The sequence below is a fragment of the Bos mutus genome, chromosome 2, assembly GCF_027580195.1.
Source record: "Bos mutus isolate GX-2022 chromosome 2, NWIPB_WYAK_1.1, whole genome shotgun sequence".
NCBI lineage: Eukaryota > Metazoa > Chordata > Mammalia > Artiodactyla > Bovidae > Bos > Bos mutus.
Window position 1 is genome coordinate 3,106 of NC_091618.1, and position 57,624 is coordinate 60,729.

General features: G+C 49.0%; 1 long non-coding RNA gene across 3 annotated transcripts; it reads right to left on the bottom strand.

Moving 5' to 3' along the window:
• Positions 1-16,680: 16,680 nt before the first annotated feature.
• LOC138990463 (uncharacterized) lies at positions 16,681-39,969 on the bottom strand. 3 transcript variants are annotated; one of them, XR_011466603.1, is made up of 5 exons: positions 39,426-39,969; positions 37,942-38,028; positions 37,285-37,411; positions 36,684-37,028; positions 16,681-17,402 (listed from the first exon to the last, which is right to left on the bottom strand). It is a non-coding gene; the product is annotated as an uncharacterized lncRNA (long non-coding RNA). The 3 variants fall into 3 exon arrangements; XR_011466599.1 differs by lacking the exon at positions 16,681-17,402 and adding an exon at positions 20,027-24,440; XR_011466600.1 differs by lacking the exon at positions 16,681-17,402 and adding an exon at positions 24,575-33,281.
• Positions 39,970-57,624: the final 17,655 nt, after the last annotated feature.

The following is a 57,624-nucleotide window of genomic DNA, read 5'->3' on the forward strand; positions in this document are numbered from 1 at the left end:
GTGAGCGCTCTGTGAGGCGTCTCCAGGCCGCGTCACTCACCCGAGGCCAGCGGTGCGGCCAGGCAACGGGACGGGAACGAAAGGCAAACCCACACCCAAAGTCCCATCCCGCCATGCACCCCATCACCCCATCCTCTCCAGCGACTTCCCAGCAGAGCCAGCCCTCGAGAGCTCAGCCGCTCAGGCACGAGCCCGTCCCAAGTGAACACCGAGACCCCGGGCACACTCCAGGCCCCGCTTCTTCCCAGGAGGCTGCATCACGCACACGGCCGAGAGGAACTCGCTCCTCGTCGGAACTCTTGGTGCGTCACACAGGGCGTGCCGCACACAGCGTGTGCCTGGGCGTCTGCACGCCCCAGAGACGGCCGTGCGCCAGAGCCCGACCTACCGCCACAGCCCCAGAGACGGCCGCGGCTTCTTGTTCTTCCCTTGGTGGCTCTGGCCCTCCCGCTGGCACAAGGGCCGTTGCCGACGTTCTTGGCCCCGAGGCGGGTGTCCGTGCTGGGGACGGTCGAGCCGCTCGTGCTCCTGTTGGGGCGGCGTCGGGTTTCTCCCTCCTCCGTGTTTGGACTGGTGAATCACGACTGCCGGCAGGCAGGGCAGGACAGGGCAGACTGGACCTTCCGCAGCTCCAAGGCCGGCTTCGGGAGCTCGGCTGTGTTCCCAGGGTCTGTCTCCACTGCTCTAAGCTCATCCCTTCGACCCAGATTCTGTGTCCCCTGGGACTCCTCCGACCCAGGAGCTCTGCCGCTGGCGTCTCCTTTGCAGGTCCCTGGGATTCTCCAGTCAAGAACACTGGAGTGGGTTGCCATTTCCTTCTCCAATGCATGAAAGTGAAAAGTGAAAGTGAAGTCGCTCAGTCGTGTCCAACCCTCAGCGATGCCATGGACTGCAGCCTACCAGGCTCCTCCATCCATGGGATTTTCTAGGCAAGAGTACTGGAGTGGGGTGCCGTTGCCTTCATCCTGAGGCACCCTAAAAATAACACCTGCAGAGACACCAAATTTCCTTATCTTCAGATGCCCTAAATACCTCAGCCTGTGAACTCTTAATCCCATGCTTCTCAAGATCCCAACTGTCCTGCATGTTGGAAACCTAAAGCCCCTTAATGAGACGCCCCCCCACCTAATTTCCTTAGCCTCAAAGATCCCACGTTCTCTCAACCTGTACAGTCTACATCAGCCAAATGATCCCCCCAATCCACTCTTTCTGAGGAACCCCAGTTCCTTCAGCCCATGTGACCCAGATCTCCTCCAGCTGAGGGACTTGTCCCTTAGACATGGAACGCATGTTATTCGCTGATTTTCGCAGAGTACCCAGGCAGAGATCCCCAAAATGCTTTTTGGAGAAATCTTCCCTCTCCTGCACTGGAACAGAGCCCCGATTTCAGCCTGACCCCAGTCCAGCAGTTAGGGGCTTCCAGGTCTCCTCCAGACTCCCTCTATCACCCACAGACACGACTCTCCCACTGCCTTTCCTCAGAGGGGACGAATTGTAGGGGGATCAAAGAAGCCAAATCTAGTTCACATTAGGCTGGTCTGTGATAGCTGGTCATCCCGTTCATCGCACCAATACACCCACCCTGACTTGCCCTGCACCTTCCTGCCCTGGATACTACACCCAAGGAAGAGAGACCTGGCTCTGGACAGAGGTCTGGGTTATCTCAGCATCATCTTCTTCCACAGGCACCTTGGCCTTGAGGTGGTGCAATGGCCGTGAGCTCCAACATATCTCCAGAGGAGAGCACTGAGGGTTATACTAGGAGAACAATGTGGAAGCCCTTAGTGAGAGGCGGAGGCGGCAAAGCTGGTCTCTAAGCCAGCTCTATAGGAAGGAAATGGAGCCACCCCTGAAGGAGCACAGACTGCTTGCATGTGCCACTGAGTAATCTCTGTGTCATACACAGGATGAGAGTACCTGGTCCTGTCTGAGACAGTGTGGTGGAGTGGGGTGCAATGGGACACTAGCATCATCAACTGCTCTGTGTCCAAGGAGAGTTAGGAAAAAGCTCAGTGTTTGCGCAAATTTCTCCGAGCCAGGCTTCAACAAAATGTGAACCGTAAACTTCCAGATGTTCAAGCTACTTTTTAGAAAAGGCAGAGGAACCAGAGATCAACTTGCCAACGTCTGCTGGATCATCAAAAAAGCAAGAGAGTTCCCCAAAAACATCTATTTCTGCTTTATTGACTGTGCCAAAGCCTTTGACTGTGTGGATCACAATACACTGTGGAAAATTCTGCAAGAGGTGGGAATACCAGACCACCTGACCTGCCTCCAGAGAAATCTTTATGCAGGTCAGGAAGCAACAGTTAGAACTGGACATGGAACAACAGACTGGTTTCCAAATTGGGAAAGGAGTATGTCAAGGCTGTATATAGTCACCCTGCTTATTTAACTTATATGCAGAGTACATCATGTGAAATGCTTGACTGGATGAAGCACAAACTGGAATCAAGATTGCCAGGAGAAATATCAATAACCTCAGATATGCAGATGACACCACCCTTATGGCAGAAAGTGAAGAAGAACAAAAGAGCCTCTTGATGAAAGTGAAAGAGGAGAGTGAAAAAGTTGGCTTAGATCTCAACATTCAGAAAAGTAAGATCATGGCATCAGGTCCCATTACTTTATGGCAGATATATGGAGTAAGAGTGGAAACAGTGGCAGACTTTATTTTGGGGGGCTCCAAAATCACCCCAGATGGTGATTGCAGCCATGAAATTAAAAGACGCTTACTCCTTGGAAGAAAAGTTATGACCAACCTAGACAGTGTATTCAAAAGCAGAGACATTACTTTGCCAACAAAGGTCCATTAGTCAAGGCTATAGTTTTTCCAGTATTCATGTATGGATGTGAGAGTTGGACTATGTGTGGACTAAACTAAAGAGCTCAGTGCCAAAGAATTGATGCTTTTGAACTGTGGTGTTGGAGAAGACTCTTGAGAGTCCCTTGGACTGCAAGGAGATCCAACCAGTCCATTCTAAAAGAGATTGGTCCTGGGTGTTCATTGGAAGGACTGATGCTGAAGCTGAAACTCCAATACTTTGGGCACATGATGTGAAGAGCTGACTCATTAGAAAAGACCCTGATGCTGGTAAAGATTGAGGGCAGGAGAAAAAGGGGCCGACAGAGGATGAGATGCTTGGATGGCATCCCCGACTCAATGGACATGGGTTTGGGTGGACTCTGGGAGTTGGTTATGGACAGGGAGGCCTGGCGTGCTGCGGTTCATGGGGTCACAAAGAGTCGGACACGATTGAGCGACTGAACTGAGAGAGCAGATATTCTTCTCCTTCCTGAGTTCCCTGAGCGCTCACGGGCTCACACTGAAGGGCTGCAATTGCTGATGACTGAAAAAGCAAGAGAGTTCCAGAAAAACATCTATTTCTGCTTTATTGACTATGCCAAAGTCTTTGACTGTGTGGATCACAATAAACTGTGAACAATTCTGAAAGAGATGGGAATACCAGACCACCTGACCTGCCTCTTGAGAAACCTGTATGCAGGTCAGGAAGCAACAGTTAGAACTGGACATGGAACAACAGACTGGCTCCAAATAGGAAAAGGAGTATGTCAAGGCTGTATACTGTCACTCTGCTTATTTAACTTATATGCAGAGTACATCATGAGAAATGCTGGGCTGGAAGGAACACAAGCTGGAATCAATATTGCCGGGAGAAATATCAATAACCTCAGATATGCAGATGACACCACCCTTATGGCAGAAAGTGAAGAGGAACTCAAAAGCCTCTTGATGAAAGTGAAAAAGGAGAGTGAAAAAGTTGGCTTAAAGCTCAACATTCAGAAAACGAAGATCATGGCATCTGGTCCCACCACTTCATGGGAAATAGATGGGGAAACAGTGGAAACAGTGTCAGACTTTATTTTTTGGGGCTCCAAAATCACTGCAGATGGTGACTGCAGCCATGAAATTAAAAGACACTTACTCCTTGGAAGGAAAGTTATGACCAACCTAGACGCATATTCAAAAGCAGAGACATTACTTTGCCAACAAAGGTCCGTCTAGTCAAGGCTATGGTTTTTCCTGTGGTCAAGTATGGATGTGAGAGTTGGACTGTGAAGAAAGCTGAGCGCCAAAGAATTGATGCTTTTGAACTGTGGTGTTGGAGAAGACTCTTGAGAGTCCGTTGGACTGCAAGGAGATCCAACCAGTCCATTCTGAAGGATATCAGCCCTAGGTGTTCTTTGGAAGGAATGATGCTAAAGCTGAAACTCCAGTACTTTGGCCACCTCATGTGAAGAGTTGACTCATTGGAAAAGACTCTGATGCTGGGAGGGATTGGGGGCAGGAGGAGAAGGGGATGACAGAGGATGAGATGGCTGGATGGCATCACTGACTCGATGGACGTGAGTCTGAGTGAACTCCAGTAGTTGGTGATGGACAGGGAGGCCTGGCGTGCAATTCATGGGGTCGCAAAGAGTCGGACACGACTGAGCGACTGAACTGAACTGAACTGAATGACATCCCTGTTTACTTATACAGCAGGAAATAGTCCATTTCTCACTCCCTAATACCATACACAAAAATAAACTCTAAATAATTTACAGACCTCAATGTGAGGATGGACACTCTAAAACCCTTGAGGAAAATATAGGCAGAAAATGCTTTGTTGTAAATCACAGCAAGTTCTTTTTGGATCCACATCTTAAGAGTAACTAAATAAAATAAAAGTAGGCCAAAGTGAGATAATTAATCTTAGCAGCGTTTTCACAGCAAAGGAAACCCTAAATTAAAGGAAAAGACAACACTCAGAATAGAAAATATATATATTTCAAAACAATTATCCCCACAAAGAATTCGTCTCCAAAACATACAGACAGCTCAAGCAGCTCAATATCAAAAAACAAAAATACCCAATAGGAAATGGGACAAAGATCTCAATGGACATTTCATGAAGAAGGCATACACATGGCCATTAAGCACTTGAAAAGGTGTTCAGCATCACTCATGGTTAGAGGAAGACCATTCAAAAGTCCAGTGAGCTATCACCTCACCCCAGTAGAATGGCCATCTCAGAGAATCCCCAGCAATACATGTTGCAGAGGATGTGGAGAGAAGGGAACTCCCCTGCACTCTTGGTGGGAATGTAAATCAGTCTATCCATTAGGCAAAGAGTATGAAGTTTCTTTTAAAATACTAAACATAGTGTTGTAGCCCCACGTTCCGGGAAACAAACTCATGCAGAAGGACAATGCAGATAGTGGAGTGCAGTTTATTACACCGGCGGGCCCAAGGCAGAGTCTCCTCTTAGCCAAGGACGCCGACCAGATTTGTGAAAACATTGTATACCCTAAGTGTATAAGGTTCCCTGAAACTAATCTCAACAAAGGAAAAAGAAAGATACAAAGTTAACCCATGCTTCATATGCCTTAAGCCTAGGTAATTAACAGTGGACAATTATCAATAGGCCTGCGGTCATACCAAAATAAGCATAATAGAATGTATGATTCTATTCAGTTACACAGATAATTAGGGTAATCTTTTAGGCATGGAGAGTCTAGATTCAAGCCCTGAGGCTCTTCCTTCTGGGAGCCTGGTTTTCCAGCTGGTGTGTTGTTTCCATAGATACTGGGCTCAAAGTCCATAGTCTGGCCCAAGATGGAGTCCTGCTTTCAAGATAGAGCCGTTTCTGTATCCTCCTTCAATACAAGTACCATAGGATCCAGCAGTCCCACACCTGGGTGTGCTGCTGCTAAGTCGCTTCAATCGTGTCCGACTCTGTGCGACCCCATAGACGGCAGCCCACCAGGCTCCCCTGTCCCTGGGATTCTCCAGGCAAGACAACTGGAGTGGGTTTCCATTTCCTCCTCCAATGCATGAAAGTGAAAAGTCAAAGTGAAGTCGCTCAGTCGTGTCCGACTCTTAGGGACCCCATGGACTGCAGCCCACCAGGCTCCTCCGTCCATGGGATTCTCCAGGCAAGAGCACTGGAGTGGGGTGCCATTGCTAGGTACAGAGAAAACCAAAATTTGAAAAGACGCCTGCAGCCCTGTGATCACAGCTGCACTAGGACCATCAACAGGACACGGCAGCAATCTAAGAGCAGGACACAGATGAATGGATACAGAAGAGGGTACCTAGACATAATCCAGTATTATCCAGCCATTAAAAGGATCAAGTAACAACATTTCCAGCCACAGGGAGGAAAGTAGAAGTGATCATTCTAAGTGAAGTAGGGGAGACAGGGAAAGACAAGAATCGTATGGCATCACTTCTAGGTGGAATCTAAAAATGGAGACGCGTGAACTTCTTTACCAAAAAGAAATGGCCTCACAAACATATGGTTCCCTAGAAGAAACTTACGGTTCCCCAGGAGGAAAAGACGAGGGCAGGGAGAAATGAGCTGGTTCAGATTGACGTACACACACTACTCTTTATAAAATCATCCACAAGGACCCACTGCACAGCACATGGAACCCTCCTCAACACTCCGTAATAACTTATATGGGAAGAGAACCTGAAAAAGAACATATATATGTCTAGCTATACATGAATCAAGCACCTGGAAAGACATCCCCCCTCACTCATTTCTGTGCTCAGTTGCTCAGTTGTGTCCGGCTTTTCGCAACCCCACGGACTGCAGCCTGCTAGTCTCTGCTGTCCATGAAATTTTCCAGGAAAGAATTCTGGTTGGGTTCCCCTTTCCTTCTCTAGGGCATCTTCCCGGCTCAGGGATAAATTCTGAATCTCTTGCATCTCCTGCACTGCAGGCAGATTCTTTGCTGCTGAGCCGCACCAGGGAAGACCCACTCATTAATAAATCAATGGTGATCAAATCTACACTGACGAATCCCCTCCCACCAGTCAGAATGGCCATCGTCAGAAAGCTCTCCAAAGAATACATGCTGCAGAGGGCGTAGGGAAAATGGAACCCTCCCGCACTCTGAGTGGGGTGCACAAGGGTGCAGCCCCGATGGAAAACCGCATGGAGGGTCCTGAGGAGACAGAGGAGCCACGGGACCCAGCGACCCCACTTCCAGCTCAGACCTGGAGAACATCACGATTTGAAATGATACGTGCACCCCTGTTTTCAGAGAAGCACTATTTACAACAGCCAAGACAGAGTCCACCAAAATGTCCAATGACAGCAACGTGAAGACTGAGTGTTCCATCTATACACTGGACTCTATACACATCTATACACTTCAGCCCTGGGCTCTGGGGTGCAGTCAGGATGGGACAATGTGGCCTCTGACCAGCAGCTGGTGGGAGGAAGGGAGATCAGCCCTGAGGTTAGGTGTTCCCTGAAGTCTGTGGGCCCCAGTGCCCTGATGGCCTTCATCCCCAGTGGGGACGTGGGCAGGGCCTGAGCCACTTTGATGAAGCCACAGCAACAATGGGCTCAGAAGTCTCCTGAGGGTGTCTCAAACTCTGACACCATGTTTTACAGAGGAACAGGAGAATGAAGCTGACCTCCTGACAGCGTCCTTCCAGCTCTGAGTTGTTTCCAAAAGACCACCATCACCTGCGTGGGGTTGGCCGTGAGCCACCTGCCCCCTCCTGCCTTTCCTCTTCCTCCCGGTGACAATTCCAGTGACGTTTCCTGGCTGGTCCCCTCGCCCAGCCCAGATGCGTCTGTCCATCCACTGCCGCTCATCTCACCCTGGGGACTAACGGGCCCCTCGAGGACTGCACTCCTGCTGCTCACCATGCCCAGGAGGCAGCCCCACCTTCCTTCTCCAGGTGCTGAGCTCAGACACCTGGTGTGACCAAGCAGGAGCCTGTGGGCCCTCCCAGGACAGACCCCGTCCTGTATCCTCTGCTGCAGCTCCTCTCTGAAGTTTGGGGTAACAGCACCTGATGCGCACTCCGGGCATTGTTTTACAGGCACTAAAAGCCCCACTGAGTGGAAGAAGTTACCTACTAGATGAGCATGAACGTCACCCCAGAGCGTCCAGTTGTCAGGGAGTGTTTAGCAGGAGGATTCCTATGCAGTTTCTCACAGGTCCTCTGTTTCTTTTCAAGCAGAGCGGCACACTGCTCCCAGGAACCAGGGTCATCGTGTGAGACAGGCCTGAGTCTCCTTCAGTAAACATTCTCTTTATGACAAAACTGCTTAGTCTCGATTCCCTTTCTTGAGATATGGATGTTCTTCTGACCTTGTGGCAATTTTTAATTCCTTGTTCCCTTGGTTACGGTTGTTATACGCTTGGTTTTCTGATCTTTATCATAGTCCTAAGAAACTTCTTGTACCACAGCTTATATATACTCACAGAAAATTCATTAAAGCACCTCTGCTCCATCAGAGCTTGTGTCCCTGTGTCTTTCTTTCTCTCTTTCTCTCATTCTCTTTCTCTCTCTCTCTCTTCGGCTGATTCCTTGGAGCGCAGAGACCCGTCTTGCTCACTCTGCTGCCAGGGCTTCTAAGACTCTCTCGAGAAGGCGCCAGATGCCTTCATGAGAGATGCAAGTCCTCTATCAAGGACTTTATTGGTTTTCTGCATAAACCAGAGAGTATCAGCTTCTTTCTCTCTTTCACTTTCTTATCATCGCCTCCGGACCACCAGGTCCCGGTCCATTAAAGGACCCCTGCTGGGGACCAGCCCCAGCTGATCCAGGGTATTCGAAGGAGAGACGGCCTAGGCGACTATTTATATGCTAATTAGAGATATAGAGAACAATAGAATGAGGATAGCTCAGTAGGAAAATTCAGTGGAGAAAAGAAGCTGAGTAGCTTGGTTTGTGCGGGAGACCAATAAAACTTCAAGACAAGAAGTTTGCACCACTTACGTAGGCCGCAGGCGCCCTCTCGAATAGCGGAAGGTGTCTCACCCTAGACTCCTTCTCGAGTGGGTCTTAGAAGCCCAGGCATGATTAGTAAGCGTGGTGGGTTCCGCGCTCCAGATGGAGACTCAGCTGGAGGTTAGAGGGAAGAATGACATGGGGAGACCAAGCGCTGGTGAACAAGGCCCGTAGCTTTATTTTCAACAGGGGCTTTTATACCCCTAAGTTACACATAGAGGATAATAGGGGATGCAAAGTCAGCAGTCTTTGATTCTTATCAAAAACCAAGGTTTCTTTCCTGCAAATATATCGTATACAAATGGTTTAGGTGATTTACATCATCTTCTGGCCAGAAGGCCTACTAACATTTTATGACTCTTGACAAGGACTTATCAACAAAGACTTATTTTCTCTAAGAGTAATTATTTAAGGTTTAGCACCATCTTCCAAAGATAAAATTGCATTCCTATAGGGCGGGTGTGTAATGGGCTTACAACAAAGAAAGAATTTATTACCTTAAGGGTCTAAAGTTACTAACACCAAGGCCACTACTTATTTTTTACTATATACCAACTATTAATTAATACACATTCAAGGATACAATTCAGGGGATGTGAAAACTTGGCAACAAGCATTGACTCATCAATGAAATCCTTTACTAGTTTATTCTGACAGTTTTTAACTCTCTGAGAGGCTCTAAGCTATTTGAATATCTTAAGCTTCCCGTGCCTCTGGAGGCTAGGAGACTGTAAACAATCGTATGCATAGCTGCAGGAGTCCGGGTAAACTTGTCAGGCGAGTTAGAGAGCCATCTGAGGGGGTTTGGATTTAAACACTCCTAATTGCCCAGGAACTTTATTAATTGGAGCTGTAAGTTAACTCTTTGACAGAGAGAGAGTGAGATGGTGGTAGGGGACAGCCCCCAGTAAAGTCAGAGGTGAGAGCACAAAGCAATAAAGTAGGCAGACTCTGGTTTTTTGGGGGGAAAATGCTCGAGAATATCCGGGGGGACTCCTGAGGCTCGATCCCGCCTTTGCGTATGCCGAGCCTCCTTCCTCATGACCTTTGTCACGAGTGGAATGCCTCACCGGCTCCCCGCAGACCCCAACATCCGGTGCCTGAGGATTTGTAAGGTTAGCTGCCTGTTCCCTCACCAACCAGAGAACCGTGCACCAGCGGATCACAAACTCTGTGACCCCCTCCCTCAGGCGGCCTGTAAGCTGCTTTGCTGAAGCCCCTCAGGGAGTCCAGGGTTTGGAGCACGAGTTAGCTGTCCTCCATGTAGCGGTGCTTTTGTAAGCATCACTTCCCGTTCCTTCACCACAACCTGGCATTGTAGATTGGCTTTATTGCACTCAGGCGTGTGGGCCCAGGTTTGGTTCAGTAACACAGGGCCTCCCAGGCTCCCGCTTCCTTGTGGCCCGGTGACTGTCAGCTCCTCCGCCAGAGCCCACAGCCAGTCCCACTCTAGTTCCCCTCTGCACCTAAGCCCGTTGTCACTGGTTACATGATGGTAGTGATGATGACATCCAGCAGAGCCAGCCTGGCAAGGCAGACACTTCTGGACTTGACACCGGGCCCCTTTCCACAGACAGGATGGAGTGACTGCTTTCACGGGCCCCGTGGTGGAAGAGCTCACCTTCTGATGAAGCCAGACCTTGATCCTCTCCAAGTGATTCCATGCTCCTCATTCTCTCCAGCCCCCCACCCACATGGCTGCCATCTGTGCCTGTCTCTATGGGGCCTTGGTAATCTGCTAAAATGAGGGTGATTTTTCACACAGATAATGGGGTGAACGGTGGCCCCAGATGGTGTGTGCCCCCAGAACATGTGAACAAGACCATATCTGGGGAAAGGGTCTTTGTAGATTCAGTTAAAGATGTCGAGGTGGGGTCACATTGGGTGTGGGTGGCCCTCAGCCTAACTAGAACGTTCCTTGTAGGGGACAAAAGAAGGGGGACAGACACAGAGGACAAGCCACATGAAGATGAAGGCAGAGACGGGCGGGAGGGGCCGCAAGCCCAGGAACCCCTGGAGCCCCTGAAGCTGGAAAAGGCAGGAAGGACCCTATCCTGGAGCCTCTGGAGGGACCTCAGCCCTGCGCCACCTTGATCTCAGGTGTCTGGTCTCCAGGACTGGGGGAGGATGAACTCCTGTTGTTTTAAACCACCCGGCTTGTGATCATTTGTTGGGCCACAGAGCAGCCACACAGACCCTGCTCTGTAGGATCCTAGAAGTGTGGGTCTCAGTAAAGGCAGATCAGGGTGCTTTACGGAACCCCTGGAGTCAGCACTGGGACCCCAGAATGTTGAGGGGTCGAGTCTGAAACCTGTCCCTAGGGCTGCACATGCCTCCCCAGGTTCTTACACCTGAACAGGTGGTGTAGCATCTCAGTCCTGACTGAGGACTCTGTTAATTTCACCAGTTACACAGGTGAAAACCCAGTTAGGATACTTGCCACACTGATGATCAATTCTGAAGATGGTCAGGGGTGGGGACTCACATGCAGCCAGCAGCCCTTCACCATCCCTTACCCCACCCCCTCCTCCACCCCACCCCCCAAGGAGCATCCTCAGTGGGAAGTTGGGGGACCCATCGGAGGCCTCTCTTAAGTAAACCTTGGCTGAGCCCCAGGCTAGCTGCTCCTGAACCTCATCCACCATTCCCAGGTAAAACACCCGAATATGAGCAAAGACCTCACAGGCTGGAGGGAAGGGCTTGGGGCCGCCCCAGCAACAGCACACTTGCCATGGTCCTGGCTGGGGCTCTTCTGGAAGCTTTCCGTCCCCTCCCTGAGTCGCCTCTCCAGTCCTGCTCCACTGCCTTTTCTCTCGCTTCCTCACCCCCGCCCCCACCTGGGGAGACGTCCAACAGCAGGCACAGGTGACAGGCCGCTTCCTTACCTGGTCTAGAGACGACCTGATCACAAACAGCAACCGCAAGGCCGTCTCGCCAGCCCAGCCCACACGCCCCGCAGAGTATGCGTCGAGTCTACATGCAGGCGCTCTGACACCCGCTTACAGAGACCTCAGCCCAGGCTCACCTGGAAGGGCTGGCTGGGGGTCAGGTCAGCCAAACCTCCCCCATCGGGGCTCACAGTTGCAGAAAGGGGCCTGGTTGTGCCTGCCAGGTGCAAGGAACAGGGGTGGGTCCTGAGGGTCAGGACGGACATGGGGCTGGAGCTCTGGCTTGTTTTCTAATCATTTTATCTGGCCCATGAGTGGGAGGTAATTTCAAGAAGACCCTCTCCTAATGAAGGGAACCACAAGTCAGGGAGAGGAAGGGTGGGGTGTGGAGACAGGGCCCAGCGCCCGGGTGCAGTGGAAGTCTCTGGAAGACTCGGTGGAGGGAGGCTGTGTAGTGAAGCCCAGGGTCACTGCCCTGTCCAGGAGCAGCTGTTTGTTAGCTCAGGTCCTGCTCTGAGGGGCTCAGAGTCAGACCTGACCAACAGGTGGACTGGGAGTGCTCTGCAATGAGGGCCCTGTACTCGGTTCCTGGGTGCTGAGCCCTGCGGGTACCTGCCCAGGTGAGCCCCGTACCCTTGGAGGAGCCTGCCCAGCAGAACCCTGTGCTCCAGGGAGGGGTGTGTGAACAAGCGCCCCCTCTGTGCAGCAGGCACAGAGTAGCTTGGCGACTCGCCCACAGGCAGCGCCGGGAGGAGATGAGAACCAGCACACAGTGGGGCCCTGAACCCGCCTGGGCCCATCCAGAGTGGGGGGGGGGCGGGTGCTGGCCGCTGTGCCGAGTGGGAGGCCCCACAGGAACCTGACACCACGGGGCCTCCCCAGGCCAGCAGACAGCCTGCCCCGGGCGGTGGGAGCTCCTGGAGGCCCTGCAGGGGCCCTGAGAGGGAAGGGCCAGCCCAGAGCGGGGTGAGCGCCCAGGCAGAGCCAGGGGGCATGGGGCCTGAGGGGGCTTTTGTGGTCTGAGGGGGAGTGGGCGAGCAGGCACTGAGTGTGACCCAGGAAAGCGGCCCTGCTGACGGGAGACTGAATCCGCCTCAGAGGGACAAGCCTTCTGGGTGATCCCAGACACAGGATGTGAGCAGGAGTCCTGGTAAAAGATGGTGAGTGAGTTCCCCTAAGAGGAGGCTCTGGAGCTGCCCCGGGAGGGGGTGAAGGGGCAGACGAGAACCTGCTGTGAGTGGGCACTAACCCTAGGAGGGGGGGCACACACCCCACTCCATGGCTGCGCATCTGTCCTTCTGGACGGGTCACTTGGCTTCTCAGAGCCTCAGCCTCGCAGCCTGCTTGTGGGCTGACGGTAGCACAGACTGATCAGTCATTTGCTCAGAACAGCGCAGAAAGGGGCCTCATGGAAATTCCACAGAACACCATCAGGACGGCACTCACAGCCCGTTTCTTGCAGGCCTGTCTGCAGGACCCGGAGAGCAGACTTGCAGCAGAGCCGGGGACGGGCTGGGTCTGGTGGTTGGTGGAGTGACCACTCCCGTCCCCAGGCCCTGCCAGCATTGGCCCTTCAGGCTCCGGGTCGGGGAGCCCGTGGGGTGTGGGTCCAGCTGTGCCCACCAGGGAGGCCTGGAGCACTTGGTGAGGAAGCACTGGTGTGGCCATCACATGTGCACAAGCTTCTGAGCAGGGTCCGGTGGAAGCTCTTGCCCTGCACAGGGGTTTCAAGCCCACAGCGCATACGAGCTTCTACGGCTCTGCTTGTTTTCTGCACGCCAAGTCCTGACAGCCAGGACACCCGCCGCCCGTGAGGAGGCACAGCTGACCTGGCTCCAGCTGCTGCTTCTGGGTCCCTCCTGACCACACGCCCGGCAGCCCGCATCACCAAGGCCGACTGTCGGGTGGCGTCTGGGCGTGGGGACGAGAGCATAGGCCAGGCCCCGGGGGCGCCGCGCCGTCCCTGCCGGTACTGTGGCTGTAGGTCCGCCCTCCCCGCCCCCCAGGCAGACCACCGTACCCCACAGACTGTCACCAAGTCGGTCCATGGACCCTGCTCGGGCCCTAGCCTGGCCGGGGCTCTGCCTCAACAGGGAAGGTTTACTTCTTCCATTCGGGTTCAAGTGGGCGATTATGAAACCAAAGCTGAGGCCAACACAGCACAGGCTTTGTTCAGAGGCCAAAGAACGGAGAAGTGGGAACCAAGTTCACAGCTCAACTTCTCACCCACCTGGAGAGAGTGGTTTGATTTTAAAAGTAAAGACAAAGGGGGAAGGAGTGAGGCTAATGCTGGGGGACAGGTGCGTCTATGGGAAGGGCAGGGCTTTCCGACTTAGTGGGGTGCCACCTCCTTTTTACGTTGTTTTGGTTCTTCATGTTCGGTCATGGCCAATGGTTGGTGTATCACTTAATATAATGATCAAGTTAGCAGCGAGCAGTGACCTGAAGTGAGATCTTAATTCCCTGCCCAGGAATGGAGCCTGGGAAGCCTGGATGCGAACCAGGAATCCTAGCCACCACACCAGCAAGGGCTAGAGGCCAGAAGTTATTTTTCCCCAGATCTTTGCCCCCAGTGAAAAATGTTTTTACCATGGAGGCAGAAACTGTAAATGCAGGTATAAAATTTATTATTAGGGACACAGCATAACAAGTGGGAGAGCACACAGAGAAATGGTTTGTTAAGCAAGGCAGGGGGAGGGTGTGGGTGTCCCCCAGTGAGGGGGATACCAGTCATTTAGGGCAGCAAAGAGGCAGTCATTTATACCAGTCATTTAGGGCAGATCTTCCGGGTCTTTGTCTTCCCTCAGGCCAATTACCTGGTTTCTTATCCCATGCCTGACCGACCCTGGGACCCTCCCCTGGGTGCACACTCACCCCTCAGGCAGGATGGATCGCGAAGTGAAGGCTTCTGGGAGGAGCAAGACCCTATGGCCTGGCATTCTCTCTTGAGTTCTGACCCTAGAAGCTTTTCTGTGCATGTGCAGTGTCTCCCGTGTCCCAGAAGTCTGGGCGCAGAGATCCCTGAATCGTCACTCACGCCGGCTTCTGCCCTCTCTTCATCCTTGGCGTGACTATTACCTTACGGTGTTTATAAGAGACGAACACTGGCTATTACTCTCTGTTGTTACTTCCACTTCAGAGGGCAAACAGGAGGCTGACCGTAAATACCTAGACTGAAGCCCACCTCTCCCTTGTCTCAGAAGTGCTAACAGTTGTAAGCATCCAGCCTGAAGCCCACTGCTTCATGTCCCATGAAATGCAAACAGGAGGCCAGTTATAAATGTCTAATCTGGAGCCCATCTATCCCCTACATCAATAATACACTGAAATCACCACACAATGAGACTCGGGGTCTGCTGGAGGTCAGTTCCCCGCCATCGTGGTCCCAGCTGGTTCCATCTGGTTTTGCTCGTGGCTTCCTCTCTTCTCTCTAGACTTTTGTTACATCCTGCTAAAGGTGTGAACAAGGTTAAAGGGTTGGGAACAAAGATACCTCTATTAAAGGAGGTTTCAGATGCTGCTGGGTACCCCCGACCCGTTCCTGAGAACACTGCTGGGCAGGGGGGCTTCAGGCCGCAGCGCAGACAGCTTGTTCTAGAGGCTCGCGTGGGGAGGAGGGGCACAGCAACGGGCTCTGCCTGCAAACCCCAGAACCACTCACAGATCAGCTCCAGAACCGCTCCTGCAGTGGCAAGAAGGGGTGTCCCCCTACTAGACCGGGAGGAAAGGGCGGGGTCTGAGGGGCCGCCTCACCTCGGGACCTGCCGCAAGGCTCCAGGCTCAGCACAGGCTGGGTGCTCACAGCTGAGGCGCGCCTCAGGGCACAGTGGGGCTGCCCCGGGCAGGGGCCCTGAGCCGGTCACTCACCACCTTCCCGCCCCTCGTCCCTCGAGGGTGTCTGGGTGTCTCTTCCCCCAGCGATGGAGGGCGGAACCCTGACAGTCACCCCAACCCCGTCCCCTCAGGGAAGCGCACTAGAGACTTGGCACCCGGCTGGGGGCTGGTCACGCGGTGGTGTCTGCCCGCACCCTCCAAAGTGCCAGTGCCGAGCAGGAGCGCCAGCGCTCAGCATGAGCCTCATGGTTGGTGCAGACAGCATAGGTGCAGGGGGCTGCCCCTAATGGGAGGGAGGCTTCAGATCAGGACAGGGAGCTGCCCACCAGCTGCATGAGCTTCCTGAGGCGGTGGTGACAAACGACCACACAGACGCTCTGAACAGAAGCCTGCCCTCCCTCAATCCTGGAGACCAGACGTCTGAGGTCAGGGTGTCCCAGCGCCATGCTCCCTCCAGAGGCTCCAGCCCAGGCTCCTTCCTGCCTCTTCCAGTTTTTGGGGTCCAGGCGTCCCCGGAGCCCACACTGTTTCAATGTGTCCAAAGTAGTTTGTGAAGTTTTATGCTGGAGATTTCTCGCTGGACGATGCTCCACGTTCGGGTAGACCTGTTTAAGTTGACCGTGATCAAACAGAGACATAACAGAACAATCAACATTATACCACACAGACGACAGATAGCATACTCGAAATATCCAACTCAAGTGCTGAAATCATTGCATTAACTTGGTTAATCACTTTGATGTTTGGGCCTGCAGCCCTCCACCCTCGGGCCTCAGCTCCCAGAGTGTACCTTTCACAGGAGAGACTGATTTCCTGCTTCCAAGGAGACAGACGGGAGATGGAACCCTTAACCTCAGCCTTGAATTGTGCCCTTTAACATGCTGCTGGGGGCGGGAGGAGGACTGGCCCATCTCCAGGACCTGCAGTGGTCTGTTGTCTCCTTTACACTCTGTTTTTTCGTTTACACTCTCACTTGCTTCGCCTGTTCACTAGGATGCGAGTCGGAGTGGTTCTTGGTGTGCTCACAATTTTCTCCCTTCAGAAGCCACATGGAGCCATCAGAGAAACTGAATTTTAGAAGATATAGCTGATCAGAAACCTAATGTTCAATTATTCAGAATTGTTTATGTTTTTCCTGGAGCAAATAGTTACTAGAACCATAAAGTAAATAATAAAAGTTAATACCTCAACAATATAACATTTACCATGGACTCACCTGGGCTTTATGTATTTACACACCAAGGTGAGCGTCCAGACTGCCTCTCAGTGTGGGCAGCAAAGCCTTCCACTGAGCTTCGCAGCTTGCATGAGAAATAGGAGCATTTTCTCTGCATTTGTCACGCACTGGGCTGCGTATTAGGAATTCACAGACGTTGCGACTTTTAGTGATCTGACTGCGTGTGTTGCCGAACCAGGTTTGTGTCCCGTAGTGCGTGTGTGCCCTGGCTTGTTCACCCTTTGTGACCCCATGGACTGTGGTCCGACAGGCTACTCTGTCAATGGGGTTTCCCGTTTCCTTCTCCAGGGGATCTTGCCAACCCAGGGAAGAGGAGTTAGGACGTGTCCTGTGGATCAAGCATAAGGGGGAACGCCAAACCTTTAGGTGTTTGGTGTTTCTCCTGGCCCAGTTCAGTTCGGTTCAGTTGCTGTTGTGTCTGACTCTTTGCGACCCCATGGACTGCAGCGCACCTGGCCTCCCTGTCCATCACCAAGTCCGGAGCTTGCTCACACTCATGGCCATCGAGTCGGTGATGCCATCCAACCATCTCATCCTCTGTCGTCCCCTTCTGCTGCCTTCAAGCTTTCCCAGCATCAGGGCCTTTTCCAATGAGTCAGTTCTTCGCATCAGGTGGCCAGAGTATTTCACTCTGATGGACAATCCACATACAGGGTTTTCCCTGAGGCTCTGCTTGGCCCTGGAACCAGAGTCGAGCATGAAGAACTGCTGCCACCTTGTGGCTACATCCAGTAGAACCACTTTGAAACCAGTTCTCCGGGAGTCTCACTATTCAAAAGGCCTGTGGTGGTTTAGTGGTTCAGTCGTGTCCAACTCTTGTGACCCCATGGACTGTAGCCCACCAGGCTCTTCTGTCCATGGGGTTTTCCAGGCAAGAATACTGGAGTGGGTTGCCATTTCCTTCTCCACGGTAACTTCCCGACCCAGGGATCGAAGCCAGGTCTCCTGTGTAGCAGGCAGATTCTTTACCAACTAAGCCACTAGGGAAGCCTAATTTTATTCAAAAGGCCTGAGAGGCTGTAAATGACACCTGCCTTTCAAGTAATGTCCCTAGGAAAATCATCAAAAAAAGAATTCAAAGCAGGGCCCAGTTTCAAGAGGCACGTTGTACTCACACTGTCCAAAGTCCAAGAGCAGGTGGAAACACACTCCACATGACTACCTCCTAAAACGAGGCCAATCACACCCACCACAGGGAATCACCTTACACTGCTCCGAAACACTAAGATCTACTGAGACAAAGTCCCTCAGAGGGCTTAGAGAAAATAAACCCTCCTTTCCTTCTTGTCGGTATGCAAATATGCACAGGAAGTATGCAAAGCAGCATAGGGAGTTCTTTTATTAAAAAAAACTAATATATTGCCCTTATTTTTCTAACACAAATTATTAGAACTACGACCTAGCTTTTTAAATATACTAATCAAATACTTAAATACGTAAGGCTCATAGAGACAGACAGTCCATAGTTTTGACATTTACTTGGAAGAAAATAAAATATAAATGTTAGCGAAACCACCTCACAGCTGTCAGAATGGCCATCAATAAAAAGTCTACAAATAAATGCTGGACCCGTTGTGGAGAATAAGGAACCACATGTAAGTCATCAGTGACAACATACTTACTGATGTGAACATTTTAGTGGCATGTGTAAACATGTGCTGAGTAGTGTTACAATAGCTATTAGTGTTGCCACAATGGTTACTTTCTCATGTCTTTTTCATATATTTCTTTTGAGACTCTGTTCCATTATACATCATCACAAGGTATTAATATAGTTTCCTATACTATACAGTGGGCTTCCCTCATAACTCAGTCGGTAAAGAATCTGCCTGCAATGCAGGAGACCTGGGTTGGATTCCTGGGTCGGGAAGATTCCCTAGAGAAGGAAATAGCAACCCACTTCAGTATTCTTGCCTGGAGAATCCCATGAAATGAGGAGCCTGGCAGGCTACAGTCCATGGGGTCACAAGAGTCGGACACAACTTCACGACTAAACTGCCACCACCACACTATGCGGTGGGTCCTGGTGGTTTCTTTCACGTGGAGCAGTGTGTATCTGTTACGAATCCCAAACTCCTAATTAATCCCTACCTTTTCCCTTTGGTGACCACACATTTGTTTCCTATTTTTGTGAGTCTACCTCCGCTTCATAAATAAGTTCATTAATACCATGTTTTTAACGTTCATTCCACATACAACCGATACCATGTGACACATGTCATTCTCTGACTTCACTTCATGACCATCTCTCGGTCCATCTCCATGTGGCCGCACGAGGCATCACTTCATCCTACTTCACGGCTCAGGAATAGTCCTCTGTGTGTAAGTGGCTGTCCGTGCATGGAAACACAGAAACAGACTATTTATCTGAGATGTGCAAGAATCTGCTTGCGATGCTGGAGACCTGGGTTCAATTTCTGGGTCGGAAAGATCCCTGGAGAAGAAAATGGCAACCCACTCCAGTATTCCTACCTAGAGAATGCCATGGACAGAGGAGCCTGGCAGGCTACAGTCCATAGGGTCGCAAGAGTGGGACATGACTTAGCACTCTACTCTTTCCTTCCCGAGGGTTTGATTAAACAGACTACTTATCTGGAATGGGCATGTGTACCTATGAACATCATCGCTCTCTGTCCTGTGAGCATTCAACCAGTAGCATACAGTGGTTCGTGATCTTTGTATACAATATTCAATTTCCGCTAAAAGCTGCTTGACTGTGTTAAGGATGCTGACACCCATAGTTCAGTTCAGTCCAGTCGCTCAGTCATGTCCGGCTCTTTGCGACCCCGTGGACTGCAGCACGCCAGGCCTCCCTGTCCATCACCAACTCCTGGAGTTTACTCAGACTCATGTCCATTGAATCGGTGATGCCATCCAACCATCTCATTCTGTCATCCCCCTTCTCTTCCCACCTTCAACCTTTCCCAGCATCAGGGTCTTTTCAAATGAGTCAGTTATTTGCATCAGGTGGCCAAAGTATCCATAGCTGACTCCCAAATCTCCCCAAAATTAAAAAATAGCAAATGCATGAAACCACTTACTTGTGAGCATGGTGGGTTAGGCCTAAGCTCATCGTGATGTCTTATTTAAGGGGGAAAGTAGATGATTTTACATGAGATGGCCCTGAAGTAAGGACCAGATATCACATACAGTTAAGCACGGGCCAGAAATTAAGAGGCATATTTTAGGGCAAATGGATGTGGACTTTTCACATCTTCATAATTAAGCTCTGATTATCAGCAATGATGAGCATGTTGACCACAGATGATCTGACTTAATACGTTATATATGATAAATACACATAGCCATCATGTACCATTAATGACTTCAGTGACCCCTGTAAAAATGAATACCAACTGGAATCTAAAGTGGATTGAACTGTTTAATGTGTTCTGTAATATCAACTGGCTGATATACATGCTTATACACATCAGATAATTCATGATTTTATGTATCATGTAATGAATATTTAAATAAAAATTACCATGGTTAGGGTATGTATAGTACATGGTTAGTACATAAACCATAGTACTGTACTTACATATGTAGAGGGGCATATAATTCTCCAAGCAAATAGTACTGTTTGCTTTTATAGCATCAATTTTGAATGCTTGTGTGCCACTTAATGATAGTGTTTATGTACTGTAAGCAAATTGTTCGGGAAATAGCTTAAGCTGAATTTCAACTTCCTGTGCTGATGGGAGAGCTAGAGCACCTTCCCTGAGTCTTAAGGAGATATATTACTCTCCATTTCTGACAAAGACTCTTACACTTTAGCAGGTTACTTTTAATAATGCTTATTAGTGCTATAACCAGAGAGGGCAGTGGCACCCTACTCAAGTACTCTTGCCTGGAGGGTCCCATGGATGGGGGAGCCTGGTGGGCTGCAGTCCATGGGGTCGCTGGGGGTCGGACACGACTGAGCGACTTCACTTTGACTTTTCCCTTTCATGCATTGGAGAAGGAAATGGCAACCCACTCCAGCGTTCTTGCCTGGAGAATCCCAGGGACGGGGGAGCCTGGTGGGCTGCCGTCTTTGGGGTCGCACAGAGTCAGACACGACTGAAGCGATGCAGCAGCAGCAGCAGCAGCTAGTTCTCCAATGATAATATATCATTATCAATGGAATCAATGGAATCTCTTCCAATTCACGTCTGTTAATAGGTCCACTACTGGGAATCAAAAAAACATGAGCTGAGGGGCATCAATGTCGTACTTTATTGTTCTGATATACAGACTACTGGGACGACTGCCAAATGACATTTGGGAGCATTAGGGATAATACACCCACTTAGTGTGAACAGACCACAGAACAGCACATGCAAATTACAAGCATTATTTCAGTTTGATGTGAAGGTGGAGTGTTGAAGGAGTTAGCGTATAATTTTCTGGATCTCCTAGAGGGTCAGATGAGAATACTATTAGAATTATTAAGACTATTAATAAGAACAAAGCAACCCAGGGATCCTCAACTTTGTAGTTTGGATGAAATGAGATTTTGCTAGAACTGGATGAGATTCCTGTTGGATTACTAGACTCTGTTTCATGAAAGATTAGTAATCAACTGCTAAAACTGCAATTTTTAAAAAATGGGAGGATAAAGTGGAAGGCAAAGAATCAAATGAGGACCAGAATCCTCCTCTGATTCTTTTGAATAACCCAGTGCCAATGGGAGGAATGGCTAAAATAAAGCTTGACAAACCTGTTTCTCCTCAAAAGGACATTTAGACTCATTGCAACAGGTAATATGTAAACACTATGGCTATTAAAGAAACAGTAAGGTGACTCTAACGTTCACAATTCTAATACCGTGTAAAGTTCACATGGCAGGCTTCTTGCTACATGAGTAAAAGAAAGAACGAACACAGAACCTCCGTTCCCATGTGAGAAACAAACAATCTATGGACTGTTTACATATTGGTACATGTGACGTGCACTTCATGTACAGCGTATTGCTGGAAATACATCTGTTGTGATTTTATTTGAAAAAGTAAACAAATACAAAGCAAACAAGGGGATTTCATTATGATATTTGATGGGGACGGCAGATCAGTAAATGCACTGTTAACAATTATGATTAACATCTTGAATTTTCAAATGTTCATCATTACTGTTCTTACAGTCAAAATACAATGACTTTTCCTTTCATTGCCATGTTTCAATTCCAAATAAGAATACTGATGACATTCATTGTATTGTTAGTTTTGTTAGGTACGTAGAATAGGGAAAAGGAGTCCAAAATGGCGGTGGCTAAAAGACAAGGAAGGGAAAAGCCCTCGAAAATAGAACAAAGGAAGGTCCGAGGACCCGAGTGAGGACCTCAAGTAAAACAAACAATATCTTGTGTCTTTGGATCGACATGCCCTCACGCCTTGAAGATGGATTTTCCTGCTATCTTCTAAATAAAATAGAGCTGTAACACTGAGCTGTAACACTGATTTGTCTAAGAGCTTTAACATGGTCCTTTTGAGACCTGAGAGCTATAACACGGTCTATCCAAGACCCGAGAGCTGTGACACGCCGAGGGGGCTTTAATGTCCATCACTCCAAATCTTTGTTGTGACGAGACAAAGAGCCAAGGAACATACACTAGCGTGACAGTTTTATAAGGTCTTTTCCAAAATCTTCATAAATTTGTAGTAGGTTTGGATTTATTAACATGGTAGAATTGTTTGTGTTATCCTAATGAATTTTGATGAGTGATTTTGGGGATTAATTTTTTTTAATATATAGGGTAACTGTTAGTAGCTTTGAGTAATGCAATAGCTATGGCTACTAAGCAGGATGCTGACGTTTGAGTTAAAAATTGTCTTGGGTATATTCCCTTTCTGTAATGATGGAAATACAGATTAAAGTCACAATGCAATATCTGTTCACATTCACTAAACAATTAGAATCAAGATCAAATATTAACAGCAATGTAGAAAATCAGAAACCATACACTTTGCTTGCGGATATGGAAAATAGTAGACTATATGTACAATAGTTTGGCATTTCCTCAGAAAGATAAAAATACACTGTTTATTTCACCAGCTCTACTCTTGGATATACATGTCAATAACTGAAAACAGCTGTTCTAACAACCGGTACACAACTATTCCTAGCAACATTATTCACAATAGCCCAAAGGTAGATGAAAGGTTGTTGCTGAGCTATGAATGACGTCAGATTCTTGGCCTCCAGAGAGGAATTCAATCCTGGGCCAGTGACGAGGCTTGATCACTCAGAGCTTCTGTGTAATATATTTTTTTAAAGTACAAAAGAAAGAAAGCTTCTGACACAGACATCAGAAAGGGGCAGAAAGAGTGCCCCCCTGCTAGTCTTTAGCCAGGTGATACACAGCTACTAGCAGGCTGCTGATTAGAGAAAGGAAATGTCTCAAAACTCAGAGACTGGCACCAGGCCCCTCACCCACAACATGCACTGAGCTAACACTGGCACCAGGCGGTCATCCCGGGCCATAAACGATCAACATGAATCTTGAAGAAAGACAGGTTTCCAAGCAAAAACACAGTCTCACTAACACGGCTTGAGAGAACATTTGCAAGAGTAAAACGCACTGGTTTGTCAAGTCAGTTTTGAGTCTTAGGTGGAACTGACTTAAAGACACAGCCTAGGGTAAATACATAGTTCATTAGCAGAGCTTAGAAAAACATTTCCATAAGAAAAACGCATAGGTTAGCTCAAGGTTTGAGGAAAGTTAAGTTCAGGTGGAACCAGGTGTCGTCATGGCAACACAGATTATAAAAGAAACCTCTTTTTAAATTTGTATTTTACATTTATATTTAAAGTCGCTCAGTCGCGTCCGATTCTTTGTGACCCCATGGACTATACAGTCCATTGAATTCTCCAGGCCAGAGTACTGGAGTGGGTAGCCTTTCCCTTCTCCAGGGGATCTTCCCAACCCAGGGATCGAACCGGGGTCTCCCGCATTGCAGGGGGATTCTTTACCAGCTGAGCTGTCAGGGAAGCCAAACATCTGACACTTGTAGTTTGTCTCCTCCTGCCGCTTGAGAGCTAAATAGTGTCTGACCAGTGCAGCCTATCTCCTCCACCTCCTCTTTGGAGACCCCTGGCCTTCCTGCCCGTTACCCTCTCGTTCCCCTCTTTTCCTTCAGGAGGATTATGTTGCCTAAGCAAAGGAGCATCGTCTCTAAATTGGTGAGGCAACATATTCTCCTAACCCTCATATCAAGGGTCTCTGATCCAGGGACACCAAGTAGTAGTTGGAGGAGTAGCTGGAGGAAGCTGCTACAGTGGCAGGAGTTTGAGCAACCACGTGTAACTTACAAGCTTTCATGCGCCTACAAACAAATCCAGCTACACAGTTACAGACACAGGGAGCAAACAGCAGAACAGAACAATCAGCAACGCTAAAAGTCACATTATGTCCATAGTTAGGGTACAAAGTGTTGCACCAGTCCACTTTAGGATTGTTAGATGTCATCAGATGAAGAAGAGACATCACATATGATTGTTGACGTCGAAGGTGTTCGCAGACTTGGAGAAAGTCTTTTCCTTGAAGTGGAGACATCCACCACGGGAAGCCTTCCACTGATGAAGAGGGGAGCGCTCCGCAGACCCAGCATTTAGACCAATTGTGGAATGCAGCGTAGGAGTGAGCGCAGGACAGGAAGGCATTGTGTTGAGGATCAAACGGCAGACTCAGGACTTTTGGAGTCAGCAGAAGTAGGCTCACATAGATTATCAGGCCCATCTGAAAAGTACAAAGTCAGAGCATAGAAAGTAAAGACATAAAATGATGTCACTTAGTCTTGGTCAGGGTGCCACCTCTTAACTCGAGTGTGATGTACCCACGAATCAATTCCTGGCACTTTGACAGCTGTGGGAGAAGAAAGAATAACCTGGTAAGGGCCTTCCCAGAGGGGCTCGAGGGATGGGCCCCCAGATCCCAATGTTTTATCAGGACCTCAGTTCCTGGCTCAAACAGAGGCTTGCTTGACTCAGAGGCTGGGTCAGAAGTCACCTCCCAGAGTTCCTTTAATGCCTGTTGAAAAGCTGAGAGCTAAGTTACATAATTAGTTAATTCCAAGGCTTCAGGGTCTATAACAATGTCTGTGCATAAGAAAGGCCTTCCATAAAGACATTCAAAGGGGGACAGTCCCTCCTTTTGGGGACAGTTCAAGCCCTCATTAAAGCTAAGGGTAGAACTTTAAGCCAATTGTCCTGAGTCTCTTGAGTTGATTTGCGCAGAGGTCTCTTAATAATGTCATTAGCTTTTTCAACCTTTCCTGAGGATTGGGGCCTCCAGGAACAGGGTAAGTGATATTCTATTCCTAGAGCTTTTGACAACCCCTGAGTTACAGCAGCTTTAAAGGTGGAGCCATTGTCACTCTGAAGGCTCTGTGGCAGCCCAAACCTGGGGATAATTTCAAGGATTAAAATGCTTATAACCTCCTTAGCCTGTTCACTACGACAGGGAAAAGCCTCAATCCATCCAGTAAAAGTATCCATCCACACTTGTAAGCAAGAATACCCATTAGCTTTTGGCATATGAGTAAAATCAATTTCCCAGGGTATTTTCCTCTCCAGGGTATTTTCCACTTTGTTGTAACCCAGATTTTGCTAGCTTTCCAGTCTTTGGGCAATTTTTCTGACAAACCTCACATCTTTTGATAATGCTCTTTAAAGCTTTCATTATATTTTTACCTTCAAACAAACGAGAAGCCATCTGGTAAGTACTTTCAACACCTAAATGAAAACTCTGGTGTAAACCCTCAGAATTTTCCATTGAGCATTTTCAGGAATTATTAATCGTCCATCCTCAGACTGTAACCATCCTTTATCGGTAATCTTGGCTCCTCTTTTCTCATATCTTTCTAATTCTTCCTCAGTATATTGTGGTTTTTCCTGTTCCACAGGACCTGTCCAGATCAAAGGCGCCTGCAGTGAAGGGGTTTCATAAAGTGCCACTTTTCTGGCTTGACAGTCAGCCAACTGATTACCTTCGGCCACTTTACTCCCAGCCCTGCTGTGCCCTTTGCATAACAGCTACTTCTTTAGGACAATATATAGCAGTTAAAAGTCTCTCAATCTCTCTGAAATGCTTAATAGGTTCTCCTGTTGCCATTTTAAACTGTCTTCCTTTCCATATTGCATCATGAGCATGTACAGTCAAACACGCATACTTAGAATCAGTGTAGATATTTACTTGGTGCTCTTTGCTTAACTCTAGACCTCGGGTCGGAGCCACAAGCTCTGCTAACTGAGCACTCATTCACTGGGGGAGAGATTTTGCTTCTAAAACCTGTTTAGCTGTCCCCATGGCATAACCTGCTTCCCATCCCAAACCAAAGAACTGCCATCTGTAAATATTTTCATATCAGGATTGTCTAATGCATCTTCCCAAGCTGCACAGTTTAAAGTTAGACATTGAGATTGTCCCCAGTAGTGATCAGGTGTCTCATTTTCCTTCTCAGGAAGAAAAGTGGCAGGATTTAAGTTCCCAGAAACTTTAAGCTTGGAAGGAAAGTTATGTCCAACCTAGATAGCATATTCAAAAGCAGAGACATTACTTTGCCAACAAAGGTTCGTCTAGTCAAGGCTATGGTTTTTCCTGTGGTCATGTATGGATGAGAGAGTTGGACTGTGAAGAAGGCTGAGCGCCAAAGAATTGATGATTTGGAACTGTGGTGTTGGAGAAGACTCTTGAGAGTCCCTTGGACTGCAAGGAGATCCAACCAGTCCATTCTGAAGGAGATCAGCCCTGGGGTTTCTTTGGAAGGAATGATGCTAAAGCTGAAACTCCAGTACTTTGGCCACCTCATGCGAAGAGTTGACTCATTGGAAAAGACTCTGATGCTGGGAGGGATTGGGGGCAGGAGGAGAAGGGGATGACAGAGGATGAGATGGCTGGATGGCATCACTGACTCAATGGACGTGAGTCTGAGTGAACTCCAGGAGTTGGTGATGGACAGGGAGGCCTCGCATGCTGCAATTCACGGGGTCGAAAAGAGTCAGACACGACTGAGCGATTGATCTGATCTGATTGGTCCTTCTAACAACAGTGACTGATATTTAAAAAGCCAACTGTCTGTCACCCAAATATTAACTTCAGAGTTTAAGATTCTACTCCCACAGGCTGCTGCTGAGGCCCTCAGGGTTGCGTCAAAACTCCCAAGGCCCTACCTTTTCTTTCAGTGTCAAACAAATTAAAGTCTGACCCTGTGGGTGAACTCAACAGGAGCTTGCAGGAGAGCAGTCTGAAGAGCCTTAAAAGCCTTGTATCTGGAGACCAAACCAGTTTGTCGGTTTGGGCCTGTTGAGTTTCAGTTATAAGCTCATATAAAGGCCAGGCAAGTTCCCCATAACCCGGGATCCAAATTCGACAGTAGCCTGTGATTCCCAAAAAGCCTCTAAATTGTCTTAAAGTCATAGGTAGGGGATGACTTAGTATAGGTTTAATTCTAGAAAGCATATTGAAAAATATTTGGCTCGTTTAGGGATTTCAGACAATAGAGTACAAGGATTAGGCACCATGGGGTGTAAAGGAACTGCAGCCTCAATTATTATTTGTAAATCTTCAACTAGTCTCCACTTACCATTTGACTTCTTTATACCCAAAATAGGAGTGTTGCATGAACTGTTACAGGGAATTAATAGTCCCTGCTCCTTTAAATTCTTGGTGATGGGTTTTAACCCTTCCTTAACCTCAGGTTTCAGTGGATACTGCTTTCGATGTGGAAATAAGTGCAGGTCTTTGAACTTAACAACTACAGGAATAGCATTTTGTGCTCGACCCACAGATTTTCCATGAGCCCACATTCTAGGATTTATATTTTATTCAATTAATGGGAGAGAAAGGGAGGGCTCCATATTCATGAAAACAGAGGCATGGACCTTGCTCAGTATATCCCTCCCCAAAAGAGGTGAGGGAGACTCTGGCACGATCAGAAACTCGTGTGAAAATAGCACAGAGTCCCAGTTGCAGCTTAGAGGACGACTGAAATAATAACGTTTGGCTTGTCCTGATAGTCCCACTATGGAAGCGGATCGAGAAGAAAGTGAGCCAGGGGCTTCGGTGAGCACAAAGTAAGCTGCCCCAGTGTCCAAAAGGAAATCGATGGATTTGCCCCCACAGTTATGAATACCCGGGGTTCCTCAGATGTAATTAGGATGGGAGCTTGTGTGGGGACCCCCAGGCACCTTCAGTCCTGGTTTTCTTGAAACCTAGGTCCCTGAAACCTATGCCTGTGGGGGCAGTCTTTCCTCTAGTGTGGTCCCTGGCAGACTGGACGTTGCGCCAGGGGCGGTTAGACACCCGAGGGCAATCCCGCTTGAGGTGCTTGAGGTGCCCCTCCTTTCCACAGTAATAGCAAACCCATCCCTTTTCACCTGTGTCCCTCCAGAAATTTTTCTCAGGCTGTTTAAGAACGGTTCTGACAGACATAACAAGGGCTTCCGCCTGTTCCCTTATCTTTCTCTGCCTTTCTTTCCTCATATTCCCTAATGTAACTGACTGTTCAAGCCAGATGCAACAGATTATCTAAAGACTGCTTTGGTCCATATGCCTGTTTTAATAGCTTATGGCAGATATCTGGAGCTGACTGAGAAATCTATCTTTTAATCTATCTATCTATCACTCTCCCCTCTTCACTTTCGGGATCAATCCTAGTGAATCTGTGAAGGGCTTCCCTCAGTCTATCTAGGAATTTACCAGGAGCTTCCTTCTCCTCCTGTTCTGTGTTTGCCAACTTGGCAGAGTTTAAAGTCTTAGCACGTGCTTGCCTGAGTCCTTCAAGAGCACATCTGACAAAATGACTCTGATCCCATCTTCCTTTAGCCATGTTGTAGTCCCAGTCTAGTTCTGTAGTTGGGACCACCTGACTCCCAGTGGGGAGGGCGGCTATTACCAAGTCATTCATCTCCAAAGCAACAGCTTTCCCAAAAACTCGAGTTTTTGAGTGGGGAGTCAGCATCTGTCCCAGGATATACATCAGTTCAGTTCAGTCGCTCAGTCATGTCCGACTCTTTGTGACCCCATGGACCACAGCACGTCAGGCCTCCCTGTCCATCACCAACTCCCGGAGTTTACTCAAACTCATGTCCATTGAGTCGGTGATGCCATCCAACCGTCTCATCCTCTGTCATCCCCTTCTCCTCCCACCTTCAATCTTCCCCAGCATCAGGTAGCCAAAGTATTGGAGTTTCAGCTTCGACATCAGTCATTCCAATGAATATTCAGGACTGATCTCCTTTAGGATGGACTGATTTGATCTCCTTGCAGTGCAAGGGACTCTCAAGAGTCTTCTCCAATACTACAGTTCAAAAGCATAAATTCTTCAATGCTCAGCTTTCCAACTCTCACATCCATACATGATCACAGGAAAAACCGTAGCCTTGACTAGACGGACCTTTGTTGGCAAAGTAATGTCTCTGCTTTTTAATCTGGTCATAACTTTTCTCCCAAGGGGTAAGCATCTTTTTAATTTCATGGCTGCGGTCACCATCTGCAGTGATTTTGGATCCCCAAAAATAAAGTCTCTCATGTTTTCATTGTTTCCCAATCTATTTGCCATGAAGTGATGGGACCAGATGCCATGATCTTAGTTTTCTGAATGTCGAGTTTTAAGCCAACTTTTTCACTCTCCTCTTTCACTTTCATCAAGAGGCTCTCTTCCTCTTTGCTTTCTGCCATAGGGTGGCATCATCAGCATATCTGAGGTTATTGATATTTCTCCCAGCAATCTTGATTCCAGCTTGTGCTTCATCCAGCCCAGCGTTTCTCATGATGTACTCTGCATATAAGTTAAATAAGCAGGGTGACAATATACAGCCTTGATGTACTCCTTCACAGATTTAGAACCAGTCTGTTGTTCCGTGTCCAGTTCTAACAGTTGCTTCCTGACCTGCATAAAGATTTCTCAAGAAGCAGGTCAGGTGGTCTGGTATTCCCAACTCTTTAAGAATTTTCTACAGTTTGTTGTGGTCCACAGTCAAAGGCTTTGGCATAGGCAATAAAGCAGAAATAGATGTTTTTCTGGAACTCTCTTGCTTTTTCGATGATCCAGCGGATGTTGGCAATTTGATCTCTGGTTCCTCTGCCTTTTCTAAAACCAGCTTGAACATCTTGAAAATGTGGTATGCAGAACACAGCTTGAAAATGTGGTATGCAGAGAATTATGTGACAATAATTAAGTAATGATACGTGCTACAGTCTGAATCAAAGATTGAAAACGACATGCTCTGTGAAAGGAGCCAGCCACAAAACCCTAACCTGCAATATTCCATTTATACACAACGCCTAGATAGACAAATCCATCATGATGGAAAATGGTTGCCTCAGGCTGGGGCGACAGAGGTGAATGGAGAACAACTGCTAATGAGCGGCAGGTTTCTCCTGGGGATGATGAAAATGTTCTTGTGGTGACAACTGCACAACTCTGTGAATAAACTACAAGCCACTGAATTGAGCACTTAAAATAGGTGAATTATATGGTATGTGACTGTCTCAATAAAGTTGTTATTAAAAATTAAAAAGCAACAAAAAAATCTTCCAACAGAAAAATGAGCCAAAGAAATGAACAGGCAATTCACAAATGAAAAAATATGCATGTGGTCAATACACTCAATACAGAAAAAAGATGTTCAATCTCACTAATAATCACACAAACATGAATAAGTACAAGTTAGCACTTCCGGTTTCAAGGTGGCAGAGATGGAAAACACTGAGTTCCCACTGTGGGCCAGCGTGCCCAGCGAGCAGCAGCAGAGAGTGGCTCACTGCGCCAGACTGCGGCCTGCAACGCCTCTGCAGAGGCTAAGTGCGCTCACTGGCCAGGCACAAAGGGAAAACGCCTGCATGTGACTAACTGACCAGAGAGCCCACCGTGCCACAGCCACGGTTTCCTGGCCTGATGGAGTGTTACCCAGCTGTAAGGAAACAGTGAGTCCTGGGAAAGGTCTGTGGCTGGGCCTGTGGGCCTGTGACCAGAGAAAACAGAGCCACGCTAACGATTAGTCCCCCTACGCTGGGCACGTGGGGAGGCTACCGGCAGGAGGAACAGCAGGCTCGCCGTTTCCCAAGGGAGCAGCAAGTGGGGCGCACAAGTCCAACAGCGGCCACGAGGGAGAAACCGGAACAGCTGCTGGGCAACCTGCCTGCAGTGTGTCCTCCTTACACGCAGCCTCACCAAACGCCCACACTGATTCTCCGGGAGGGCAGGTATATGGTCCCCCTCGCTGTGCAGATGAGCAAACGACAGCTTAGAGAGGTTGTCATTCCACCCAGGTCTCAATGACTTGCCAGGATCCGAGGCCAAAGTCCACACTCCGTGAGGTGTGCTCTTTTCACTTTAAACAGGGGCAAGGCTGCCGTGGACAGACACAGAATTCTTGACTCACTGGATCCTCAGTCTGTCCCAAAAGGGCAAGTTCTCTGTCATTAGTTGGCAACTCCCTTTCCTTGTACTAATCAGTGTTACAAAACATGTTTTATATATATATATATATAAAAGCCAAAAATGAGCAATATTAAGTCTTAGTTCTGATGCTCAGAGTCTGCAACTGCCAAAGGAAAGATACAATTGAAACTCTGAAGCATCTTAATTTCTGAAAGCATGGCACAGGAGGTAGGGGCTTCCCTGATGGCTCAGTGGTAAAGAATCCACCTGCCTATGCAGGAGACCTGTGCTTGATCCCTGGAGAAAGAAGATCCCCCGGAGAAGGAAAATGGCAATCCACTCCAGTCTTCTTGCCTGGGAAATCCCATGGACAGAGGAGCCTGGTAGGCTACAGTCCACGGGGTCGCAAAGAGTCAGACACAAATTAGTGACTAAACAACAACAACACGGCAGCCCAGGCGCGAGGCTGACTCACCACGCAGGCCCCCAGTGCTGGAGAAACACTGTATGACGCCTTTCAGATGCGTGAAAGGACCGGCGAGTCAGCAAGGAATACCTGCAGGTCAAACCAACTCAAGCAAAGGCCGGAATTCAGACAGCAAGTGAAGCTTTGAGAGTGGGCAGCGAGGGCATCTGCAGAACTCAGCAAGCTCGAGGTCTCTAGGGAGGGCCCTCCAGGATACAGCCGGGTCCCAGAGGGTTATATCTCAGTGGAAAGAAGACGGCACAGAAAGCAGCCCATATCAAATCCCGGCACCACATGGAGAGGGGCACAATCCCTCTGGGAGAATCTGTAACCACTAGGCGGCCCCCAGGGACTGCAGCCCAGAGTCGCACACTGTACAACACACACTTCAGGCAGATAAAGAGAAATCCCACATGAGAGGGCCCAGTGCAAGGAGGAGCAAGGACCAACTACAGCAGTCAGTAAGAAACAAGCATATCTAGGGGCTTCCCCAGGGGGCCAGCGGTTAAGAATCCGCCTCATGGCGCAAGAGTCATCGCTTCGATCCCTGGTCTGGGCAGATCCCTCACGCCACACAGCAACTGAGCCAGGGCGCCACAAATACGCAGCTCACGAGCTACAGCTACTGAAGCCCCTGCGCCTCGCGCCTGCGCTCAGCAACAGAGAAGCCGCCGGCCGCCGCAAGGAAGGGCAGCCCCCGCTCACCCTAAGCAGAGAGAGCCCAGCAGCGGTGCAGGCCCCGCACAGCCAGAAAATGAAACCAGCAAGTAAGAGACACGTGAGCCTGAACAGACACAGGACTAACGCGTCTCCACAGTTAAAGAGCTGAACCACACACCTGTGGGATAAAAGCAGGGAGTGTTAGTCGGTGGGATGTTGGCACACAGACAGAGACAGACGGTAAAGAACCCAGAAACAGACCCATTCACTTGTGGACACCTGATGCACAGTAATGGTCACTGATGACTTTAATGATCCACAGGAAACGAGTGTATTTTTCAGTACATAGTGCTGGCTTAATGTGACGTGCTTATTAAAAAAAGGAACAAAATTACCTCCCATCTCAAACCATATACAAAATTATTATGAACAAACTAAAGACCTTAGTGTAAAAGGTAAAAATCATAAACTGTTTGGAAGACAATATATGAGGAAATACCTTTATAAACTTTAAGTAGGGAGGAAGTTTTTAAATAAGAAGTGCTAACTATTAAGAAAAAGTTAATAAATGACATTAAAATTAAGAATTTCTGTACATTAAAAAAACACTAGAGCGAAAAGACAAGCCACAGACGGGAAGTGGATAGTTTCAGGGGGGTCTCTGTATAATAAAAAGACAATTCAATCAAACAATGAGGGACAGACTTGAGCAGCTGTCTCAGAGAAGCTGAGAGCTGAACCATCCATTAGTGCGTGAAAAGGTGCCCAACCCACTATAACCACGAAGAATGTGAGGTGTCACTGAGCTGCCAACAGATTAGTAAAAAGCTTAAATCTGACAACACCGCTGTTCAGAGGATGTGAAGCAGGCAGATCGTCACTTGAACTGTAAACTGGGGAAACCACCCTGGAAACGACCTGGTGTAGCTCCATTTAGTCAAACTGAAGGTGCACACACCCCAGGATCCAGTCCTGCTCCCTGGGGTGCGCCCTGACAGGCTGCACACGCGTGCCCCAGGAATGGCCACAGTATCACTGGCTGTCTCAGCAAAATACTGGAAACAAACGCCTGTCAACAACAGAAAGGGCACGTAAATTCTCACACAACAGAACACAAATCAGTAAAAACGATATGCAACATGGATTAATCTCAAGAACACATGTTAAGCAAAAAATTTAGACCTTGAAAAAAATAAGATGATGTACTGAGTTCAAAAACATGCAAAATTAAATAAAATAACATTGTTCAGCAACACAAACACATGTGGCAAAACTAAAGAAAAGCAAAAGACAGGAACTGCCTAGAGATCCAGCGGTTAAGACGAGGCACTTGCAGTGTCGTGGCCTGGATTCAGTCTCTGGTCAGGGGACTAAGATCCCACCAGCCATGGGGCCAGAAAAGCAGTAAAGGAAAAAGAAAAGCACAGAAACAGTAAAAGCAGATTCAGCGCTTACGTGGGGTGGGAGTGGGGCGGGGTCAGGAGGGCACTTCGAGGTAATGGCAGCATTCTTCTGCGTAAACTTGGTGACTGTGGGTGTTCCTTGAATGCTTATCCTTCAGGTGGCATATATTCTTTTGTATCTACTCAATATTTAACAAGACAGCTTACAAAATTAACCAGTGTTATTCCTGACTTTAAGCCATGATTTGAAGCATTAACTTGGGCAGCTGACTGAGTTACACTCAACCAGGCAAGTCCCTGACAGGGGCCCACCCAGCCCTGAGACTACAGAGATGAGACATGTTTCACCAGCCAGGCTCCTGAGCTGCAGACAACTTCCCACTGGGCCCTGGAGCCTTCCACTCAGGACAGGAAAGGCAGTGCTTAGATGAATCGGGTCAGTAGAGGAAGTGGGGTGGGTGGGGTAGGGGGAACAAGTTCTACTGCCAGACCTTTGAAGACCAGAAGCTGAGTACATTTCTGCTGTAACAACGAACCACCAGGGCTGCTTTCGGCAGACTCCCAGCGGGAACTGCCACCTCTGAGCCTCTGCACGCTGCTCTTCAGAATCGAGTGGGCAACTCTCAACTCTAACCCTGCCCTCCGCGTCCTTCCTTTGAAGCTCAAGGCTGATCTCTCCTAACAAGCGGGTGTGAACGTAAGAGCCCACGCTGGGCTTTCTGTCGCATCTGTGACTGCATCATTGAGGTCAAGGTAGGCGCCCGCAGACTGTTAAGCTACTGATACCCACGAGGACCTCCCAGAGTGCCAGACACCTGGAGCAAATGCTAAAATCACTCGCTGCTAAAATGCCTACTCTTGTGACCTCTATTATTTCAATCATTTAAAAATGCGGCTCGCCAAAGTAGACTGTGGTAAATTACGGTCTCTGGGACGATATGCTCTGTGCACTAAATGTGCTTGGAGGTTTTCATTTCCTGTGAGGTTGGGGTCCCTTCCTCTGGTGGTGTCCGCCACCCAGCCAGACACCAGGTCTGAGAACCTCTGCCACCCGTGTGGCACCGTCCTCGAGGGAATTCCAGGCCGGTACAGAGTGGGACACCTGGGTCTTTTTTGTGGCAAACTGTTCCAGCTGCAGCTCTGCCCACAGAGGCTGCCCTTTCGGCATTCTAGACTGAAGGCTCAGTTCATGTGCGACAAAATCAAGCCACGTGACACTTTTCAAAGTGTCTCCCCTATACACACAAACAGACACACACGTGCACAGAAGGGCCCGGGCACAAGGACACACAGACGCCATTAACAGTCATCTGGGACAGGAACCGGGTCAGACCCGAGAGGGCCACGCACGTCCCCACCCTGAGCACTTTTCCTCCTCAACTCTGCACGCGTGTTCTCCTGACCCTCAGAGGCTGTTGTCAGATCACCCTCTCCTAACTAACACGTGGTAACACTCGATACCAACTGTGGACTCAAAGACTAGATAAAGCATTTTACACGCCTTACCTCATTAATAATTCCACCCAATAAAGCTAGCGTGAGGTCATCATTATTCCCACTACACACCCGAGGAAACGGAGGCTTAGAGAGGTCAAGTACTTTGTCCAAAGCCACACAGCTAGTAAGTACAAGGACCAGGTATGTTCGGCTCAAGTGTCTTTGACTTAGAAGTTCATGCTTCTAACCAGCACCCCAGAGATTCTCTGTTGGTTTTTGTCGTCTAGTTGCTCCGCTGTGTCCCACTCTGCAACCCCAGGACTGTAGCCCACCAAGCTCCTCTGTCCTTGGGATTCTCCAGGCAAGAATACTGGAGTGGGTTACCATTTCCTTCTCCAGAGGATCTTCCTGATCCAGGGATCGATCCCACTTCTCCTGCACTGGCAGGTGGATTCTTTACCACTGAGCCATCTGGGAAGCCCTCAGAGGTTCTTAGTTGAGGGCAATTCTGCTCCAGAGACACATGACCTCCTCTGGAGACGTTTCCATTTGTCACAGCTGGAGGTAGACGGGGGCTGCTGGCACCTGTGGGCAGAGGCCCAGGGTGCTGCTCAGCACCCTGAAGTGCACGAGACAGCCCCACGACGAAGACTCACCAAGCCCCAAACGGCAGCACGTCAGAGCTGAGAAACTGCTCTACTGGAAAAGGACAGAAAGACAGAGAAACGGTCTCTGACCCACACTTTCGTACTTTAGGTCATAGTTCAGCATGTTCGCACGCCATATTTCACACAGATACCAAGGAAAGCATCATGAGTCCTCTCTTCATCAACAGCATGCCAAACCCTCATCACACTGGAGGTCTCTCTGGGCCCACTGGCTGAGCATCCACCCATTCCACAGTGTTTACTGAGCACCAGCTCCGTGCCAGGAAACGACCCACACAGAGGGAGTACCTGAGACAAGGCCCTGTGCCTGCGCGTGAGCTGCTCGCGGCCTCACAGGCGGACAGGCAAGGAGACCCGTAACATCACAGCGGGTAAGAACGCACTGCTAGATCGTAGAAGGATGCCAGGAAGTCACAGAGGAGGAGCTCAAAGTCAGCTGAGGAGGGGGTGGGAAGGGTGGGTAGGACTGGGAGAAAGTTTCCCAGAAGCATTTGCACTTGAAGGAGTTAACCAGGCAGAGGGAATCCTTTCCTTCCCAAAGGACCCCTCAGCAGCCCTTTCAGAGGACAGCCTCTGAGAATCCGGACGGATCACTTCAATTAGAAAGCTTGATGGAACTCCGAGAAAAACAGGGGGTGTGCAGAGCAGTCCCTGATCCTCTGAGTCCAACCTGGACAACCTGCCTCAAGACAGACAGACCACAGCCTGGCCTCCCCAGAGGTTGGGCCTTCTGTGACTGCAGTGCGAACCAGTCTCTCTGGCTTAGAACCATCCCACACGGTGCGGCAGGAGGACACCGACACGTGCACAGCAGGCCCTGTGAACTGCAAGCTTGATTTCCCAGCATTCTCAAGACAATTCTCTGGAGTCAACGACATGGCCGATGAGGAAACTGAGGAGCGACAAGGGAGTGACTGGCCCTCAGGACAGACAGCCTCTAACCCGGGAAGCAGAGATACACACCTGACCCCGGAGTCCTCGTGGCTCGATCTGCGGGGGCCTTTCTAACGCACTCCGAAGCACGTGGTGTACCGTGGCTCTTCACCTCACAGAGCCGTGCAACATCAGGCATCCTCCTGTGCTCCACACGCTTCTGAACAGGCCTCTGGCTTTTCCTGCTGCACTGTGAGTGTGCACGTGCTCAGCCGTGTCCGACTTTTCGTGACCCCATGGACTGTAATCCGCCAGGCTCCTCTGTCCATGGGATTTCCCAGGCGAGATAAGGGAGTGGGGTGCCATCTCCTCCTCCAGGGCCACTCCTGCGTCTCCTGCGTTGGCAGCTGGATTTTTTTTTTACCACTGAGCTGCCTGGGAAGCCCATACCGTGATTACCATGTGGCTAAGGGCGCCTTGACCCCAGGACCCAGCTCCCTCACCTCCACAGCCTGAGCCCCAGTGCAGTGTCTGACACGCCAGGCACAGAAAGCATTGTGTGAGCAAGCCTGGGGTCGCTGGGCCAAGCAACACGGACAACCCAGAGCCAGAGGGACCTGCCTTCGGGGCCCAGAGGCCCGGGACACACCCCACCCTGTTTCACCAGCCAGTGGACTTCCCTCAGGCCTACCGTCAGAGTCAGCAGTCCAGTTGCACTGGAGACAAAACGGCTTCTCTCAGCCAGCTTTCCCTCCAGCAGTGGGACAGTCATGACTCCTCCTTTGGTTGTACGCCAGAGGCGGGGGGTTGGGGACACACTGCACAAAAATACATGTCTTCAAACATTAGAACCTTAAAAGGAAAGGGTATGTGCTCCCTACTCCTCCTCTCTCTGCCATACGCAGTGCATACACAACGGCAGGAGCCAGAGCAGCCTGCTCGGTCCATGACACAGAAGCCTGGGTTTGAACAGGGACAGCTACATGATCAATGGAACCTTGCCTCTGGATGACTTCACAGAACAGAGTGAGCTGCCCTGACCAGTTCTGGACTGCCTACTTCCAGACTGTTAAGGGACAGGAATAAATTTCTATTTCCTTTCAGTCACTGTATTTTGGAGCATTTTAGGTGTGAATTCTGCCCAAGGATTAACCTAGCAAGATCTCTGTCAGCAAAACGACAACTTCATCAACATTCTCCTAACCACACTACCTCGGGTTCTGTCATCACTGCGCACTTTTAAAGAAAGGTTCTCTTGAAAAGGTGGGTTGGAGCGCGCTGCGCCCGAGAAGAGGACAAACAAACCGACCTCCTGGTTTGTTTCATCTGTGAGTCTTAAGAGACATACCTCAGATTTCCAAGAAGCCCAGGCTCCTCTGTTCTGACAGCTTGTCCAGGGAAACTCCAGCTTGGCTCTCCTCCTCCAGCTCACTACCTGAATCAAAGACCAAGTGGAAAATCTGATGAGAACCTGTAGGATTCTAAGAGCTGCTCTGTGTTCACCAAACACAGGCAAATGCAGAGCACTGAGCGCAGAGCCTGGCACAACAAAGTCAGTGCTCAATAAACGTCACAGTGGATTGTGACTGGGCTGCTGCACACCAGGCCCTGTGCTGGGCAGCTGGGACACAAAGATGGATACACCCAGTCCCGCCCCCTACGCTCAGGAAAGCCTGCTGACCAGCGACAGCACAAGGTTGATAAGCAAAAGCAACGAGGCTGTGCCCAAGTAGTCTTGCGGCCCTAGCATCCTCTGGGATGTCCCAGACCCCGTGCTTCTCACTCCAGCCCCTCACCCAGGTGACACATCCCTTCCCACAACTGTAGAGACCTCTGATGGACGCCAGATCACCACGGTACAGCTCCATCTGAATGTTTTACAGGCATTTACTACAGACATGCTCAAAACAAAATGTATCTTCCCTCCTTAAACCCCCTCCCCATCCTGTTCCCTATCTCACTGAGCAGCATCACATCCACCAGTCAAAAACTCGGAGCCAACCCTGACCTCTCCCCCAGCCTCTAAATCCCCCATCTAAGTCATCACCAGCTTTGGTCATCTCTCCCCCCTTTCTGCCTCTAATCTAACTCAAGGCCATGGTCATCTCTTACCTCCACAGTTCTAATAGCCTCTTAACGAGCCTCCAGGCCCATTCCCTTTAATCTAGTCTTCACTAGAGTGATCTTTGTAATCCACAAATTTGATTCTTAAATGTGTCCTCATTAACCCCAAATTGCAAGTCCACAGCTAGGTTTAAAAGCCTCCCTAGGGGAGATTCCACTACAGGATCCGTGGTTGGGGAAGTAAGGACACCTCATGCCCCATGCCTGCTTCCCCTCCCGAAAACAAGACCCCTGAGGACCAGACCACAGACTAGTCTCTTTCATCTCTGTCCCCAGGCACAGAGAATGTCTCACATTCCATCTTCAGCTGAGAATACTCTTCTGCTTTTCTGCCTACACTCCCCAAGCATCCTTCAATTGTTTCCTGGGGAACAGAAGCCTTCCTGGATCCGCCTAAACTAAGTGAGGTGCCTCTGCTCAGTGTTTCCAAAGCACGAACTTTTCTACTTTTCTTCCATCATATCAGAATTGCCTACACTTCTGGAGGTCTCCCACGTGAGGTTCTGAGCTCTGGGTGGTGATGATGATGATGATACAAAAAATAACAGCAACAAGCACACACAGCATTTACTTTGTGCCAGCAAGCCTTCTCAGCACTTCACACCTGTTATCTCATTTAACCTTTATAATCATTTTAGGAGGCAGATTTCATTCTCAGCTCTCTTTAAGGATGCGGAAACTGAGGCAGGAGGCGATGGACCAACGTACCTAAGAACACAGCTGGCAAGCACCGAGACAGGATTCAAACCCGGCTGCTTGGCTCCACAGCCTACACTTTGTAACCGCGACGCCGGTCTGGGTCACTCGCTCCACCCTCAGAATCCACGAGGAGCTGAGCCACCGCTGGCGGAGCGAACGAAAGAATGAAGTGATCCCACACGCGCAGCATCGGTCTCCACCACGACCAGCTCCTCCAGGGCCTCGCAGGCCTGTGTCCTCGGCCCCGCTCGGCGGGCAGCGCCCCGCACCCTCGCGTTGTGCGGGGTCCCCTCAGTCCCGGGTCCGGTCCCAGTCCGCTGCCCTCCCCTCCCACACACAAACGTCCCCGGCGGCCCGCCGCGCCGCATCCTCCGCCGCCTCCGCCCGACTCCTGGGACCCCCCGGCCCCGGTGCTTGCTGACCCTCACCAGCCGTGTCCCGGAGCCCCCCGGCAGCGGAGGGCGTCACGGCCGCGAGAAGGCGGGACGGCACTTCAGGGCAGACAGACGGCGCCGCCAGGTTAGAGTCGGGCGAAACGGACCGCGCTGGCTTCCCGGCGCAACTCCCGGCGCATGCGCAGCGCCCGCCCTAGGCGTAGCTCGCGGACACGCGCATGCGCCTAGTAATCCAGACGGTCTGTAAAATAGACTCTGCAGTTTGTTCAGTTCAGTTCAGTTCAGTCGCTCAGTCGTGTCCGATTCTTTGCGACCCCATGAACCGCAGCACGCCAGGCGTCCCTGTTCATCACCAACTGCTAGAGTCTACCCAAACCCACGTCCATTGAGTCGGTGACGCCATCCAACCATCTCATCCTCTGTCGTCCCCTTCTCCTCCTGCCCTCAGTCTTTCCCCATCAGGGTCTTCTCAAATGAGTCAACTCTTCGCAGCAGGTGGCCAAGGTATTGGAGTTTCAGCTTCAACATCGGGCCTTCCAATGAACACCCAGGACTGAGCTCCTGTAGGATGGACTGGTTGGATCTCCTTGCAGTCCAGGGGATTCTCAAGAGTCTTCTGCAAACCCATCAATTCTTCGAGTTAGAATTGCTCTCATTGTAACCCTTCCTTGAGTTAGGAAGGGTTCCTACGCTTCAAACATAAAAGTAACAGCTTGTGCGTGTTCAGCGCTCCCTGTGTGCCAGGCACAGTGTCAGCCGCTTTACGAGCACTGTCTCGTCCTCTCACCATCATACGATGTTTTTCTTCCACTTTGCAGAAGGGAAAATGGAGTTTCAGGGTAAATGAATTGCCCGCTGTCACTCATCTTACAAGCGGTGAAGCAGAGATGTGAACCTAGTTGTGGCTTCAAAGCTGTAGAACCACAGTTACGTTTTCCTATCTTCTGAGCTAAACATTGCCCCTTTGCCTGTTTAGGGGATGTCCAGGGTTAACCTCTGTGTCGATGAGGGTGCCTGAAAACAAAAGTCAGCTTGCAGACTTCACCAGCGCCTCTGTGGTGTCTTTCCAACTTTTCAGCACCACCAGGCCATTGACTTTTCTATTGAAAAGCAGAGACATTACTTTGCCAACAAAGGCCGTCTAGTCAAGGCCATGGTTTTTCCAGTGGTCATGCATGGATGTGAGAGTTGGACTGTGAAGAAGGCTGAGTGCCAAAGAATTGATGCTTTTGAACTGTGGTGTCGGAGAAGACTCTTGAGAGTCCCTTGGACTGCAAGGAGATCCAACCAGTCCATTCTGAAGGAGATCAGCCCTGGGATTTCCTTGGAAGGAATGATGCTAAAGCTGAAACTCCAGTACTTTGGCCACCTCATACGAAGAGTTGACTCATTGGAAAAGACTCTGATGCTGGGAGGGATTGGGGGCAGGAGGAGAAGGGGATGACAGAGGATGAGATGGCTGGATGGCATCACTGACTCGATGGACGTGAGTCTGAGTGAACTCCAGGAGTTGGTGATGGACAGGGAGGCCCGGCGGGCTGTGATTCATGGGGTCGCAAAGAGTCGGACACGACTGAGCGACTGAACTGAACTGAATAGTTCCTAAGAGTTCTCCTTTCTTCATTTTTGACCCTGTTTATTTTCATGATCCATAGTTTTAACAACACCCTTGCAAAAACCCTGATCTCCTTTGCTCTCTTGTGTTTTTTCATGTGGATTTTGTAAGAATTTCAACCCTGGATCAATCCATCTGCTCCTTTTCCCTTTGCCGACACCTAAAGAGCCAAGCACAACTGGAGAAAGTACCCAGTGCGACAGGCTGTTCTCTACACACTCATGACTGCCAGCCTAAGAGGAGCTGCAACAGACGCCAGTCAGCCAGTTCACTGCTCCTCTCTTCACAGTAGCTAGAGAAACTAAAACGCTCAGCAACAGTTGATGTCACCCTTTCTTTTACAGGAAAATATTAATAATAGCAAATCTGACAGGACACCTCTTGTCTCCTCAATACTAAACATGGAAGTTTCTACTTCTGAGTCCATCTGTGTTGGAGGTAGTCAATTGAGACTTGCCATCCATTCCTTTCAGAATCTAAAAAGTTAAAATTTTTACTTCCCAGACTCAGTAGCAGTTGGAATCCCAGGTACAGGTAGGTTCTGCCAGTAGGTAAGATTCGGAAGCCATTGGCCTGCTGATGTTAGCCGATTTTTGCTGGCAAGAAAGGTCATGCAAATGTGGGGTGCTGCAGAGTGATGGCGGAGCCTGGCAGGCTGCCGTCTATGGGTCGCACAGAGTCGGACACGACTGAAGCGACTTAGCAGCAGCTGCAGCGTGCAGTGCATTGTGGCCTGTCTGCAGCTTCCTGAGTGTTCAGAAGCATCTGTGAAATGGGGGCCGCCAAACTCAGCGTTCTGGTGCCTGGGAACCAGCGTCTAGTCCCAAATCTAGATCCATGGACACTCGCTGTGGTGATGTGTTTGCTTTTTCAAGTCTTAGAAATCACGTTTCTTTTTTAATGTTTACTTGTATGCATTTATTTGGCTCTGCTGGGTCTCCATGGCTGCTGGGCTTTCTCTCGTTGCGGCAAGCAGGGCCTGCTCTCTGCAGTGGTACTCGAGCTTCTCACTGAGGCGGCTTCTCTGGTTGGGCGGCCAGGCTCCAGGGCTCACGGGCCCCCGTAGTGCGGCTTCCGGACTCTACAGCACAGGCTTGACAGCCATGATGCACGAGCTTAGTTACCCCGAGGCATGGACATCACACTTATCTTTACCTTTTACCCCATGACAACAAAAATTACCCAGTTACAGAAATTAATCAAAGGCCTAAAAGAGAAGATGAAAATGAATAAACAAATAGTTTTTTTAAAAAAAAATCAATCTAAACCCCAGAGGGAATAGAATAAAACGACTTATCTTTCCCCAAAGGTGCTCCAAGTAAGGTGGAGGGCTCAGCCCCAGAGTCTGCTCAGTTGACGCTGGGAGCCCTAAAAGGAAGTTCAGGTATGAAAACTAATTCTGGCAGAAAATGGAAAAAATCTGGAAGCCCCTCCAACTTGACCAAGGAGCTATACTTGGGCCCCACACGGAACACCAAGTTTGAAGTTGCTCTGTATTCCAAAGGACTCCAAGGTAAAGGGAAAGAAAAAGAAAATTAAGGTCAAGTTTGTGGGAGGGACGGTGAATTTACACTTAAAAAAGGACACCTGAAGACTCACTGCATCGTGGACAAACCTCGGAGGTTAGGCAGAAGCCGCCTCCTAAGTTCCCATGTTGTAGGACCGTGGATCAGAAAGAGGCAGAGCTCAGGCAGGGAGGGGCCAGCGGGTGAAGGGGCTTCCCGGGGTGAGACTGTTCTTCAGTCCGCTGGGTGCCCGTGGACCACACACTTGAAGCAGGTGGACCGTCTCATAGTCAAGGACACCCGCCGGAGAGTCATCCAAAGGACAGACACCTCCTACATGTCCGGGGAGGGTCAGGTGAACCCAGATTTCCTGCCCTGTGGCTGACAGTCCCCTGGGGGGAGGGAGGTGCGCGCCCTGCCAGGTGGGTCTGTCTGCCTCTACGCACAGGCCGGGCCACGTCAGATAGCTGCTCCTTGGCCACACTTGCTGCCGTGGGATCCTCTCCACCCTCAACCCGACTCCTGCTTGTGGATAGAAAACCAAAATTAAACCCTCTAATGCTTCCCTGGTGGCTCAGATGGTAAAGAATCTGCCTGCAGTGCAGGAGACCTGGGTTTGATCACCGGGTTCGGAAGATCCCCTAGAGGAAGGCATGGCAACTCACTCCAGTATTCTTGCCTGGAGAATTCCACGGACACAGGTGCCTGGTGGGCTACAGTCCAACAAACTGCTTGAATCCTAAAAGGACTACAGGCCCGAGTTCACTGAGGGCTCAGGGACCATAGAGCCCCTGGCCCCAGCCCGGAGGAGCACCGGCAGGGCCCGTAGGCATCCCAGGGCTGTCCGTTGGTCCCGCCAGCGACTCAGCCTCCACGCCCAGCTCTGCCCCACAACGGGCATTTTCTCTCCCCTGAAAATCTGAACATTTACTGAATGTTGTTTTATCCTTGGATTACATATTACTCTATTTTCCTAGGTTTGCATTGCAAGTTACAAAAAACACCACTTCTGCAAAAGCAGGTATTCATGCTACAGACTTGGGTTTTTAACTCTCACCTGCTATATCCTGAGTACATGGGCAAAACTCGGGGCTCACTGTCCCACTACTGGCCACCAACCTGCCCACATCAGCAGGCCTTCCAGCCTGCCATTCCCTTAGTGCACAGAGACCCTGCCCCCCAGCCCCATCACCTCCTGCTTTACTGGCCAAGGGCTGACTTGGGGGAGCCAACACAGTGCCAAGCACAGCCATGTCTTGCCCCTTGGAACCCACATCTAGGAGGCAGAAATCCCACCCAAGTGAAGCCAATAAACCATCAAGCGTGCCTCCCAGAGCCTCGTGAAGGGCACCAACAGGGGCGCCTAAGGCGGTGACTTCCCGACCACGGGCACAATCGTGCCCTGGACTGAATGCTCCCGGGGAGACAGTGGGCACGCAGAGTCACCCCTAGAGAGAAGTCTGAGCGCTCAGAGCTCAGCCCCTCTGTTTAGAGCCACCAGGGGCACTCACAGAGCCCTTCCAGACTTGGTCTTAAGTGTGTAAATGCTGCCCATTCCCAAAAATAGCTCTGATGTGAAAGAACCTAATGGACAGTAATGAAGGGAGTGCCAACAAGTAAGTATAACTTGTTTTCCTTTTTCTCACTGAGTGCAAGAGTTTTTAAAAAACAATGGTGCTAACTGAACGAGAACCTTCAAAGATGGACAAGTCTCAGGACAAGTGGTGGCTCTGACGGTAAAGAACCTGCCTGCAATGCAGGAGACCCAGATTCCATCCCTGGGTTAGGAAGATCCCCAGGAGAAGGGAATGCATACCCACTCTAGTATTCTTGCCTGGAGACTTCCATGGGCAGAGCAGCCTGGCAGGCTACAGTCCATGGGGCCACAGAGTTGGACACCACTGAGTGACTTTCACTTTTTCTCAGCATAAGCTTGTCAACAGGGAGAGCTGGCAGCCTGCAGTTAGGGTCACAGCGTTTCCTCGGGGATGTGCCTCTTGGCAAAGCCGGGGCTGCGCTCACCGCACGGCCCTCAGGGGAGGAGCCTTTCTGAGACACCAGAGCCCATCACCTCCACGAGGAGACCAGGACTCAGCGGGCGGCTCCCCACAAGTGCTTAGAAGGTGTCACTCGCTCAGCCGTGTCCAACTCTTTGTGGCCCCATGGACTGTAGCCCACCAGACTCCTCTGTCCATAGGATTCTCCAGGCAAGAACACTGGAGTGGGTTGCCAGTTCTTTCTCCGGGGGATCTTCCCAATCCAGGGATCGAAGCTGGGTCTCCTGCATTGCAGGCGGATTCTTTACCATCTGAGCCCCCAGGGAAGCCCACAAGTGCTCAGAGTTGTTCCTGATTCAGGTTCTGGGGCTTCTGAGGAGGGGGGCATGGGGCAGGTGTGCTGGGAGAGCTTTGGGACTTCATGGGGGACTGGCTCTGGTGGGGATGAGTCCTGGACCCCAAGCATCAGTGCCCAGCTGTGCCGCTGACACAGAAATACCTGTTTCTGCCCCATGGTGCCCACCAGTGTTTTCCTTGCCGCTGGGAAGAAGTGGGCACAGGGGCAGAGGTGCAGCAGCGCCAGCACCCAGTGCCTTCTGCTGGAATGACCTCCAGGGCCCCTCGAAGCTGCCGATTGATCTGCACATGTGCAGAGAACATTTGTAGTTTATTCCAAGCTGCAAGAATGCCAATGTGAAAGCAGCTTTCCACACCGTGTCTCTGCTCCTTTTGCTTGGAACGCTTCTGAGCTTCGCCCTGAGAACCACCATCACTCGTGGCCCAAGAATCTAAAGCAGCTGAGTTGACCTTAAAGTGCCTGGTCCACATCCCAAGGGCAAGGATGACCTTAACATCCACAGGCCAGGGTCACGTTCATAAGAACCTTGTGAGTCTTAGGGAGCAGACCTGTCATGGCAGTCTGATCGCAGGTTGGGAAAGAATTTTCAGACACGGAGCATTTTCGAAGGGAGTGAGTTTATTAAGAGCAAGGAGCAAAGATAAGGAAGGTGCTGTAAGCACAGTGGCCCGGCCTCCCGACAGGCCAGGGAGAGCCGAGGGGACACAAATACAGGAGACCAGGGATCGATCCCTGGGTCGGGAAGATCCCCTGGAGAAGGAAGTGGCAACCCACTCCAGTGTTCTTGCCTGGGAAATGCCATGGACAGCGGAGCCTGGTGGGCTAGAGTCCATAGGGATGCAAAACAGTCAGACTCGACTGAGCGCATGAACAGCACAGCAACAGGGTGAGCGCCGGGTTGGGCGGTTTTGCCCAGTGTGGAGTCAGGAAGCCTGCTGGTGGTGATCCGGGGGCTTCCAGCAAGGGTTACGAAGGGGCTCAGTCAGTTCTGGAGACGACCTTGTTTCTGGGCTCTGCCTCTGGGCCTTGATGCAAGGCCTCCCACCCATGGTCTTGGGATAGACTCCACAAGACCCAGTCTGCTTTGTCTCTTCATGAACTAAAGTCAGCATCTCACATTACCTGCACCTAACACGCTTCTGCTGGCAGCCCACGAGGCTCTCTTGATCTGATCCTCCAGAGACACCACCGGAGTGAAAGGCACCCTCATGAACCACTGCACACCGGCACACACTCCTGTCTGCAGTGTGCAAGGCCACGGGGCTCGAGGTCCCACCTTCCTCACCTAAGCTGCTCTAATACTGCACCAGAACCTTCCTCGGCTGTGTCCCCGTGGATTGCAACCCCTGACTGGCCCGTGAGCACCACAGTAGAAACCCAGTGACCCTGCACATTTCGTGTGGGTCACGACGTTCCCCACCTCACAGGTGCCCTTGGGTGGGGCCCACAGTTGATACCTGCCAGACAAGCAAGTGAAGTTAAAGGGCCACCGCTGGGATGCAGCTCTTTGTCTTTCCTAAGGCGATCATTTTGTTCGTTGCTAAGTCCAATTCTTTGTGACCACATGGACTGTAGCCCACCAGGCTCCTCTGTCCATGGGATTTTCCTGGCAAGAATACTGGAGTAAGTTGCCATTTCCTCCTCCAGGGGATGTTCCAGACCCAGGGATTGAAGTTGTGTCTCCTGCATTGGCAGATGGATTCTTTTACCACTCAGCCACCTGGGAAGCCCATAAAGGATAGGGAAGGGGATGGAATTGTTATGTATCGTTTCTTACAATTCCATGTGAACCTACAATTATTTCAAAATGAAAAAATTTGGGCCTTCCTTGGCAGTCAGTTCAGTGGTTAAGACTACACACTTCCAATGCAGGAGGGACACATTCAATCCCTAACTGGGGAACTAGGATCCCACATGCCCCATAGTGCAGCCAAAAAATATTCAAAATTTTAAAAAGTCAAAATAAAAGGTTTAATTAAAGAGAAAGCCCAGTGAGATTTCTATTTCTGCAGGAAACGGACCTTCAAATATGGAAATCAGGGATTAAATTTGAAGGTAATTCAGATGTAGTCTATTTCATTCAGGGGAAAAAAATAGTGCAATAAGTATTGTTGCCTAGAGGAAAGTGTCTACTGAAGATGAAGCTTTGGTGGATGGAGCAGTTGCTGTTCAGTTCAGTTCAGTCGCTCAGTTGTGTTCAACTCTTTGCCACCCCATGGATTGCAGCATGCCAGGCTTCCGTGTCCATCATCAACTATGGGAGCTTGCTCTAACTCATGGCCATTGAGTCGGTGATGCCATCCAACCATCTCATCCTCTGTCATCCCCTTCTCCTCCTGCCCTCAATCTTTCCCAGCATCAGGGTCTTTTCCAAAGAGTCAGTTCTTCTCATCAGATGACCAAAGTATTAGAGTTTCAGCTTCAGTATCACTCCTTCCAATGAATATTCAGGACTGATCTCCTTTAGGATGGACTGGTTGGATCTCCTTGCCATCCAAGGGACTCTCAAGAGTCTTCTCAGCACCTCAGTTCAAAAGCATCAATTCTTTGGTGCTCAGCTTTCTTTATAGTCCAACTCTCACGTCCATACATGACTACTAGAAAAACCATAGCTTTGACTAGACAAACCTTTGTCAGCAAAGTAATGTCTCTGCTTTTTAATATGCTGTCTAGGTTGATCACAGCTTTTCTTCCAAGGAGTAAGCATCTTTTAATTTCATGGCTGCAGTCACCATCTGCAGTGATTTTGGAGCCCAGAAAAATAAAGTGTGTCACTGTTTCCACTGTTTCCCCATCTATTTGCCATGAAGTGATGGGACTGGATGCCATGATCTTAGTTTTCTGAATGTTGAATTTTAAGCCAGCTTCTTCACTCTCTTTCACTTTCATCAAGAGGCTCTTTAGTTGCAGCTGCTGTAGCTGAGTGTTATGATGGGAGTGAAGGCTGTAAGAAGTGTGGGGTGAGCTGTGAATTAATACAACTGTGATGATTACACTGAAGATGTTCAAAAAAGAAATAGTTAGGATTTAAAATTTCAAGACAGAGCCAGAGAACTAGGCCATTCCTGACTATTCTATGTTTTCTTATCTCTTGTAGCCACAGGGCTTGTGTAGTCAAAAATTCAACAGAATCGATCAGTGGGTTGCTAAACTGTAATATAATTGCAATATAACTGCACCTGGCCAGATACATTGAACGGGAACAAGGTGCACTTAGGAACTGAAATGGGGATGTTTGGGTGGAGGCAGACGATGAGTTCCCCTGATTCCCGAAATCCAAAATTCAAGGAAACGCCCTTGCGGGCAGAGGCAGCCCCTCCCCCCATGGCAGGAGGCCAAACTGCTTTCCCTGGAGGGCATGTAACAGCCTCATGTGAAAATGAGAGTCCTCAGTGTCCAACTCTTGGAGACCCCGTGGACTATACAGTCCATGGACTTCTCCAGGCCAGAATACTGGAGTGGGTAGCCTTTCCCTTCTTCAAGAGATCTTCCCAACCCAAGGATGGAACCGAGGTCTCCCACATTGCAGGCAGATTCTTTACCAGCTGAGCCACAAAGGAAGCCCAAGAATACTGGAGCAGGTAGATCATCTCTTTTCCAGTGGATCTTCCCAACCCAGGAATTGAACCAGGGTCTCCTGCATTGCAGGTGGATTCTTTACTAACTGAGCTATCAGAGAAGCCCAATTAGGAAGTTATTTGGTTGTGTTCCATACAATCAAAGGCTTTAGCGTGGTTAGTAAAGCAGATGTTCCTCTGAAACTTGTTTGTTTTGTCCATGATCCAACAAATGTTGACAATTTGATCTCTGGTTCCTCTGCCTCTTCAAAACCCAGCTTGTACATCTGGAAGTTCCGGGTTCACGTGCTGCTAAAGCCTAGCTTGAAGGGTTTTGAACATAACTTTGCTAGCATGTGAAATGACATGAATGGCCTTGAATCTGGGCAAACTCCAGGAGTTAGTGGAGGGCAGAGTTGCCTGATATGCTACAGTGCATAGGGTCGCAAAACACTGGACATAACTTAGCAACTGAACAACAAACAGCAAGGAAGTTATTTTGCAAGGAGACACTGGTTCCTCTCAGAGACCTCTCACTCCACCACGCTTCTTTCATCTCCAGATCTACAGAAAGTCTAATTCCAAAATGCCCAGTCTGATCTTGGAGGTGGCTTACCAACAAGAAAGAAAGGAAAGGAAGGAAGGACAAAGAGGAAGAGACAGCAGTCTTAACTAATAAATGAGCTGAAACCGGGGAATATGGGTGTAACTGGATTCTAAAGGTGGTAGGTGCAGGAGGAAGGGAGCTTACATTAGACTTGGCAGAACGTATCGCTATATAAATGCACGTCACAGAGATTTGGGTGTTTTAGTGATTAAGCTGAGAAGGGTTCTAACAGCACAGTTGGTTGAATAAAATCTGAACTCACTAGTGGTCTTCATTAAATGACGCTGAGATGCCAGAACTCTTCAGAGAACTAGAGAAGAAGGAATCCAGAACCCTGGGGTGGGCGGCTGGGACAGGGCCGGAGTAAGTACACACGCACGGGTTGACTGAGTGAAGGGCTGACTCGCCTGCCTTCTCACCAAGGGCTAGTGCTCGTGTGAGTTCCTAACCAGCTCCCTCACCGTGGCTTCTCCCCGCCAGCACCCTCTCCCCTCAGAGTGACGCACAGGGCCCTTCACCATCCCCAGAGTGTCCAGCCTAAAACTCAGCCCCTCCAAAGTCTTCCCAAAGCTCGGTCACTATTTACACGTGGGCTACCTTGCATTTTCCGAAGAAGTAGAATTTTTTTGTGTGGTTGACCAGCCTGAGGATATAAACCTAAAACGCTGTAGATAAACCGACAAATGTCTATTTACACAATTTAGTTTATCACGCTGACTACAAACATGTTGCAATCAGGAATTATATAACAGTGTTTTAACTTATAAATGCTACTTTTATGTTTTCTCTGCTCACTTGTCATGCAATGCTTTTCTTTACTCTCCACGGACATCCTCGGCATAAACCCTTGACATTCACTTTTAAACTCCTTTTCATTTTGAAAATTTTGTAGGATTCCCTTGGTGGTCCAGTGGTAAAGAATCCACCTGCAAAGCAGGGGACCCTGGTTAAGCCCCTGGTCCAAGACATGGGCAACTAAGCCCGCGCATGCCCACAGCCAACGAGCCCTGTGCTCTGCAGCAAGGGAAGCCGCTGCTATGAGCAGCCCGAACAGCACAACTGAAGAGTAGCCGCCCCCAACTCACCGCAGCTAGGGAGGCCCAGCCGCAGCAACAAAGATTCAGTGAGCCGAAAGTAATAAGTAAATAAATAAATTGTTAAAAGAAAAGAAGACTTTGTAAAGAACACAGAGTAGTGAAAGCAGTGAAATATTTTCTGTGGGGCTATCACCCAGATTCAACAGTTAACTTTTGCTAAGTGTACTTAAGATACCCTTCTTCCCCCCACCCCACCCCTTCCCCACCAGGGATGGAATCCGCGCCTCCTGCAGTGGAACTGAAACTGATTACCTTAGACTGGGACTTGAACGAATATCAGTTCAGTCCAGTCGCTCAGTCGTGTCTGGCGCTTAGCAGCGGTCTCTCGGAGCATCTGAGGCACTGCCTCCCGGGCTGCGGCCCTCGTTTGCCTCAAATACAACTTAACTCACAGCTCTCATGTTGTGCATCTTTTTTAGTCAACAGTTAGTTTTGGCTTTTGAGTCACTTTTGTTCCAAAGTAATCATTTCTCCTTGTCTCATTTTTTTTTTTTTTTTTTTGTTTGTTTGCTTCTTTGCCATTTCATTGCTTTATTGCAGAACTGGGGTCACTTGTCCTGTAGAATGACCCACATTCTGGATTTTTCTTTTTTTTTTTTTCTTTGACAGTGCTTTATTATCTGTGCTCAGACTTTAAATAAGATATCCCTAATTTCCCCAGTTTCGATCTAAACATGTGGATTTTTCTACGTCCTTCCTTATGCTGTCTTGCGATTAGCCCGTTTCCTGTAAAATAGCTATAGAGTAGATTCAGATCCGTGTTCTGTAAGAAGGCCTCCTAGGTGCTGTGAGCGCCGTGTGTGCTGAGTGTGTTCAGCTGCGTCTGACTCTTTTGAGACCCATGACCTGTAGCCCAGAAGGCTTCTCTATCCATGGAATTTTCCAGGCAAGAATACTGGAGGGGGTTGTCACGCCCTCCTCCAGGGGATTTTCCCGATCCTTTAGTGATGATAAAGTGGGTGGTCTGGGTGGTTTGAGTGGCAGCAGCCTGATTCTTTGGAAAGTTTCTCATCAACCTTCCCCAGTACTTTCTTCCTTTGAAGATGCTTGTCTGAGTCAGTAACTTCATTAGAGGTTGTAAAATGATGCATTTCTGATCCTATCGTTCTTTCCATGTTTATTAGCTGAAATTCTGTAAACAAGAGCTTTCCCTCATCCAGGGCCACGTGATTTTCCAGAAAAACAGATTAGGGAAGATAGGATAGCGCTCATTTTTTTAAAGATAACAGCTCTATTGAGATTATAAACATACCACACAATCCACCATTTGGAAGTATAAAATTCACTGGTTATTAGTATATTAACAATTGCACAGCCAACACGGCTATCTAATTTCAGAACATTTCATCACTCTACCAAACCTCACTTCTTCCTTCCCTCAACTTCTGACAGCCACTAATCTACTTTTGGTCTTCACGGCTTTGCTTATTCCGGACATTATATAAAATGGAATCAAATGCGGTCTTTAATGACTGGCTTCTTTCACTCAGATTTTAAGCTTCATCCACATTGTAACATGGATCAGCACTTCACTCTTTTTTATGGTCACATAACATCCTGTTGCATAAATATACAACGTTTGGTTTATCTGTTCAACAGCTGATGGACAGTGGCGTCCTTTGCACTTTGTGCTTGCTTGCTCAGTCATGTCCGACTCTTTTCGACCCCATGGACTGTAGCCCGCCAGGCTCCTCTGTCCCTGGGATTCTCCAGGCAAGCGTACTGGAGTGGGTTGCCACGCCCTCCTCCAGGGGATCTCCCCAACCCAGGCATTGAACCCAGGTCTCCCGCATGGCAGGTGCATTCTTTACCAGCTGAGCCACAAGGGAAGCTGTTGTGAATAATGATGCCGTGAACATTTGTGAACAGTTTTGTGTGGACGTGTTTCACTCGGGTACACGCATTGACTGAATTGCTGGGTCTTATGACAACTTTTTTAAGCACTGTGTTCTTTATTTTTTGACTCATCATACTGGAGCATAAGCTCCATATTACAGGATTTTTTGTGGGTCTTTCTGCAAACTTGTTTCCTTTGGCTGCGCCGGGTTACTGGGGGCTGCTCTTGACTGCGGCACTGGGGCTCCTCACTGTGGCGGCATCTCTGTGGAGCAGGGGCTCCGGGCGTGCCGCCTCAGTGGTCTCAGCACCGGGGCTCAGGAGCGAAGTGCTGCGGCTCACGGGCTTAGCTGCTCTGCCGCATGTGGGATCGTCCCGGATCAGGGATCAAACCCATGTCTTCTGCATTCGCAGGCGGATTCTTTACCACTGAGCCACCAGGGAAGCCTATGATGACTCGATCTTTAACATTTTGAGGAACTGCCAAATTATTTTCCAAGATGACGGCACCATTCTTAGAAACTGAATCACAACTGGTTTCCAGTGTCTCGGTGGTTCAATCGCACAGACATATATACGCTATTTTTAAGACTCTTTTCTATTATAGATTGTCACAAGGCGCTGAACATAGTCCCCTGTGCTAGACAGTAGGTCCTCACTGTTAACACATTATCTATAGTGGTGTGTATCTGTTCATCCCAAATTCCTAATTTATTCCCCCCACTCAGAGTGCCTGAAACACTTAGCAATCCCACTAGTAATCTAAGAGGAGTCCGAATTCTCCAGACCCCCGCTCGCACTGTCTTCCTGACATTCATTTCCTTTGAATTATCAGAGAAATGAGAAGGTGCCCCGGTTACCTGCCCTAGCGTCCAATGAGAGTCTTCCCCACTAACTTTTTAAAGATACTTGTTAAATTTTTGAATAACTGTAGGCGTACTGAGAAGATGCAAAGTCAGTAGGAGAGTCCGTTCAGCGCACGCCCACTTTCCCCATTGTTAACATCCGACGTGACCAGGGAGCATTTGCTTAAACAACACTGGTACGTGGCCACTCACTAAATTCCAGGCTTTGTTGGATCTCCCCAGGTTTCCTGTTAACACCCTTCCTCTCTTCCAGGAGCCAGCCCAGGACTCCACGTGGCATGCAGTCATCACGTCCCTTCCGCCTCCTCTGGTCTGTGACTTTTTCTCAGTCCCGCCTTGTTTTTCACGATCTTGACACTGTGAGGAGCACTAAGTGGGTATTTTGCAGAATGTCCTTCAGTTTGGATCTTGCCGGTGTTTTTCTCATGATTAGACCAGGGTTATGAGTTCTGAGGAACGATGCTTTACATCTGCTGGGCTTCCTGGTGTCTCAGTGGTAAAGAATCTGCCTGCCAATGCAGAAGACACGGGTTCAATCCCTGGGTCAAGAAAACCCCTATTCTTTCCTAGAATATTCCACGGACAGAGGAGCCTGGCAGGCTACAGTCCATGGGGTCGCAAGAGAGTTGGACACGACTCAGTGACTAATCAGCAACAAAGCTGTACGCCTGAAACTAACACAATGCTGTAAACACACTGTCCTTCAATTTAAAAAGCTAATGAAAAAACCCCAAACAATACAACAAGCCCCAAATGGAGCTGCTTATACTAAGCCTCACATCAGCAGACAAAGAGTTAACTTCACGAAGGTTTTGGCTCTTCCAGAAGTAGAATCTTAAACCAGTCAACCAGGAACCACCTGACGGACACCAGTTAGGTGCCTGATGGAACCCTGCTGTCTCCAGAGAGAAAGTAACCTTGCGATAACCAGCCCACTTTCTTGCCTAGTGTAACTTCCAATTCTGCTCCTTTCTGCCTTTGTACCACTGCTCAGGGGTCCTTTCTGTCTTCTAGATTAGATGCTACCTGATTGAAGTCGATTTTTATTCAAAGAAACTCTTACAATGTTTACCGCATCCTGGTTTGTTTTTTTAACACCAGCAGTGGCAGACCGAGTCTCTCGCTTCGCTTCACTCTGGCCTTGTCCCGTTGTCATATCTCTCTAACCGAGCTTGGAAAACAGTCCCATTTTAAGGATTGGTGTCATTACGGTGTATTCACTTAGAAAATCCACCCAACATCCCTGCATCAAAGTCCATGCCTCTGATAGATGCATGCATGCCAAGTAGCTTCAGTCGTGTCTGACTCTTTTCGACCCTATAGACCGTGGCCCACCAGGCTCCTCTGTCCAGGGGATTCTCCAGGCAAGAATCCTGGAGTGAACTGCCATGCCCTCCTCCAGGGGGTCTTCCTGAAGTATGGATTGAACCCAGATCTGTTAAGTAAATATATATTTGGTCTTCCTACTGGTTCCTGGCGCAGAGCTCCTACCAGCCTTGGAATTTCCCAGTTGAGAAGAGGGAAAACGGTGGCTTTTGTTATCGTAATGAGGTGACTCTTAGAACGGCCCTACATCCACCTGATGTGAATAACTCACACACTGGAGAAGTCCCTGATGCTGGGAAAGATTGAAGGCAAAAGGAGAAGGGGGCAGCAGAGGATGAGATGGTTAGATAGCCTCACCAACTCCAGGAACATGAATCTGAGCAAACTCTGGGAGATAGATAGCGGAGGACAGAGGAGCCTGGTGTGCTGCAGTCCACGGGGTCGCCAAGAGTCAGACCAGGGACGTGAATCTGAGCAAACTCTTGGAGATAGACAGCGGAGGACGGAGGAGCCTGGTGTGCTGCGGTCCGTGGGGTCGCAGAGAGTCAGACACTAAACGACAACATCATCCGAGGATGGAAGCAGGACCAAGCCCTTGGTTAGAGGGCCGGACATCCCGCCCACCGCCCAACCTTCAGAAAGTGAGGGACTGGAGATCCGTGGCCAAAATGGCCAATGGTTTACTCAATCATGATTATGCACTGAAGTCTCCATTAAAACTCTAAGGAACAGGGTTTTGAGAGCTTCTGGGTTGGTGAACTCGTGGAGACTGGGGAAGAGCGGCGTTCTCAGAGGCAGTGGACGCTCCTGGCCCTTCCCACACAGCTTGCCTGTGCATCTCTGCCATCTGGCTCTTCCTGAGTTACATTCTTTTAAATATATACACATTTATTTATTTATTAAGGCTGCCCAGGTCTTAGGTGCAGTTCGTGGGCTCTTTGATTTTCACTGAGACTTACAGGATTTTCAGTTGGGGCATGTGGGATCTTTCATCTTCCCTGCAGCACACAGGAACTTAAGTTGTGGCGTTCAAATGCTTAGTTGTGGCATGTGGGATCTATGTTCCCTGACCAGGGATTGAACCTAGGCCCCCTGCATTGGGAGTGTGGAGTCTTAGCCACTGGACCACAGGGAAGTCCCCTGAGTTATATCCTTTTATAAGAAACTGGCAATCTAATAAGCAAAACACTTCTCTGAGTTCGGTGACCTACTCTAGCAAACTAATTGAATCCAAGGAGTGTGTTTTGGGACCTTCCCATTTGTAGGTCAGAAACCCAGCTGACCACCAGGACGTGTGATTGATATCTGTGCCAGGGGCGGTCTTGTAGGACTGACCTCTTAATCTGTGAAATCTGAAGCAACCTCCAGGTAGGCAGTGTCAGAAAAACATTAACTGCTTGGTAATGTGGAAAAAAGGACACATCAGAATTGGCGTCAGACTGGAATACCCTGAATAACACCTGCAAACGTTTCTTTTGCTGTGTAAGGTAACATTTTCACAGGTTCTGGGGATTAGGGCATGCTCTTCTTTGGGGCAGCATCTTCTACCATAAATATTCATTTATAGAAGTACTACTACAAAGAATGTCACCTGCCTTGTCAGTAAGCAAACAATATTGCAACCGACAGGCCAGCCGCCACTGCAGCCACCCCAACGGTGCACCTGACGGGGCTCGGGAGGGAGAAAAACAGGATAGTCAAGGTGCACATTAAAGGAATAATTCCAATAAGCCCAAACTCATGCATCTTCCCATACGTGTAAAAGCACTAAATTCACTAACGTGAGATGTCTGATTTTCTTTAATTAACAGTAATCTTTTTCTTTTCTTTTTTTATTTTTTGGCCACGCTGCATAGCATGTGGGATCTTCAGTCCCTGACCCGGGATCGAACATGAGCCCCCTGTGTTGGAGGCTGGGAGTCTTAACCTCTAGACCACCAGAGACGTCCCTGACAGTGATCTTTTTTCATGTTTCCACGACCTGGTTTGTTTTGTTTTGTTTTGAACTCCTATATATCCTGGCTCTACACTTAACTCTTTTGATCAGGTTTTCTCTTGGACTTAAGCCCTCAGTAAATTCACTGAAAAAACGTGACTCTGAAATTTAGGCTGTACATTTTTTTTCAGTAGACAAGTATTTCTCTTTTTCAGTAAAAGAAAAAAAATTGACTTAAAATTTGATTGACCTAAAAGATGCTGTAGATAGAACACATCTTCCCAAAATTCATATTCTGAAACCTAGTAAAGGCAGAGGAACCAGACATCAAATCACCAACATCCGCTGGATCATCGAAAAGCAAAAGAGTTCCGGAACAACATCTGCTTCTGCTTTACTGACTATGTATCTCAAAACCTCTGATTGTGTGGATCACAAAAAACTGGAAAATTCTGAAAGAGACAGGAATACCAGACCATCTGACCTGTCTCCTGAGAAATCTGTATGCAGGACAAGAAGCAACAGTTAGAACTGGACATGGAACAACAGATTGGTTCCAAATCAGGAAAGGAGTACGTCAAGGCTGTATGTTGCCACCTGCTTATTTAACTTATATGCAGAGGACATCATGAGAAACGCTGGGCTGGATGAAGCACAAGCTGGAATCAAGATTGCCGGGAGAAATCTCAGTAACCTCAGATATGCAGATGACACCACCCTTATGGCAGAAAGTGAAGAGGAACTCAAAAGCATCTTGATGAAACTGAAAGAAGAGAGTGAAAAAGATGGCTTAAAACTCAACATTCAGAAAACTAAGATCATGGCATCTGGTCCCATCACTTCATGGCAAATAGATCGAGAAACAATGGAAACAGTGAGAGACTTTATTTTGGGGGGCTCCAAAATCACTGCAGATGGTGACTGCAGCCATGAAATTAAAAGACGCTTGCTTCTTGGAAGAAAAGTTATGACCAACCTAGACAGCATATTAAAAAGCAGAGACATTACTTTGCCAACAAAGGTCTGTCTAATTAAGGCTATGATTTTTCCAGTATTCATGTATGGATGTGAGAGTTGGACTTATAAAAAAGCTGAGTGCCGAAGAATTGCTGC